The following is a 72,089-nucleotide window of genomic DNA, read 5'->3' as shown; positions in this document are numbered from 1 at the left end:
TTGCTCACACAATAAACTTGGTGGTGCAGAATTTTCTGAAAAGCGACAGGGGCGTGCAGGAGACGCTTTGGGTGGCCCGAAAAATTTCTGGCCACTTTCGCCATTCAGCGACTGCGTGCCGAAGACTGGAGCGCCAGCAAACACTCTTGAACCTGCCCCGCCATCACCTGAAGCAAGAGGTTGTGACGCGGTGGAACTCAACCCTCTATATGCTTCAGAGGATGGAGGAGCAGCAAAAGGCCATACAAGCCTATACATCCACCTATGACATAGGCAAAGGAGGGGGTATGCACCTGACTCAAGCGCAGTGGAGAATGATTTCCGTGTTGTGCAAGGTTCTTCAGCCCTTCGAACTTGCCACACGTGAAGTCAGTTCAGACACTGCCAGCTTGAGTCAGGTCATTCCCCTCATCAGGCTTTTGCAGAAGCAGCTGGAGAAAGTGAAGGAGGAGCTAAGACGGAGCGATTCCGCTCGGCATGTGGGACTTGTGGATGAAGCCCTTCATTCGCTTTGCCAGGATTCCAGGGTGGTCAATCTGTTGAAATCAGACCACTACATTTTGGCCACCGTGCTCGATCCTAGGTTTAAAGCCTATGTGGTGTCTCTCTTTCCGGCCGACACAAGCCTGCAGAGGTGCAAAGACCTGCTGGTGAACACACTGTCAGCTGAAGCGGAACGTGACACGTCAACGGCTCCTTCTTCATTTTCTCCCGCAACTGGGGCTGCCAGGAAAAAACTTAGGTATCCTAAGCAACCCGCTGGCGGTGATGCAGGGCAGGCAGGACCAAGTTTGGACATCTGGTCCGGACTGAAGGACCTGGCAACAATTTCTGACATGTCTACTGTCACTGCATATGATACTGTCACCATTGACAGAATGGTGGAGGATTACATCGGTGACAGCATCCAAGTAGGCATGTCAGACAGTCCATACCTGTACTGGCAGGAAAAAGAGGCAATTTGGAGGCCCCTGTACAAACTGGCTCTATTTTACCTGAGTTGCCCCCCCTCCAGTGTGTACTCCGAAAGAGTGTTTAGTGCAGCCGGGAACCTTGTCAGCGAAAGGCGTAGGAGGTTGCTTCCACAGAATGTGGAGAAGATGATGTTCATCAAAATGAATTATCAGCTCTTCCAGGGAGACCAGCCTCCAGAACGTACAGAGGGACCTGTGGTGGTGGATTCAAGTGGGGACGAGTTAATACTTTGTGAGGATGAGGATGTACACACTGAAGAGGGTGAGGAATCGGTGGATGAGGAGGATGAGGATGACATCTTGCCTCCGTAGAGCCAGTTTGTGCAGGGACACATTAATTGCCAGCTTGTTTTGTGGGGGCCCAAACGAACCAATCATTTCAGCCACAGTTGTGTGGCAGACCCTGGCGCTGAAATGATTGATTTGTTAAAGTGTGCATGTCCTGTTTATACAACATAAGGGTGGGTGGGAGGGCCCAAGGACAATTCCATCTTGCACCTCTTTTTTTCTTTGCATTATGTACAGTTTGGGGCCTAGTTTTTCTAACTGCCATCCTGTCTGCCACTGCAGTGTCACTCCTAGATGGGTCACGTGTTTGTGCCGCCCACTCGTGTCGCTTAGCATAGTCATCCAGCTACCTCGGTGCAACCTTTTGGACATAAAAACACTATTGTGAGGTGTGAGGTGTTCAGAATAGACTGGAAATGAGTGGAAATTAAGGTTATTGAGGTTAATAATAGCATAGGAGCAGAAAAACCTACAAATTCTGTGATTTTAGCTGTTTTTATGCTTTTTTTCAAAAAAATACAGATCCAAAACACAAAACCCAGAACCCAAAACACGGAAGGGTGGTTTTGGCAAAACCAATCCAGATCCAAAACACGAAGAAAGATCCAGATCCAAAACCAAAACACAAAACACGAAAAGTGGCCGGTGCACACCCCTAATATATATATATATATATATATATATAAATATAGTATATCTCCTTCACACAGATCCCCTCTCACTCAGTAAACCTCTCACATAGATATCCCACCTAACCCAGCTCTCTTCCCCCACACTCCTCTCCCCCTCACATAGCCCCCCTCACACAGCTTTCCCCCCATCATTCAGATCCCCTCCCCCCCCTCACAACATACTTACTCTTCTGGGACAGTCGAGCCTCCCGGCAAGGCCACAAATATGCTATCGCGACAGCACGCCCCTGCGCCGCACTTAAGCCACCCCCACGCCCCCTGCTGCACCGATCTGGCTGCCCCCTCCCGGAGGGAGCCGCAAGAAAGTAGGTAAGTGTGCTTTATGTAGTGTCTGTGTATATGTGCTCATTCATACAGACATACAAGTAGATCAGGAGCTGTAGTCAGCAGGCTTCAACACCTTTACCGAACTGTGAGCCTGATTCAGCAAAGAACGCACAGATGCAGACGCACGTTTGCTGCGAGAATATGCTAATGAAGACGGAGGGCATCCCCGTATGCAGGACGGACTTTAAACCCCTAGGCAAATAGGACAGTATTAAGGGCCTGATTCAGAGGCGAACGCTCTGACCAGAGCGCTCGCTCTGAATCAGTGCCCTCCTCCATGAAAATGGAGCGGCCTCTGGCCGCTCGCATAGTTGTGGGTGACCACCCACAGCATATGCGAGCGTCCATGATGATGGTCGCGATGGTCTTGACCATCGCGACCATCGGGCTTGCGACGGAGACCCTGCGGTAGGGTCTCGCTGCCGCAAGCCCAGGAGTGATTTTGGCTCTATCAGAGCCAAAATCACTCCCACTGACATCACTAGTGATGTCAGTGGGGCCGGCTTCAGACGGTAGGCGTTCCCATGGGAACGCCTCCGTCTGGCAGGCACGTCCCCGGCACGCCCACCAAAGGGGGCGTGCTGTTAAACAACATCGACAGCACGCCCCCTTTGGTGCGAGACCCCGAGCGATGGAGAGCCCGTCGCTCTCCGGGTCTCATGCATGCACACAACGGAGCTCCCTCCGTCGTGCGCATGCGCAGTGGGGGAACATCGACCCGCTTGCGAGCGTCCTGCGCTCTCGAGCGGGTCTGAATGACCCCCTAACTTAGCTGCATGGAGAGTTAAGGGTTTATCTAGTTTCAGGCTAAGCCAATAGCCAAGTTGCTGGAGATTTGTGGGGGTGGGGCAAAGCATTTATAGCACTGCTACTTCCTGTATTCTGTCTCTTTTGACAATTTGCCCCTCCCTTCCCTCCCGCATTTTGTATTTTTGACTATTTTTGTGTTGCCTGTTTTCTTTTTCTTGGCGTTTTGGCGGGAAAGAACGGCAGCTGGGGGGTCAGTGAATGATTAATAGGCTACTCCCCTGTAATATACCCTTTGGCTGATCAGACCCACTGGGCAGCAGTCTTGGTTGACTAACCAGGCTGCAGCGGTATAAGGGAGTATTAATTTCCTATGGGCTTGCTAACTGGGCAGATTTGTAGTTGTATTATTTTCATAGTCACTGACCTCTGATGGCTGCTGTTTCTTTCGGTCACCACTATATTTCTAAGAACTGATTTATTAATAAAAAGGCCGATCGGTCTAAACGCCACTTACTGTCTCCGTGTCATTATTCATTAGAGTTGTAAGTTATATTTACTATGGTATTTATGCACTGCTTAAGGTAATAGGGTCAATTGCCGATAGGGCGTTTATTAATGCATAAGCACGGAGACGGCAGCACAAGTTTCAGATGCCCAGCCCCATACTAAGCTGCCCATCTCCCTTTACTCACAGCCTGATCAGCACGCAAGATAGCATAAACATCGGTAACATCTAGAACCAGCGGACCCATATGCACAATAGTGGTTGACCTGACCTGCCGCAGGATTTTGGCCGCTTCCTGTGTACAGCTTATGGTATGGCTGCGTATGCCACCACACTGCCTTAATTATGCACTCCCCTATAACGGCGTTATAACGCCTGCGTTCGCCTGACCACCCCCCGTCACCACCCACAAACGGTACTTCCTGTCAATCAATTTCAGAAGGGTCTGCGTACAAACTGCATGTAGTCTGCGTACCCTAACCCATACTTGCCTACATCCTGGCTGCTTCCTCTGGGAGCAGCCAGGTCGGCTTAGCAGGGGGGCGGGGCCTGTATAGAGGGACGTGGCCCGACCATATTACAAGCCGTTTAGGGGCGGGACTGGGGCAGAGCCACGCAATTGCGTCATTTAGGCTCCACCCCCACTACACAATGCCGATATTTCCGGCATTGCGATGCAGAGGGCGGGGCCATGAGGACACGATTCAGCGTGAATCGCGTCATCAACCCCTCCACTGGGGGGATTTGGAGCTACATTGCGGGGGGACTGGAGGAGTCGGGAGGTCTGCCTACTTTTATGGGGGGTTGGGAGCGGCACATGATTTTCGGTTATGGCATACATACCTACTCTCCCGGCCAAATCGGGCGAGTAGGTATGTATGCCATAACCTGATCGCACTGGCTAGTTCGCGCACGTGCTGTGCGATGCATGCGCAGTGCAAAAACATCGGTCGAGTGCGTGCGTTCTCTCCTTTGCGTGCCTTGCTGAATCAGGCCCTGAGAACAAACATAAAGCAACACATTTTCCAGCAGCTGTAAAGCAATACTGTAATATGACACAGTGGTGATACATGATACTGCAGGCATTAAACAATGTGGATCTGGCAGAGCCAGATTCCAATATATAACACTTATATAGCTATATAGCCCCCCTCACACACCTCTCCCCGATCATTCAGATCTCCCCTCACAACATACTTACCTACCCCCCTGAGATGGCTGGGAGCCTCCCAAAAATTGTGAGCCGCTCCCCTGTGCTCCCCCCGGTAGCACCCACTTAACAAAAGTGGAGCGGTCCAGGAGGGCGATGACGTGATTCGCACATCGTAGCCCCACTCCCTGTTTTACAATGCCGGTAATTTTGGCATTGTAAAGCGGGGTGCAGGGCCACAATGATATAATCGTGCCAGCACGCCCCTGCACCGCCCATTTAGGCCACCACCATAACCCCAGCTCCACTGACCTGGCTGCCCACTCCTCGAGAGGGCTGCTAGAAAGTCGGTAAACATGCCTCACATAGATATCTCCCAGCTCTCCTCCCCTCACACAGATCCTGCCCCTTCACATAGACCCCTCACTCAGATCACCCCTCACATAGATATCTCCCCTCACTCAGATTCCCTTCTCATACAGCTCTCCTCCCCTCATACAGACCCTGCCCCTCACATAGCCCCCTCATTCAGATCACCCCTCACATAGATATCTCCCCACTCAGATTCCCCTCCCACACAGCTCTCCTCCCCTCACACAGGCCCTGCCCCTTCACATAGCCCCCCTCACACAGTTCATCACTACTTTACTTAGATCTCCCCCCTACACACACAGGGCCTGATTCAGAGCTGAACGCTCTGACCAGAACGCTCGCTCTGAATCAGGGCCCTCCTACCTTGTTTTGGAGCGTCCTCATGGACGCTCGCATAGCTGTGGGTTACCACCCACAGCTATAGCGAGCGTCCATGATGATGGTCGCGATGGTCTTGACCATCGCAACCATCGGGCTTGCGATGGAGACCCTGCGGTAGGGTCTCGCTGCCGCAAGCCCTGGAGTGATTTTGGCTCTATCAGAGCCAAAATCACTCCCACTGACATCACTAGTGATGTCAGTGGGGCCGGCTTGAGACGGTAGGCGTTCCCATGGGAACGCCTCCGTCTGGCAGGCACGCCCACCAAAGGGGGGTGCTGTCAATCAACATCGACAGCACGCCCCCTTTGGTGCGAGACCCGGAGCGATGGAAAGCCCGTCGCTCGCCGGGTCTTGCGCATGCGCTCGACAGAGCTCCCTCCGTCGTACGCATGCGCAGTGGAGGAACATCGACCCGCTTGCAAGCGTACTGCTGCTCACGAGCGGGTCTGAATGACCCCCACAGCGCTCCCCTCACTCAGATTTCCCCAACCACACACACACACACATACACACACATCTTCCACTCCTTCACACAGATTTCCCCTACTCACTGTCGCAGATCTCGCCTCGCTGAGCCAAGGAAGCACTTTGGGGTAGCTGTAATATAGCGACCGCTATCTCTAATCCATCGCCGCATGTGCACAGTGCGTTATGACGCATGCGCAGTGGCAAAAAAAATGAAAATCACTCCACTGCGTCCCCCATCGACATTGTGTCTCTATCTCTGATTCAGGGGGGTGTCTGACACTTCCTGCCGCATCTGTGATCCAAGGGCCTGATTCATTACCGTTTGCAATGTACGCAATGGGGCAATTGTTGCGATCTGCGCATACATATGCATCGCAGTGCGCGATCTTGCCACTGCGATCGGGACTGCAATCGCAGTGACTACACAGACCCATCGCAGAATGATTGAAAGTGCAGTTTGTGGGTGGTGACGGGGTGGTTGGGGAAACGCAGTGCCAGTGCATTTGAACACTGTTGCATGGGCGTGCATAAATTAGCCACTGTCATGCCCTACGCAGTTAAACTGCATGCGTAATCGCTACTGCACATGCAGTTGCGATCCATAATGAATCAAACCCCCAGCACGATGATGGACGGTGCCGGCCGGCTAAGTAAGCCTCAGCTTACACAGGGTGGCTGGATTGCGAAGCCAGGAATCTGCATCCATGGACACAGATCCCAGCCCTGTCAGTATCGGGAAATGGGGCATCACAACCCCGTTTCCGGAAACGCAGGCCATTCCTGTCCCCGCACCGTAAACGCCTGTGTCTGTCAATCAGGCAGAAGAAACCGGGGGCCTGAATGCAATCGCGCAGGACCCATTCTGCACATGCTCAGGACGCACGCGCAGATTCCCCATAACCGGGAGTTGTGAATCAGTCCCCAGGTTCTGTATGTGTGTAGTAAAAGTTGCAGGATGAACACAAACCAGTAAGATAAAGACATCTGAAGCTGAGAGCCAGTCCCTAGAGGGCATTTCTCCTGATAATAATGTACAGCGTTTTGGGCTCCTCTCCTGCACAGTATGTCATTTTCTGCCATTAAGCCAAGAAGAGATGGAAAGTAGGGACTCACAGTCAAGATTCGTTGAACTGCCACGTTCTAAGCACCTTGGCGTTACCTGGAGGTTCCTGGGTTCACAGCCTAATTTAATACTAAGAATACACTGTTCTCATACAGGTTTCTGTCCCACTGCTGTCAGAGAAGAACAAAATGTGTCTCTTTCAATGCAGAGATATACTTGTAACAGAGAAAAGTAGGACAAAAAGTGAAGGATCATTAACTGTAACACATTCAGTAAGTCATCGAAATGCAGAGACACTTCATAGAGACAGGGCACCTCATAAGACTTCATCTACCCTTGTGCAAGTTGTCAGGCCATATCCAATACACTACATTATTAGTGTCTGACCTCTGTGTTACTCTAATGTCAGGCCGTATCCAATACACTCCATTACTAGTGTCTGACCTCTGTGTTACTCTAATGTCAGGCCGTATCCAATACACTCCATTACTAGTATCTGACCATATTCAATATACTCCATTACAAGTGTCTGACCATATTCAATACACTCCATTACTAGTGTCTGACCTCTGTGTTACTCTAATGTCAGGCCATGTCCAATACACTCTATTACTAGTGTCTGACCTCTGTGTTACTCTAATGTCAGGCCGTATCCAATACACTCCATTACTAGTGTCTGACCTCTGTGTTACTCTAATGTCAGGCCATGTCCAATACACTCCATTACTAGTATCTGACCATATTCAATATACTCCATTACTAGTGTCTGACCTCTGTGTTACTCTAATGTCGGGCCGTATCCAATACACTCCATTACTAGTGTCTGACCTCTGTGTTACTCTAATGTCAGGCCGTATCCAATACACTCCATTACTAGTGTCTGACCTCTGTGTTACTCTAATGTCAGGCCATGTCCAATACACTCTATTACTAGTGTCTGACCATATTCAATACACTCCATTACTAGTGTCTGAACATATTCAATACACTCCATTACTAGTGTCTGACCTCTGTGTTACTCTAATGTCAGGCAGTATCCAATACACTCCATTACTAGTGTCTGACCATATTCAATACACTCCATTACTAGTGTCTGACCATATCCAATACACTCCATTACTAGTGTCTGACCTCTGTGTTACTCTAATGTCAGGCCGTATCCAATACACTCCATTACTAGTGTCTGACCATATTCAATACACTCCATTACTAGTGTCTGACCATATCCAATACACTCCATTACTAGTGTCTGACCATATTCAATACACTCCATTACTAGTGTCTGACCTCTGTGTTACTCAAATGTCAGGCCGTATCCAATACACTCCATTACTAGTGTCTGACCATATCCAATACACTCCATTACTAGTGTCTGACCTCTGTGTTACTCTAATGTCAGGCCGTATCCAATACACTCCATTACTAGTGTCTGACCATATCCAATACACTCCATTACTTGTGTCTGACCTCTGTGTTACTCTAATGTCAGGCCGTATCCAATACACTCCATTACTAGTGTCTGACCATATCCAATACACTCCATTACTTGTGTCTGACCTCTGTGTTACTCTAATGTCAGGCCGTATCCAATACACTCCATTACTAGTGTCTGACCATATTCAATACACTCCATTACTAGTGTCTGACCTCTGTGTTACTCAAATGTCAGGCCGTATCCAATACACTCCATTACTAGTGTCTGACCATATTCAATACACTCCATTACTAGTGTCTGACCTCTGTGTTACTCTAATGTCAGGCCATGTCCAATACACTCTATTACTAGTGTCTGACCTCTGTGTTACTCTAATGTCAGGCCGTATCCAATACACTCCATTACTAGTGTCTGACCTCTGTGTTACTCTAATGTCAGGCCATGTCCAATACACTCCATTACTAGTATCTGACCATATTCAATATACTCCATTACTAGTGTCTGACCTCTGTGTTACTCTAATGTCGGGCCGTATCCAATACACTCCATTACTAGTGTCTGACCTCTGTGTTACTCTAATGTCAGGCCGTATCCAATACACTCCATTACTAGTGTCTGACCTCTGTGTTACTCTAATGTCAGGCCATGTCCAATACACTCTATTACTAGTGTCTGACCATATTCAATACACTCCATTACTAGTGTCTGAACATATTCAATACACTCCATTACTAGTGTCTGACCTCTGTGTTACTCTAATGTCAGGCCGTATCCAATACACTCCATTACTAGTGTCTGACCATATTCAATACACTCCATTACTAGTGTCTGACCATATCCAATACACTCCATTACTAGTGTCTGACCTCTGTGTTACTCTAATGTCAGGCCGTATCCAATACACTCCATTACTAGTGTCTGACCATATTCAATACACTCCATTACTAGTGTCTGACCATATCCAATACACTCCATTACTAGTGTCTGACCATATTCAATACACTCCATTACTAGTGTCTGACCTCTGTGTTACTCAAATGTCAGGCCGTATCCAATACACTCCATTACTAGTGTCTGACCATATCCAATACACTCCATTACTTGTGTCTGACCTCTGTGTTACTCTAATGTCAGGCCGTATCCAATACACTCCATTACTAGTGTCTGACCATATCCAATACACTCCATTACTTGTGTCTGACCTCTGTGTTACTCTAATGTCAGGCCGTATCCAATACACTCCATTACTAGTGTCTGACCATATTCAATACACTCCATTACTAGTGTCTGACCTCTATGTTACTCTAATGTCAGGCCATGTCAATACACTCCATTACTAGTATCTGAGAGAATATAAGCAGCATGATAGTGGTGATAATTATTCACAAATACATATAGGTAAAAAACATTATTTATTAAAAATATATACTGTTAATCAATCTGTAATCTTAAGCATCCTGTACCAAAAAACCTATTTGCAAACATGCAGTGTACGTATAAATTGCATCAACCAATATGCATAGCAATCTGTGTGCAAATATATAAAGAATCTATTCATAATTAGCTCAATAATTGTTAAGTTCAGTCCAGAGCAACATGAGTAACAATCAGAAATCAGTCTTTGCTAGTGAATATGTAAGCAAAATGATTAATGGAGCCGGCTTGCGACCTGCCGTGTGCTCAAATACAGTCACTTACCGCCGGTGTCCAACCACTACGGTGTATTAAAGGGGCAAACGGAGCTGGCTTGCGGCCTGCCAGATGTCGCTCCCATGTAATTGTATCCCCCGATACCTCCGGTATACACTCTCGCTGGTCTCCAGATATTGTGATATGTTGTGATGAGGGGGCCGGCGGAGACCTGCCAAATGTAGCTCCGATGCGACTAAAGGCCCCCATACATCAGAGATTGATTGCAGCAATCGTGCAATTTGCAATCGATTCTGTATAAAAATCTTTCCCTTTTTCAATCGATTGTAGCAATTCTGCAATCTGCAATCGATTGGAAAGGGAAAGATTTTTATACACAATCGATTGCAAATTGCACGATTGCTGCAATCAATCTCTGATGTATGGGGGCCTTAAGACTCCCCTGGTCTCATGAATATTGGATCTCTATTGAGCGAGATGTAGCGTAACCTCAGCAGTGTAACAACATGCAAATAATGTGCTGCTGGATAGCGGCACACCAGTGCGTATAATCAGGGCTGGATTAAGGACCACATGGGCCTGGAGCTGAAAATGTTCGAGGGCCTATTATAAGAAGCAGGGTAGCTGTGACCAATGCTCTTTGGGTGTGACCAGAGCCAAGTACAGCCCCACTGTCTCCCTAAATACAGAAAAAATAGCATAATTTGTGAGTAACTCAGAAATAATTGTTTAATACTTATGATTTATGGAAACTGTGTGGGCAGCTGGTCATCATCATCATCATCATCATCATCATCATCATCATCATCCTGCCATGATGATGAGGCCTATTTTTATGTGGAGGCCTGGAGCTGTAGCTCCATCCGCCCCGTTGTTAATCGGGCCCTGCGTATAATACCGGGGATAGCAGCAGGTGGGAAAGATGAATTTCCCAAGCACACCTTCTGACTCGTTTCTTCCAACAAACCAGGTGCATGCTGGGTATCCTCTGAGATGCACTTATAAATGCTCCATAGTAAATTTGATGGTTAACAGCTGATTGGTGTAATTAGCTCTCAGCAAACATGCTGTGTTAAGCTGGCCACACATCTAAAGATTATTTGTCCAACCATCCAACTAGTTGATTGGTTGGACTGAAAATCTGGTAACGTATGGGAGTAAATGATGATCAGCAATTTGCTACTAAATGCCAGAAAACAGATGAAAATGGTCGTTCAGACAAGTTTGTTAAATGTTTGATCTAAACAATTTGTTCAAACAACAGTTTTTGTCCATTTTCCGGAGTTTGGGAGCAATTTGCTGATTGTCAGTTACTCCCATTCCTTACCAGATTTTCATTCCAACCAATCAACAAGTTGGCTGGTTGGATGTAAGTTGGTCTAGTGTGTGGCCAGCTTTAGTTTCACTTGCACAATGCATACTAAGCTAATCTAATGCTGCATACACATGGTCAGATAAAAAGGACAATTTAAACGATAACGATTTCGTTTGATAGTTGAAATTGTCCTTTTTTAACCTCCTCTAACGAACAAACGATGGTCGATGTGCGGATATGGATGGTCGATATCGACTATCGCCCGTACATGCAGGCCAACCTGGTCGATATTGACCAGATTAGTCTGTTTACTATAGGGATTCGCCATCGTTGATCGCGGGTCGTTACGTCGTTTAGGGGTTGGTGTATGTTGTTGGATGTTCGATATCGAACATCCAGCACACGGAGGACGATCAGACAACGATATCTGATTGCTGTTTGATCGTCCCGTGTGTATGCTCCATAACTGTTCGGATGCCAAATTAATATAAACATTATAAAATTACACAATGTTAATAATAAAGAGTAAAAAATCTAAATGCTATTATAAAAACACTATTATAAAAACACTATTATAAAAACACTATTATAAAAATACTATTATAAAAACACTATTATAAAAACACTATTATAAAAATACTATTATAAAAACACTATTATAAAAATACTATTATAAAAACACTATTATAAAAACACTATTATAAAAATACTATTATAAAAACACTATTATAAAAACACTATTATAAAAATACTATTATAAAAACACTATTATAAAAACACTATTATAAAAACACTATTATAAAAATACTATTATAAAAACACTATTATAAAAATACTATTATAAAAACACTATTATAAAAACACTATTATAAAAACACTATTATAAAAACACTATTATAAAAACACTATTATAAAGAGAGTTGCAAGGAGAATACATCCAATGTTTTCCACATATAAACCCACATCTTTTACATTGTTTAATCTTACATAACCAAAGCATATATTTATTTATTTATTTATTTATTTAATTTGTCTATTTTTTTAATATATAGAATGTATACTTTTGTAATTATGCAAAGTTTTCCTCAAGAGTCCATACATTTATAACAAACATAGGGCCTGACTCAGACCCGCTCACGGGCACATAGCGCTCACAAGCGGGTCGATGGTCAGGAGGTGCGCACGTGCGAGCCCCAGAGTGAGTGAGAACTTCACTCGCTCGGGGCTCGCAGCAAAATGGGGGCGGCTGTCGATGTGGATCGACAGCTCGCCCCGTTTTATAGGCGGGTCGGGGGGGTGGCTGCACAAACGGAGGCGATCCCGAAGGAATGCCTGCCGTTTGTGGGCGGCCCTACTATTAGAGCAGGAAGTTCACTGGGGCTTGCGGTGGATGAGACCCTACCACAAGGGTCTCGTCGCAAGCCCGATGGTCGTGATAATCGCGACCATCGCCAGGCCGCCCGCACAAGCTGTGGGTGGTCACCCACAGCTGTGCGAGTGGCCTAGAGGTGGATTTTTTATACAAAAAATCCGCCCTGATTCAGAGAGAGCGCTCGCAAATTGCGAGCACTTCTGAATCATCACCATAGTTACTAATAACTGACCTATGCGTTACGCTAATGTCTGGATACGCTCCTTTACAAGTATCTATTTTCTGAATTGTGATGGCAGTTTGTGGGTAACTGCATCTGGCACATAATGTATGATTCCGTACAAATCACACAGTTCTTGTATATATTGCATATCAGTCCCAAACATCACCTCAAATACAAGGGGGACGATTCTTAGTCAGACGGATCTCTGTGCATGGAAGAAAATAGTGAGTTTTAGCATGCGCAGATGCGAATTTTCAGGTATGTCCATCCTAGGCCCGTATCCAATTAGCCGGGATAATTTCAGGGCCGACGGCGGAATCTAGTTATCGCCTACATCGCTTGTTTTGGACGTGGAAACTTATCGGGCGCGCCCCCGCTATTCACCCTATTCAATTCCAAAGGACAAGAAAACGGCAAGCCGCGATGTCGGAACATGTGAAAAGTGCTGTCAGAAATGGGGAAATCAGCCTGAACCCCCCCAAAAGGGACACTGACATTGGGGATCAATGTAGTTGTCCCCGAATAGCCCTAATAAAGCTGTTTCGGGTACTTAAGTTGTTTCAATAGCTTCTATTTAACGTCTTTGCACAAGTAGTGAAGAATGGCTTGATCTACAATTAACATCTATATAAAAGGATTCCTCTTATCCAACATTAAAGAGAAAGCTGTTACATTATACAATATGAACACACATCGACATCAGTTGATACAATTAGAACAATTGGAATGTGTTATGTATCAACTATAAAAAATATAATTCCTATAAAAAGTATCATTTCTATATGAGCCACCATTATAAGAATTCCACTCTTTGGGCTGATTCAGAGCCGGACGCTATTTGCGCTCGCTCGTTCATTAAAAAGGGGTGGCTATTCAAATGAACCGTTCGCACTTTGCGGTCTGTTCACGCCTCTATGTCTGAACGAGCAAACAAAACTTGCGGTCGTAATTTTGAAAAAGACGCCCCCTGGCCGCTCGCACCATACGTCATGTCCGCTATTTAATAGATTAATCGAGTACATCGAACAGCGTATGAACTGCTCGCTATTCTTGTGGTTGGTTTTTCCTACCACAATCTTGCGAGCAGTTCTGACTATAAATCAACCAAGTGACGTGGCTAATGAAGCTCCTGTATTAATTATGCACACCCATAAAATGCCCGTTTTGACCTTTAAGCGTGCCTGCGTTCTGATTTCCACTCCCAGTTTTCAAGCACCTTCCCCTGTTACCACCCACATACGACTCCTCCTGTCACTCAAAATAGCAGGCATTCGCTATTTAGCGAACAAACGATTTTTGGCCGCACTGACTGGTTCGCGCATGCGTATTAAAATCCGTACGCATGCGCAGTTGTGCGAACATCGGTCGGAATGAACGAGCGGCCGCTTACGAGCGGCTCTGAATCAGGCCCTTTGTGAAATTAATATATGATTAATAGGAAGCATTCAGTCTACCATATATCTGTGACATCCATATTCTTACGTCCACTGATTTGATAATTTATACCGATAATACAATGGTGGAATTTTTATTTGAAATCACAGAATCGCATCCATTTGTGAACATTGACATTTGAATAAATATAATATAGATAAAACAATTGACAGCAGTGCTCAGCAATTTTAATCACCTTATTTCATTTCTATAAACACTACCTATCTGTTGTATATTTTTTATCTTATACTTCGCTCGCTAAATATTAAACTTTATCATTGTTTGCCAGTATATTTTTAAAGTATATCTAATAAATTAAGATTTTATGCAACAATTTTTTGGAGATAGAGGGCCTGATTCTGACCCGGTCGCGAGCGCTGTGCACTTGCAACCGGGTCGATGGTGGGCCAGTGCGCATGCGCACAACGGAGCCAGCTCCATCGTGCGCATGCGCGAGACCTGGATAGCGACGGGCAATCCGTCGCTCCGGGTCTCATATCAAAGGGGGCGTGCTGTCGATGTTGAGTGACAGCACGCCCCCTTTGGGGGCCGGGCTGGGGGAGTGGCTGCCATGTGAACGCCTCCGTTTGGGGCCGGTCCCACTGACATCACAAGCGATGTCAGTGAGAGAGCGTTCGGCTCTGTTAGAGCCGAAATCTCTCTGGGGCTTGCGACAACGAGACCCTACCACAAGGGTCTCGTCGCAAGCCCGATGGTCGCGATGGTCTTGACCATTGCGACCATCCTCCTGGCCGCTCGCTATAGCTGTGGGTGGTCACCCACAGCTATGGAAGCGGCCAGGAGGCCGTTCTAAAAAAAAAAAAAAGAACAGCCCTGATTCAGAGCGAGTGCTCTGTCAGAGCATCCGGCTCTGAATCAGGGCCAGAGTGCACCAGTATAACTGATTTTCTTTTCTCTTTTTTTGTGAAAGAATGGCATAAAGCAGTGTTTTTTGTAAAAATAAGTAGTCCTGTCAAATTTGGGGTACTTCACAATGGGTGCTAGCATATTTTAAAGTCTCTAAAGTGAAGTTAAAGGCGTGTATCTAAAGTTCGATGAGATTCTGAGCCCTGCGCATTGGGGAAGGGAAGCATATTTCTGGCGGATCTTGCACCTAGCACTAATGATGATGGCTGTGGCGACTTTCGTAAAATCGGGGGGCGGCATGGGTTTTCGCTTGCAGACGCACGCTCCCCCGCATTAGCTGTATGGAAACTTTCATTAACATAAGTTAGCAAATCTGACCGAAACGACAGCCATTTTGCCTCTGACTAAGGGGTAAATTTACTAAGATGGGAGTTCTATTTAAGAAGTGATGTTGCCCATAGCAACCAATCAGATTCTACTTCTCATTTATCTAGCACCTTCTAGAAGATAATACCTGGCATCTGATTGGTTGCTATGGGCAACATCACTTCTTAATAGAACTCCCATCTTAGTAAATTTACCCCTAAGAATCAACCCCAATGTGCTTGGATCCTAAGTGGCCTGCTTGTCATAAAACTGTATTTATAAAGTTAATTGCAATGTGTTGAAAACACGTATTACTGTCTGTAACTAGGGGTGACTTCAGGGGTGCGGCTGCAGCACAGTGTTACCCACTATGGACGACCATGTGCGCTCCCGCAGGTCGTGCATCGGGGTCGTTTCTGTCGGCCTGCATGTAGGGCTGATGGAAGACCCAGCTGCCGACGCCAGGCAGGTGAATGGAGCCGGTAGCCGACACCAGATTGTGTAATGTGTGCCGGCCGCCCGATATGTCGTATCGCTGGGTACACACATCGGTAAATGTGTACCCAGCTTCACAGACCTTTCTAGATAGTCCCCAGAAGAAAGTAAAAGATATATAAAACATACATAAAAACGTATCGGGTCAGAATTGATGGCCCAGACCGAAGGTGGGAGAAAAAGTCTCATTCAGGTCATATATATATTATTTACATATCATTATTCTATCTTGTCGGCAGAAACAGAATCTCATCCTTGCTAGTTCCAGCTGCTCTGCTCCTGGCACAAGACTGCCACTTGGCCACGTCTGCATTTGGAATGCCCTAAATTGCCCATGATCCAGAGCAAACAAACGGCCAGACAAAAGAAGCCATCTTGCTGTGCACACCCTGGAGTGTCAGAGCAAATGTAGCCCCCATGAGACCACCAGGGAAGGGCACAGCTCATTGTGTGGAGAGCTTTTAGGGCTGAAGGACAGGATCCAAGCGACCAGCGGGGTCTCTCCGCTCCCAGCCGGTATCGTGCACAGCTTGGGTCTCTCCTCAAGCTGAATAGCAGGCTATCCATTTCTACCATTCTCTAACAAGATCTCCGGCCAAAGGAAAAGCTTGAGCACTGGCCAATGCAATTACTTTTTTGTTTCTTTCAATGAATAGATAATGGAAGGGACTGAAAAGCCTTCCATGGCACACACATACAGGTGCTGTGTTCCTGCTGGGAGGCATTGTGCCGGCAAAGCCTTCCATGGCACACACATACAGGTGCTGTGTTCCTGCTGGGAGGCATTGTGCCGGCAAAGCCTTCCATGGCACACACATACAGGTGCCGTGTTCCTGCTGGGAGGCATTGTGCCGGCAAAGCTTTTCCTGGCAGCCACATAGTAAGAAAGCAGCAGCTCAGAGGAATAAAACCCATTTATTCGCCATGGTATAACTCGTCTTAAAGGGGAACAATCTCCAAACATCTCCATCATTCCCATTCGCTCCTTGTAGTGTGTAGCTTTAATAACAGGAAGGGTGTATTAGCGAGTCGGTCACCCCAGGTACGTGGTATTCAAATGCCCCATCTGATTGTATTCTATGGTCTTATTAGCAGCTATTTATATATAGCGCACACATATTGTGCAGGTCTTTACCAGAGAGTACTGCAGTCAGTCACATCAGTCCCTGCCCTAGTGGAGCTTACACTTTATACTCGCCGCCTCATGGGCACACGTACACACTAGGGTTCAGTGGCATGACAAGGGGGGTGCGGGCCGCACCCACATGTCACCTGCAGAGGGGTGACACCACGGTGCAGGCTCCCCCTCAGGGACAGGAGTTGGGTGTTGTATTGTAGCATTAAGTGCAGCACTCGGCTCCTGTCACAGTGAGGGAGCCTGCACTCCGCACCTCCGGCACCCCCCACTACCTCAGTGATGATACCCACGGCACGGGCCGGGGTTCGGGCCGTTAGGCCACGCTCCTGTTAGCGAAGTCACACCCTGTCAGCAAGGCCACGACCCCTTTCCGGCGAAGCGCGGGGCATCCCTCCTCGCACCGGGTGTCACAGCGGGGAGGGACGCCACTGCTAGGGTTCATTGATTTTGTCAACAGTCAATTAACCTAGCATTATTATTTTTTTTTTATAATTAGCCTTTGCATTATTTATTTATACAGATTCATACATATTGGATATATATATATATATATATATATATATATATGATTTACAAACATAAATATAAAAATTTGTATAAATTGTGCTACTAGTCTGTATTGCAGTTTAGAGTATGCGCTGAGAGCACATCTTCATTATTTGTCACTAACCTAGCATTATGTTTTTGGAGTGTGGGAGGGACCCATGCAAACACCGGGAGAACATACAAACTCCACACAGATAGCCCATAATCTGGAATTGAACTCATGGCCTCAGTGTTTGAGGCAGTGATGCTAACCACTAGGACATCTGTACACATTGGGCCCGATTCAGACCCACTCGCTAGATGCGTTCACACTCAGCGAAAGTATGCAAATTCCGCAATCACTCAGTAAGGCATTAGCACCCGCACGAGCGGTGATTGGCTCACGGCTAGCACAATGTCTGCAATCCTGCAAGCAAGCGATGTTTCACCATGATCGGGTCCGACCCGGGGGCAGCCCATCATCTCGGAGATGCTGGGCACGCCCCTCAGTGATGAAAATGCGGCGTGCCGCTAGACCACGCCCCTTTATGTGTAGGTCACGCCCCTTTTCGGGAGAAACGCTCATACTTAAGGTGCATACACACGTAACGATTTTTTGAACGATTTAACGATAGCGACGTTGTTATCGTTCAAGCGTTCAAAAATTTGTTCAGGTTCTGAGTTATAACGGTGAACGATAATCGTTCAAGCGGGTTCCCGTTTGTAGTTTGTAGCTCATCGTCCATTTCAGACTGTCCAACTTAACTATTTTCATTAAGGGAAGGAACATTTTTCGCTCATCGTTGAAAAAAATCTATCAAAAAATCGTTCATTACACTTAAAACAATGGTTCACTTTTTTAAATGAAAAACAACGTAAATCGATAACGAAACTCGTTCATTAACAAAATCATTACGTGTGTATGCACCTTAAGGAAGCCCATACACGGTAAGATTTTTTAGGTGATGCGCACGATTTCGATCCATCGCAACGATCAGTCGTGCACATCGCGTGTGGTTTGGCATGCTGTACGACGGCGATGCGCGTCCCCGCCGTCGTACATCGGCATCGTAGATCTTATGGAAAAACCATAAGATCTGCGATCCGTCATGCTGTTAAATAGGTAACCGAAGCATCTTGTAAGATGCACCATTCACAGCAGCATGCGATGCATCGGGCTGAATTTGAAAACGTACCGAGGTGTTGTATGTTTTCAAATCGCCCCGTGTATGGCCTGCATAATAGTATTCATGAATTTCATGTTACAATATAACAAAAGTACTACTACTAATAATAATTATAATAATAAATTATCGTCTGTAGTGTGTCCTCCGGTCGCCAGATGGCAGTGTGGGCAGTGTGAGACCTGAGACTCTCTGTACACAGCCCGGACTCGGAAGCAGCATCAGGCATCACCTGCTGCACCTAGAATCCCAGATCAGCAGCCGGGTCTCAGAGATTATCACTGACAGCGGCTGTAGGTGATGTGACAGCCGGGGAAAACTACAGAGTGAGACCGCCTGTGCCACCCAGAGAGACTGACTGCAATAAGACTGCCTGTGCCACCCAGAGAGACTGACTGCAATAAGACTGCCTGTGCCACCCACAGAGACTGACTGCAATAAGACTGCCTGTGCCACCCACAGAGACTGGCTGCAGGGTGAGACCGCTTGTGCCACCCAGAGAGTCTGACTGTCACCCTGAGAGACTGGCTGCAGAGAGACTGACTGTAGAGAGGCTGACTGCAATAAGACTGCCTGTGACACCCAGAGAGGCGGGCTGTCACCCTGAGAGACTGGCTGCAGAGAGTGCAAAGAGACAGCCTGTGCCACCCAGAGAGACTGACTGCAGGGTGAGACCGTGAGACCGCCTGTGCTACCCAGAGAGACAGCCTCTGTCACCCTGAGAGACTGGCTGCAGAGAGGCTGAATGCAAAGAGACTGCCCGTGCCACCCAGAGATACTGACTGCAGAGAGACTGCCTGTGCCTCCCAGAGAGACTGACTGCAATAAGACTGCCTGTGCCACCCACAGAGACTGACTGCAATAAGACTGCCTGTGCCACCCAGAGAGACTGACTGCAATAAGACTGCCTGTGCCACCCAGAGAGACTGACTGCAATAAGACTGCCTGTGCCACCCACAGAGACTGACTGCAATAAGACTGCCTGTGCCACCCAGAGAGACTGACTGCAATAAGACTGCCTGTGCCACCCAGAGAGACTGACTGCAATAAGACTGCCTGTGCCACCCACAGAGACTGACTGCAATAAGACTGCCTGTGCCACCCACAGAGACTGGCTGCAGGGTGAGACCGCTTGTGCCACCCAGAGAGTCTGACTGTCACCCTGAGAGACTGGCTGCAGAGAGACTGACTGTAGAGAGGCTGACTGCAATAAGACTGCCTGTGACACCCAGAGAGGCGGGCTGTCACCCTGAGAGACTGGTTGCAGAGAGTGCAAAGAGACAGCCTGTGCCACCCAGAGAGACTGACTGCAGGGTGAGACCGTGAGACCGCCTGTGCTACCCAGAGAGACAGCCTCTGTCACCCTGAGAGACTGGCTGCAGAGAGGCTGAATGCAAAGAGACTGCCCGTGCCACCCAGAGATACTGACTGCAGAGAGACTGCCTGTGCCTCCCAGGGACTGGCTGTAGAGAGACTGCCTGTCCCACCCAGAGAGACAAGCTGCAGAGAGACTGCCTGACCACCAAGAGAGACTGCATGACCACTCAGAGAGACAAGCTGCAGAGAGATTGCCTGACCACTCAGAGAGACTGGCTGTAGAGAGACTGCCTGACCACCCAGAGAGCAGGGCTGTAGAGAGACTGCCTGACCACTCAGAGAGACTGGCTGTAGAGAGACTGCCTGACCACCCAGAGAGCAGGGCTGTAGAGAGACTGCCTGACCACTCAGAGAGACTGGCTGTAGAGAGACTGCCTGACCACCCAGAGAGCAGGGCTGTAGAGAGACTGCCTGACCACCCAGAGAGCAGGGCTGTAGAGAGACTGGCTTTAACACCTCAGCAGAGTGCTTGTCAGCTGAACTTTTATTTAAATTTTTTTGCATAGGTAGAGTATGAAGAGACTGAGTACTCGCACCACTCAGAGTACCTGCTGCACACAGGAAGACTGTGATAGACCATAAGAGATGTGACATCTTGAAGTTTCCCTTTGTCGCCAAGCAGACCTGGGTGCAGTGATGTGACCTCTGTATACGCAGGAGAGACAGGTGACGGTTATGGGAAATGTGCAGAGACACGCAGGAGAGACAGGTGACGGTTATGGGAAATGTGCAGAGACACGCAGGAGAGACAGGTGACGGTTATGGGAAATGTGCAGAGACACGCAGGAGAGACAGGTGAACGTTATGGGAAATGTGCAGAGACACGCAGGAGAGACAGGTGACGGTTATAGGAAATGTGCAGAGACACGCAGGAGAGACAGGTGACAGTTATAGGAAATGTGCAGAGACACGCAGGAGAGACAGGTGACGGTTATGGGAAATGTGCAGAGACACGCAGGAGAGACAGGTGACGGTTATGGGAAATGTGCAGAGACACGCAGGAGAGACAGGTGACGGTTATAGGAAATGTGCAGAGACACGCAGGAGAGACAGGTGAACGTTATGGGAAATGTACAGAGACACGCAGGAGAGACAGGTGACAGTTATAGGAAATGTGCAGAGACACGCAGGAGAGACAGGTGAACATTATGGGAAATGGGCAGAGACACGCAGGAGAGACAGGTGAACATTATGGGAAATGGGCAGAGACACGCAGGAGAGACAGGTGAACGTTATGGGAAATGTACAGAGACACGCAGGAGAGACAGGTGACAGTTATGGGAAATGTGCAGAGACACGCAGGAGAGACAGGTGACAGTTATAGGAAATGTGCAGAGACACGCAGGAGAGACAGGTGAACGTTATACGAAATGTGCAGAGACACGCAGGAGAGACAGGTGAGCGTTATGGGAAATGGGCAGAGACACGCAGGAGAGAAAGGTGAGCGTTATGGGAAATGTGCAGAGACACGCAGGAGAGACAGGTGACGGTTATGGGAAATGTGCAGAGACACGCAGGAGAGACAGGTGACGGTTATGGGAAATGTGCAGAGACACGCAGGAGAGACAGGTGACGGTTATGGGAAATGTGCAGAGACACGCAGGAGAGACAGGTGACGGTTATGGGAAATGTGCAGAGACACGCAGGAGAGACAGGTGACGGTTATGGGAAATGTGCAGAGACACGCAGGAGAGACAGGTGACGGTTATGGGAAATGTGCAGAGACACGCAGGAGAGACAGGTGACGGTTATGGGAAATGTGCAGAGACACGCAGGAGAGACAGGTGACGGTTATGGGAAATGTGCAGAGACACGCAGGAGAGACAGGTGACGGTTATAGGAAATGTGCAGAGACACGCAGGAGAGACAGGTGAACGTTATGGGAAATGTACAGAGACACGCAGGAGAGACAGGTGACAGTTATAGGAAATGTGCAGAGACACGCAGGAGAGACAGGTGAACATTATGGGAAATGGGCAGAGACACGCAGGAGAGACAGGTGAACATTATGGGAAATGGGCAGAGACACGCAGGAGAGACAGGTGAACGTTATGGGAAATGTACAGAGACACGCAGGAGAGACAGGTGACAGTTATGGGAAATGTGCAGAGACACGCAGGAGAGACAGGTGACAGTTATAGGAAATGTGCAGAGACACGCAGGAGAGACAGGTGAACGTTATACGAAATGTGCAGAGACACGCAGGAGAGACAGGTGAGCGTTATGGGAAATGGGCAGAGACACGCAGGAGAGACAGGTGAGCGTTATGGGAAATGGGTAGAGACACGCAGGAGAGAAAGGTGAGCGTTATGGGAAATGTGCAGAGACACGCAGGAGAGACAGGTGACGGTTATGGGAAATGTGCAGAGACACGCAGGAGAGACAGGTGACGGTTATGGGAAATGTGCAGAGACACGCAGGAGAGACAGGTGACGGTTATGGGAAATGTGCAGAGACACGCAGGAGAGACAGGTGAGTGTTATGGGAAATGTGCAGAGACACGCAGGAGAGACAGGTGAGCGTTATGGGAAATGTGCAGAGACACGCAGGAGAGACAGGTGACAGTTATGGGAAATGGGCAGAGACACGCAGGAGAGACAAGTGACAGTTATAGGAAATGGGCAGAGACACGCAGGAGAGACAGGTGAGCGTTATGTGAAATGTGCAGAGACACGCAGGAGAGACAGGTGAGTGTTATGGGAAATGTGCAGAGACACGCAGGAGAGACAGGTGACTGTTATGGGAAATGTGCAGAGACACGCAGGAGAGACAGATGAACATTATGGGAAATGGGCAGAGACACGCAGGAGAGACAGGTGACAGTTATGGGAAATGTGCAGCGACACGCAGTTGAGACAGGTGACAGTTATGGGAAATGTGCAGCGACACGCAGTTGAGACAGGTGACAGTTATGGGAAATGTGCAGAGACACGCAGGAGAGACAGGTGAACATTATGGGAAATGGGCAGAGACACGCAGGAGAGACAGGTGAACATTATGGGAAATGGGCAGAGACACGCTGGAGAGACAGGTGAACATTGTGGGAAATGGGCAGAGACACGCAGGAGAGACAGGTGAACGTTATGGGAAATGTACAGAGACACGCAGGAGAGACAGGTGACAGTTATGGGAAATGTGCAGAGACACGCAGGAGAGACAGGTGACAGTTATAGGAAATGTGCAGACACACGCAGGAGAGACAGGTGAACGTTATACGAAATGTGCAGAGACACGCAGGAGAGACAGGTGAGCGTTATGGGAAATGGGCAGAGACACGCAGGAGAGACAGGTGAGCGTTATGGGAAATGGGTAGAGACACGCAGGAGAGAAAGGTGAGCGTTATGGGAAATGTGCAGAGACACGCAGGAGAGACAGGTGACGGTTATGGGAAATGTGCAGAGACACGCAGGAGAGACAGGTGACGGTTATGGGAAATGTGCAGAGACACGCAGGAGAGACAGGTGACGGTTATGGGAAATGTGCAGAGACACGCAGGAGAGACAGGTGAGTGTTATGGGAAATGTGCAGAGACACGCAGGAGAGACAGGTGAGCGTTATGGGAAATGTGCAGAGACACGCAGGAGAGACAGGTGACAGTTATGGGAAATGGGCAGAGACACGCAGGAGAGACAGGTGACAGTTATAGGAAATGGGCAGAGACACGCAGGAGAGACAGGTGAGCGTTATGTGAAATGTGCAGAGACACGCAGGAGAGACAGGTGAGTGTTATGGGAAATGTGCAGAGACACGCAGGAGAGACAGGTGACTGTTATGGGAAATGTGCAGAGACACGCAGGAGAGACAGATGAACATTATGGGAAATGGGCAGAGACACGCAGGAGAGACAGGTGACAGTTATGGGAAATGTGCAGCGACACGCAGTTGAGACAGGTGACAGTTATGGGAAATGTGCAGCGACACGCAGTTGAGACAGGTGACAGTTATGGGAAATGTGCAGAGACACGCAGGAGAGACAGGTGAACATTATGGGAAATGGGCAGAGACACGCAGGAGAGACAGGTGAACATTATGGGAAATGGGCAGAGACACGCAGGAGAGACAGGTGAACATTATGGGAAATGGGCAGAGACACGCAGGAGAGACAGGTGAGCGTTATGTGAAATGTGCAGAGACACGCAGGAGAGACAGGTGAGTGTTATGGGAAATGTGCAGAGACACGCAGGAGAGACAGGTGACTGTTATGGGAAATGTGCAGAGACACGCAGGAGAGACAGATGAACATTATGGGAAATGTACAGAGACACGCAGGAGAGACAGGTGAGCGTTATGTGAAATGTGCAGCGACACGCAGTTGAGACAGGTGACAGTTATGGGAAATGTGCAGAGACACGCAGGAGAGACAGGTGAACATTATGGGAAATGGGCAGAGACACGCAGGAGAGACAGGTGAACATTATGGGAAATGGGCAGAGACACGCAGGAGAGACAGGTGACAGTTATAGGAAATGTGCAGAGACACGCAGGAGAGACAGGTGAACGTTATAGGAAATGTGCAGAGACACGCAGGAGAGACAGGTGAGCGTTATGGGAAATGGGCAGAGACACGCAGGAGAGACAGGTGAGCGTTATGGGAAATGGGTAGAGACGCAGGAGAGACAGGTGACAGTTATGGGAAATGGGCAGAGACACGCAGGAGAGACAGGTGACAGTTATGGGAAATGGGCAGAGACACGCAGGAGAGACAGGTGACAGTTATGGGAAATGGGCAGAGACACGCAGGAGAGACGGGTGAGTGTTATGGGAAATGGGCAGAGACACGCAGTAGAGACAGGTGAGTGTTATGGGAAATGTGCAGAGACACGCAGGAGAGACAGGTGAACATTATGGGAAATGTGCAGAGACACGCAGGAGAGACAGGTGATGGTTATGGGAAATGGGCAGAGACACACAGTAGAGACAGGTGACAGTTATGGGAAATGTGCAGAGACACGCAGGAGAGACAGGTGACAGTTATGGGAAATTGCAGAGATATGCAGGAGAGACAGGTGAGCGTTATGGGAAATGTGCAGAGACACGCAGGAGAGACAGGTGACGGTTATGGGAAATGTGCAGAGACACGCAGGAGAGACAGGTGACGGTTATGGGAAATGTGCAGAGATATGCAGGAGAGACAGGTGAGCGTTATGGGAAATGTGCAGAGACACGCAGGAGAGACAGGCGAGCGTTATGGGAAATGTGCAGAGACACGCAGGAGAGACAGGTGACAGTTATGGGAAATGTGCAGAGACACGCAGGAGAGACAGGTGAGCGTTATGGGAAATGGGCATAGACACGCAGGAGAGACAGGTGACAGTTATAGGAAATGTGCAGAGACACGCAGGAGAGACAGGTGAACATTATGGGAAATGTGCAGAGACACGCAGGAGAGACAGGTGATGGTTATGGGAAATGTGCAGAGACACGCAGGAGAGACAGGTGAGCGTTATGGGAAATGTGCAGAGACACGCAGGAGAGACAGTTGACAGTTATGGGAAATGTGCAGAGACACGCAGGAGAGACAGGTGAGCATTATGTGAAATGGGCAGAGACACGCAGGAGAGACAGGTGAACGTTATGGGAAATGTGCAGAGACACGCAGGAGAGACAGGTGAGTGTTATGGGAAATGTGCAGAGACACGCAGGAGAGACAGGTGAGCGTTATGGGAAATGGGCAGAGACACGCAGGAGAGACAGGTGAGCGTTATGTGAAATGTGCAGTGACACGCAGGAGAGACAGGTGAGCATTATGTGAAATGTGCAGAGACACGCAGGAGAGACAGGTGATGGTTATGGGAAATGTGCAGAGACACGCAGGAGAGACAGGTGATGGTTATGGGAAATGGGCAGAGACACGCAGGAGAGACAGGTGAACGTTATGGGAAATGTGCAGAGACACGCAGGAGAGACAGGTGACCGTTATGGGAAATGTACAGAGACACGCAGGAGAGACAGGTGACAGTTATAGGAAATGTGCAGAGACACGCAGGAGAGACAGGTGACAGTTATAGGAAATGTACAGAGACACGCAGGAGAGACAGGTGAACGTTATGGGAAATGTGCAGAGACACGCAGGAGAGACAGGTGAACGTTATGGGAAATGTGCAGAGACACGCAGGAGAGACAGGTGAGCGTTATGGGAAATGTGCAGAGATACGCAGGAGAGACAGGTGACAGTTATGGGAAATGTGCAGAGACACGCAGGAGAGACAGGTGAACGTTATGGGAAATGTGCAGAGACACGCAGGAGAGACAGGTGAGCGTTATGGGAAATGTGCAGAGATACGCAGGAGAGACAGGTGACAGTTATGGGAAATGTGCAGAGACACGCAGGAGAGACAGGTGACAGTTATGGGAAATGTGCAGAGACACGCAGGAGAGACAGGTGAGCGTTATGGGAAATGTGCAGAGATACGCAGGAGAGACAGGTGAGCGTTATGGGAAATGTGCAGAGACACGCAGGAGAGACAGGTGAGCGTTATGGGAAATGTGCAGAGATACGCAGGAGAGACAGGTGACAGTTATGGGAAATGTGCAGAGACACGCAGGAGAGACGGGAGCGTTATGGGAAATGTGTAGAGATACGCAGGAGAGACAGGTGAGCGTTATGTGAAATGTGCAGAGACACGCAGGAGAGACAGGTGAGCGTTATGGGAAATGTGCAGAGACACGCAGGAGAGACAGGTGACAGTTATGGGAAATGTACAGAGACACGCAGGAGAGACAGGTGACAGTTATAGGAAATGTGCAGAGACACGCAGGAGAGACAGGTGACAGTTATGGGAAATGTACAGAGACACGTAGGAGAGACAGGTGACCGTTATAGGAAATGTACAGAGACACGCAGGAGAGACAGGTGACAGTCATAGGAAATGTGCAGAGACACGCAGGAGAGACAGGTGAACGTTATGGGAAATGTGCAGAGACACGCAGGAGAGACAGGTGACAGTTATGGGAAATGTGCAGAGACACGCAGGAGAGACAGGTGACAGTTATGGGAAATGTGCAGAGATACGCAGGAGAGACAGGTGACAGTTATGGGAAATGTGCAGAGACACGCAGGAGAGACAGGTGAGCATTATGGGAAATGTGCAGAGACACGCAGGAGAGACAGGTGAGCGTTATGGGAAATGTGTAGAGATACGCAGGAGAGACAGGTGAGCGTTATGTGAAATGTGCAGAGACACGCAGGAGAGACAGGTGAGCGTTATGGGAAATGTGCAGAGACACGCAGGAGAGACAGGTGACAGTTATGGGAAATGGGCAGAGACGCAGGAGAGACAGGTGACTGTTACGGGAAATGTGCAGAGACACGCAGGAGAGACAGGTGAGCGTTATTGGAAATGTGCAGAGACACGCAGGAGAGACAGGGGAGCGTTATGGGAAATGTGCAGAGACACGCAGGAGAGACAGGTGACAGTTATGGGAAATGTGCAGAGACACGCAGGAGAGACAGGTGAGCGTTATGTGAAATGTGCAGAGACACGCAGGAGAGACAGGTGAACGTTATGGGAAATGTGCAGAGACACGCATGAGAGACAGGTGACAGTTATGGGAAATGTGCAGAGACACGCAGGAGAGACAGGTGACAGTTATGGGAAATGTGCAGAGACACGCAGGAGAGACAGGTGAGCGTTATGGGAAATGTGCAGAGACACGCAGGAGAGACAGGTGACAGTTATGGGAAATGTGCAGAGACACGCAGGAGAGACAGGTGACGGTTATGGGAAATGTGCTGAGACACGCAGGAGAGACAGATGAGCGTTATGGGAAATGTGCAGAGACACGCAGGAGAGCGTTATGGGAAATGGGCAGAGACACGCAGGAGAGACAGGTGACAGTTATGGGAAATTGCAGAGACACGCAGGAGAGACAGGTGAGTGTTATGGGAAATGTGCAGAGATACGCAGGAGAGACAGGTGACAGTTATGGGAAATTGCAGAGACACGCAGGAGAGACAGGTGACAGTTATGGGAAATTACAGAGACACGCAGGAGAGACAGGTGAGCGTTATGGGAAATGAGCAGAGACACGCAGGAGAGACAGGTGATGGTTATGGGAAATGTGCAGAGACACGCAGGAGAGACAGGTGACCGTTATGGGAAATGTACAGAGACACGCAGGAGAGACAGGTGACGGTTATGGGAAATGGGCAGAGACACGCTGGAGAGACAGGTGAGCGTTATGGGAAATGTGCAGAGATACGCAGGAGAGACAGGTGATGGTTATGGGAAATGTGCAGAGACACGCAGGAGAGACAGGTGAGTGTTATGGGAAATTGCAGAGACACGCAGGAGAGACAGGTGACAGTTATGGGAAATGGGCAGAGACACGCAGGAGAGACAGGTGACAGTTATGGGAAATGTGCAGAGACACGCAGGAGAGACAGGTGACAGTTATGGGAAATGTGCAGAGACACGCAGGAGAGACAGGTGACGTTTATGTGAAATGTGCAGAGACACGCAGGAGAGACAGGTGAGCGTTATGGGAAATGTGTAGAGATACGCAGGAGAGACAGGTGAGCGTTATGTGAAATGTGCAGAGACACGCAGGAGAGACAGGTGAGCGTTATGGGAAATGTGCAGAGACACGCAGGAGAGACAGGTGACAGTTATGGGAAATGTACAGAGACACGCAGGAGAGACAGGTGACAGTTATAGGAAATGTGCAGAGACACGCAGGAGAGACAGGTGACAGTTATGGGAAATGTACAGAGACACGCAGGAGAGACAGGTGACAGTTATAGGAAATGTACAGAGACACGCAGGAGAGACAGGTGACAGTCATAGGAAATGTGCAGAGACACGCAGGAGAGACAGGTGAACGTTATGGGAAATGTGCAGAGACACGCAGGAGAGACAGGTGACAGTTATGGGAAATGTGCAGAGACACGCAGGAGAGACAGGTGACAGTTATGGGAAATGTGCAGAGACACGCAGGAGAGACAGGTGACAGTTATGGGAAATGTGCAGAGACACGCAGGAGAGACAGGTGAGCATTATGGGAAATGTGCAGAGAGACACAGGAAAGACAGGTGACAGTTATGGGAAATGTGCAGGAGAGACACGCAGGAGAGACAGGTGAGCGTTATGGGAAATGTGTAGAGATACGCAGGAGAGACAGGTGAGCGTTATGTGAAATGTGCAGAGACACGCAGGAGAGACAGGTGAGCGTTATGGGAAATGTGCAGAGACACGCAGGAAAGACAGGTGACAGTTATGGGAAATGTGCAGGAGAGACACGCAGGAGAGACAGGTGAGCGTTATGGGAAGTTTATCTCCCGGTCGTGTGTGTAACTCCTCAATGTCCTGTAGGTTGATGTCACACTGGATCTAGGTTGTTGTCCAGCGAGGAGATGTTGGTGGCGACTCTCTGAGAGGGCTGTAGTATTGTTCTGTATGGTAAATATTAGCATTCTGTGGGAGAACTAATGTTAAGTGAAGATTGGTGGCTCCAGGGGGACAAATGCAATATAAATATGTTGGGAGCTTTGAATGCCGAGCTGAGGTCAGGGGTGATACCGTGGATGTAGAGGAATATTGGGGTCCCTGTGGGTACTAAAAGTAGACATGAGAGTGATATGGGCAGGTGTGCTGAGCACTGAGGAGGGCACATTTTTGCCTTGCTAAAGCTGAAATATACAGTTCTAGTATTATGTCATATTTTAACTCATTCAACTTTTTCTTTGAGCTTATAAATTATATTTTGTGTTTTTCCCATATCATGGGATGCCTAAGCTTGATCTGGCGCATTTGTTGATATCATCTGTCTTTGGTGTTTATTCTCATTCCAGGTGGCACCATGGAGGGTATAAAGTGTGACGCAACACGCTCAAAAGACAAGAGATGGAAATTCCTAGGTGTTGGAGTAATACTTACATGGCTTATTCTGGCCCATCTCTTGGTGAATATCTGGCTGCTTCTACTCTTCTCTGGATTCATGGCTGCATTGGGAGCCTGGCTGGGGCCACAATTTATACTTGTTAGTGCGACACCTATTCACCTCGAGAGGTTTGTCTCCCTAGAAGTAAACAACCAGCCTGCAGACGTAGAGAGGCAGCTAGACAAAGAAATTGGACTCACTATACAAAAGATCATCCAGGACTTTGTCTCCTCCTGGTATCGCAGGTTGAGCCATGAAACTACGTTCGAGGATGAGGTCAGAGAAGTGATGTGGGTTTTGGCCATGGAACTCAAGAAAAGATTGAGCTCTGCTGATCGGCAAGAGTTGACACGGCAATTACTCATTTTGGCCGGTTGTCATCTTCAGTGCTACAAGTGGGCTAAAGCGCGTGTTGAAGGCATTCACAACCAGTCTGAGAGAGAATTACTATTGTGGGAGGCTTACCAAGAGCTTAGTCCTGCTCATCAGGCTTTGACAAGCTCAGCAGAAGAAGTGAACCATGCACGTTTTTTGGTGGAAATGTTGTTGACTGAGCTAGTCCCAAAACCGCATTTGGAAACTCGCACTGGGAGACATTTAGTCGTGGAGCTTATCGCATGCAATGTTGTTTTACCCCTGGTTGGACGTATGTCTGAACCTGATTGGATCAACATAGTCTTGACCAATGTGTTTTCCAAGACCCCAATGAAAGTAGAAGAAGTGAAATATGACACCCCTGTTCCACCAGCAGTTCCAAAATCTCTTCCTTTGGGGTTAGGACAAGATCCAAATCCTCAGCTTGTCCTGCCTTCACCCCTACCATCTAACACCTCCAGCTACGAGGTGATCGATAACATCGACGTAGAGAATGATAGTGAGGTGAGAGCTAGAGACACACTGGATGGTATCGATGAATTAGGGTCTTGCAAGGATAAGTTGGACATTTTCTCAGTGCATTATTTGCAGCCACCAAAGCCCACCAGCCCTTTCTTTCTCTGTGAGGAATCTGAGCTGGAATCTCCTCTGTCTGATCTGGGCCGGGAATTGGACCCTCCACTGATGAACTTGTCTGAAGACCTCCTATCTGACTGCTGCTTGGATTCCTTGACACCAGCTGAGAGCCCCATTGTCCCCATACAGGATGAAAGTGTGGGTACTTTGTCTGAAGATGGGTGTATATCTCTTCATGGCGGAATGCATTCCCGTCCAGAGATTCTCATCGAGTCTACAGAACTTGCTCCAGAATTTACAACCACTCCACCAAATGACAAAGAAGGGTTGAGTCCAATTGATGCGTCCTCCATCATCACATCTTCACCAACAGTCCCTATTCATCCTTTCAGTTTTGTGCCCCTCAGCAGCCCAGATGGACCAGTGCTTATTGAGAACCTCCGCATCACGGGTACTATCACTGCCCGTGAGCACAGTGGGACAGGATCTCACCCCTATACACTCTATACTATAAAGGTAATGACATTATCTTACAGTACTGTTTCTATTATAGGCTGGGCTTTGTTACAGTAGTTCTGCAGTCACAATTGTTTTGTAAATTGCCTTGAATATGTCAAAAGTGATTGACCTTATAAGATTTAAATCGACCCTCTCTCACATCCCATTTGGTTATAAACGGCCTCTTTTAGGTTTCTCTTCTACCTTGCTAACCCTGTGGTCTGTAGGCGCTCATTGTAAAACTCAGAACTTGTTTGCAATCTGCCTCCTCCCCTCTACAACACTCATCCATTCGCAGCTTATTCTTTATTGTTGTACCGATAGGAGTGGGCACCGTTTTGCTGCTGCTTGGTGCAGCATTTCAATAGTAATCCAGGAGCCTCCTTGTGTCCGTTTCCCTGAGAAAAGAATTAACCAGAAAGTTTTTATTGCTGGAGGCTTATTTGCTATCTGCGAGTAACACCATGATGTTGGCACACATAAACTACCAAGGGGAATACTGGAGCCCTTTGGTGTAGAAGGAAACAGCCAAGTATTCTTCTCAAGGGTGGACAACTGGGAAGCTGATTTTCATGACAGGGAGCGGTCTCTCTACCCAGAGGTCTTCAACCTATTGTGGAAAGGTAAAGATTAGCCGGAGGTAAACACTATAGGCTCTTGGCTAAATCACTAGGTTGCACAGGTTTGCCTAAGAAACAGGAATCTGAAAGCATTCCTAGTGGGTGCTATGATGATCGCAAGGAGGTACTGACTGGTGTATTTTTTTTTTACTTTCTGTCCCTAATGCTGTCTCACATACTCAAGGAGGCAAAGAAAGAGGGTGACCTAGTACGTATAGTAATTATCAGCCTGCTCAAGAATAGTAGGGTATGCTGACATTCTAAAATGTTAGCATTGACACCTTTTTGAAGCTGTCTCTCTGACAATGCCTTCTAGGGTCCTTTTTACCACCAACACTGGCTTTAATGGCGTGGCTGATGTGGCCGCGATCTTTCAGACTGAGAAGGTCATGTAGATCATGATCAGGGCCTTGAAAATTGGACTCAAAAACTTACCATAGGATGTAGAAGATCGTCATAGTTTGGTGTGACAGCGGAGGGTTTCACACCTCATCCTTTAATTTGGATTCAAGCTTCCTTAAACTCCACATTTTGGACCTGTCTATCCTTCTTAAGGGGGTTCTCCACAATCAACCTCCCAATGTTTCACCAGTTGATCCATGGGGGCCTAACTTTTCTGCATGTAAAGAATCCGCGATTCAGGCCTCTTGAATACAATGACCGGAAGGTGTTGTTTTTTTTTCTTTTTTTTGTACTGTCTATTGTCTCCACCAGAAGTTTGTCAAGTTTGATTGCCATTTCTTGTTTGTTACAATATCTGGCCTTTCATGGGACAGTACTGTACTATGCACTAACCTTTCATTCCAGCCCAGAGTGGTACCAGAAGTCCATTTGAACCAAGATGCTACCTTCCCTTCTCTTGGACAAGATCTATCATCAAGCAGTGGAGAATGTCTCTACCTCCTGGACGTGGTCCGAGCATTGCGGATCTGTTTAGATAGATTGCTTCCTTGTGTAACATGGATAGTCTCCTGGTTCTTTATGACGCACACAAAAAAAGATGGCCAGCATGGAAACAGACCTAAATCTTAGTAAAGGCTCTGGCTCCTGGTGTTTAGATCCACTCTACCCGATGGGCTAATGCTTGTAGTAGCACAATTATGCTGGTCTACTGCAACCTGGTCTTTTGTCCATATTTTTCCAGATTAATTTTAATCCAACCATGACCGTTTTGAGAAGAATGTTTTGTGTGCACTTTCCTCTAAGGACAGCTTTGTAAGGTCCTAGGTCCTAAAGTCTAGCAATGTCCCCCCAAGTGGGTGAAAGAGAGATTGTTTTTTGGTACCTGCTGTTAAATCTGTCTGTCAGGATCCATTTGGGGGAATACTGCTTTCCCAATTCTTTGTTTCACACTGTTTTGTTTGAATGTTTTTGTTTGATTTGCTTAATTCTGTGTTATCCTATGGTGTTTTTTATCCTGCAAGCTGAGATCTGATTGGATGAGGGGCAAGTAAGGGCGGAGGCAGACTGCAAACAGGTTTTGAGTTTTACAATGAGTGCCTGGTCCTGTAATCACCCTCTATTGCCCCAAGGTTAGCAGTGCCCCCTAAATGGGCTCAGTCAAATGGATTTAATAAGTACCACAAAAAAAATCTCTTGTATCTATTGCAAGCGTGACATACACTATCTGGCAAAAGTATTCGGACACCTGACCATTACACCAAGAGGGACTGTAATGACATTGTATTCAAATACATATACTTTAATATGTAGTTGGTCCCCCTTTTTGCAGCTACAACATCTTCCACTCTTCTTGGAAGGGTTTCCATGAGATTTTGGAGTGTTTCTGTGGGAATTTGTGCCCATTCATTCTGTAGAGCATTTATGCAGTCAGGCACTGATGTTGGACGAGATGCCTGGCTCGCAATCTCCGTTCCAGTTCATCCCAAAGGTGCTCGATGGGGTTGAGGTCAGGGCTCTGGGCCTGATTCAGAGCCGGACGCTTTTGGGTGCGTCCTCCTGGGCGCTCGCATAGCTGTGGGTTACCACCCACAGCTTATGCGAGCGTCCATGATGCTGGTCAAGACTATCGCGACCATCGGGCTTGCGACGAGACCCTGCGGTAGGGTCTTGCTGCCACAAGCCCTGGAGTGATTTTGCCTCTATCAGAGCCAAAATCACTCCCACTGACCCAGACGGTAGGCGTTCCCATGGGAACGCCTCCGTCTGGGCAGCCACGCCCTGGCACGCCCACCAAAGGCGGCGTGCTGTCACTCACCATCGACAGCACGCCTCCTTTGGTGCGAGACCCCGAGCGACGGCTTCCCCGTCGCTCGCCGGGTCTCGCACATGCGCATGACGGAGCAGCCTCCGTCGTGCGCATGACGGAGCAGCCTCCGTCGTGCGCATGCGCATTTGGGTACCATCGACCCGCTTGCGAGCGGGTCTGAATGAGACCCTCTGTGCGGGCCAGTCAAGTTCTTCCACTCCGCACTCCTCAAGCCATGTCTCTATAGTCCTTGCTTTGTGCACTGGGGCACAGTCATGTTGGAATAAACTCTTGCCACAAAGTTGGAAGCATAGCATTGTCCAAAATGTCTTGGTATGCTGAAGAATTAAGATTGCCCTTCTTGGGAGATAAGGGGCCTAGACCACACCCTGAAAAATAGCCCTATACCATTGTCCCTCCTCCATCAAACTTCTCAGTTGGTACAATGCAGTCAGACAGCTAACGTTCTCCTGGCAACCGCCAAACCCAGACTCGCCCATCTGACTGCCAAACAGAGAAGCATGATTCATCACTCCACAGAACACGTTTCCACTGCTCCACAGTCCAATGTTGGTGTGCTTTACACCACTCCATCCGACGCTTGGCATTGGACTTGGTGATGTGAGGCTTGAATGCAGCTCCTCGGCCAAGGAAACCCATTCCATTAAGCTCCAGCCGCACAGTATTTTGCTTACATTAATGCCAGTGGAAGTTTGGAACTCTTCAGCTATGGAATCAGCAGAGCGTTGGTGACTTTTACGCACCTTAGCAGTCGTTGACCCCGCTCTGTAGTTTTACGTAGTCTACCGCTTCATGGCTGAGTTACTGTTGTTCCTAAACGCTTCCACTTTCTAATAATATCACTTAAAGTTGACCGTAGAATATCCAGCAGGGATGAGTTTTCACAAACCGACTTATTGCAAAGGTGGCATCTTATCATAGTACTACGCTTGAAGTCACTAAGCTCTTCAGAACGACCCATTTTGAGACTGCATGGCTAGGTGCTTGATTTTATCCACCTGTGGCAACGGGTCTGATTGAATCACCTCAATTCAATAATTAATAGGTGTGGCCAAATTCTTTTGTCCATATAGTGTATGTCTGTGCATATCATATACATTACAGGGCACTGCATGTTCATATATAATGTAGCATGAAGACCAGTGTATATAAGCTCTTGCTTAGTGCCTTGCCATGCGTGAACGATCACCGGAGCTGATCTCTCAGTCGTACGCAGGACTCCTATCCCGCTGGCACATTTGGAACGGGAAGGGTTAAGTCTTTAGAGCTGCCTGAAATTCAATTTCCACGCACATCACAATCCCTCCAGCACAAGGTCGCTTCCCACCCAGGAAAAAGATTATTAATTTAAGTGGATCTAAACAAACAAGACTTAATCATTTGTACATGTACAGTTAATGAAAACTTGTCGTACACAGTAACTTCAAAAGACGCTCCAATAGCGCTGGGCACCAGAAATGGGCTAGGCGTATACCCACGGGGTATCACATCTTCAAAGACAGCAAGTGGAAGCTGACATGAATTTAATTAAAACTAGAACGAGATCTGCGTGTGGGAGAAAAGTGACACATACACATACACAGTATCTAAGTGACTAACAACCGTTCTTCACATTACGCGTGTAATCTTCTGATACGAGGGTAAATATGATGCTAACTCCATGGTCGCCATTGGGAATAGATACGTGAGCTGTGTGTGAGACTGGGGACCTAACACAAGGGTTACAGGGTTTCCAGCCTAGGTGAATGTGGCACAGTTTGGCATTGGCCTTTGATTCACCTGTCTCCTTGTCCTGTATGGCAGTATGATACAGCGCTGGATAGCCAGTCTCTGGGCACCCTGCAGCCAATGGCGTATCACACAGTCAACCGGAGGTATCGCGAGTTCCTCAATCTTCAGACCCGACTGGAAGAGAAGGCTGAATTGCGCAAGTTCATCAAGCGTGAGAAGCTGTATAAATAAATGTATATTGTGCTGTAAGGATGCCTTATGTGTGATCATACACCTTATTCTAGTCCTGGCAAGGGTTTGGGAAATACATAGGCTGGCATCTCATTTATAACCGAGCATGTAGTATGATGCCCTAACATAAGAGGGCAGTGTGAGACAGGGCTCTCATAGTTATTGCTATGCCAGTGAAGGACGCTCCTATCCCTGTCTTTAAGAGAGAGCTTTCCCCTTTTTTATAAAAGTGATTTATACATTATGGGCCGGATTCTGAGTCGTAGAGATCTCATCATGGACGCAAGCAGCGAGTTTTTGCTATACTGTAGTACATGCACAGATGTGAATTTACGCCTTGTTGCTTATGTCTGTCCGAGTCGTGGCCTGATCTGTCTCTCTGTGAAACAGGACATTTTGGGACGTGAACTGGGCGCTGGCAAAGCCCTGACTTGCTACTAGAGTGTCCTGGCGGTGTATAAAAAGCAATTCTGAGTCGTGCACAAGGGGAAGGGAAGCCTGTCTCTGACAGATGTCTCGCACCTGGTACAGGACTGGTGCAAGTGCAGATACGGTGGCTGATGTAAAATAAGTGGGTGGCACCGGTTTCTGCTTACATAAACTCACTCTCTCATTAGTCCTATGTATTCTCGCTTTAGCTTAAGGTAGTAAATCGGGCGACCACAGCTACAGCCACTTTGACTGCCACTCAGATTCAGCCCTATTAGAATACATTTCTTTCTGGCAACTTTTTCATACGCTCTAAAAATGTTTTTAAAAGACAAATAATATATTTTTATTAGGCATTGGTGTTCTGTCTTGCACTGTTTTCACACTCATTTATTTTAGACTAATCCCTGTGCAGAGCAGCACTCCCCCCTGTATATTTGGAGCAGAGCCTTTTGCACTCTCCTGAGTTGGGGCAATGTTTTTGAATATGTCACCCGCAGAGGGCTGCTGGCTGAAAATTTGGGTGGGATGGGCCTGTGCTCAACACAACCTCCCCCAGGCAGTAATACACCTCTGTTACAATGTATAACACCTATAATGTTGGACAGGAAACTTCTAGGTTGTGGGGCTTATTTATAAACGTAGCTGTAGCTACTGATATTAGTGAAAGCTGTTCCTGGTTGTTTGCTGTGTTTTTGCCATTACGGACTGTTACTTTCCCAATGAGTCGTGTCACAATGACTAGTCACCGTTGTTTTTTTTGTATCTTCTCCTTGTTACTTTCAGACATTAAAGGACCCAAGAAGTTTCTTCCAGATTTGCCATTTGGGAACATGGACAGTGAAAAGGTGGAGGCACGAAAGAGCCTCCTGGAAACCTTTTTAAGGGTCAGTTAAGAGCTGTAAAGACACAACTAAGGGCAATGAGAGGGTCAGGGACAGCGAGCAGGGAGAGCCCACCAGCATGTACAGCTCTGAGATACCCAGACTACAGGGTACAGAGGGCACTTTTCATTACCTCTTGTGTCAAACCCAGCTGTTCTGAGTTATGCCCTCAAACTTGTGTCATTGACTATTAACCCTTGTAGTGTTGGCTGTTAAAGTAGAATCTATGCAATCCGGGTTGGGTACGAGATCCCAAAAGTCATGAGCCGATGGTCAGAATCCGACAGATTTTTGTAAGTATCATAACCCTTCCGTTGCCTAAGCCTCCCCTCTTGCAGCCTAAACCAAAGCCTCCCCTCCTGCAGCCTAAACTAAAGCCTCCCCTCCTGCAGCCTAAACTAAAGCCTCCCCTCCTGCAGCCTAAACTAAAGCCTCCCCTCCTGCAGCCTAAACCTAAGCCTCCCCTCCTGCAGCCTAAACCTAAGCCTCCCCTCCTGCAGCCTAAGCCAAACCCTCCCCTCCTGCAGCCTAAGCCAAACCCTCCCCTCCTGCAGCCTAAGCCAAACCCTCCCCTCCTGCAGCCTAAGCCAAACCCTCCCCTCCTGCAGCCTAAGCCTCCCCTCCTGCAGCCTAAACCTCCCCTCCTGCAGCCTAAACCAAACCCTCCTGCAGCCTAAGCCAAACCCTCCTGCAGCCTAAGCCTCCCCTCCTGCTGCCTAACCCTAAGCCTCCCCTCCTGCCTAACCCTAAGCCTCCCCTCCTGCAGCCTAAGCCTAACCCTCCCCTCCTGCAGCCTAAACCTAACCCTCCCCTCCTGCAGCCTAAACCTAACCCTCCCCTCCTGCAGCCTAAACCAAACCCTCACCTCCTGCAGCCTAAACCAAACCCTCACCTCCTGCAGCCTAAACCAAACCCTCACCTCCTGCAGCCTAAACCAAACCCTCACCTCCTGCAGCCTAAACCAAACCCTCACCTCCTGCAGCCTAAACCAAACCCTCCCCTCCTGCAGCCTAACCCTCCCCTCCTGCAGCCTAAACCTAACCCTCCCCTCCTGCAGCCTACACCTAACCCTCCCCTCCTGCAGCCTAACCCTCCCCTCCTGCAGCCTAAACCTAACCCTCCCCTCCTGCAGCCTACACCTAACCCTCCCCTCCTGCAGCCTAAACCTCCCCTCCTGCAGCCTAAACCTCCCCTCCTGCAGCCTAACCCTAACCCTCCCCTCCTGCAGCCTAAACCTCCCCTCCTGCAGCCTAACCCTCCCCTCCTGCAGCCTAAACCTAACCCTCCCCTCCTGCAGCCTAACCCTAAGCCTCCCCTCCTGCAGCCTAACCCTAAACCTCCCCTCCTGCAGACTAAACCTAAGCCTCCCCTCCTGCAGCCTAAACCTAAGTCTCCCACAGACCCTAATACTTACCCCTGCAATCTGTCTGGATCCTGACTGTCTGGATGCCAACTACATCCCTGAAATGCAACTCTAGGGTATATTTACTAAAGTGAGAGATTTTAGAAGTGGGGATGTTGCCCATAGCAACCAATCAGATTCTAGTTATTATCCTCTAGAAGTTGCTAGATAAATGTGTAGAATCTGATTGGTTGCTATGGGCAACATCTCTACTTTTAAAAACTCTAACTTTAGTAAATATCTCCCTAGAGCTTTATTGTCTTCCAACCCTTAATATCCATATTATCCATTAATTTATTTTTAATTGTTTGTAAATGTATTTGTTCTGGCTGGGACAAATGGCTATTGTATCATTTCTGGGAACTTTGCACCATCCTGCATTGTAACAGACCTGGGAACAGCAGTCATACATACGTACACTAAGTTATAATGGTTTTGTTATTGGGTGTGCTTCTGCAGTATAATATGTGTATGATTGTGTTACAGCAACTCTGCGCAGTGCCGGAGATCGCCAGCAGCGAGGAGGTGCAGGAGTTCCTGGCTCTGAACACTGATGCCCGGATTGCATTTGTGAAAAAGCCATTCTTGGTCTCACGGATCGACAAGGTACCAAGGAATGAGGCCTACCATCACCGGTATATGCTGCACTGGTAGATCACTGACACTGTATAGAGATACTGGTAGATCACTGACACTTTATGGAAATACTGGTAGATCACTGACACTGTATAGAGATACTGGAAGATCACTGACACTGTATAGAGATACTGGAAGATCACTGACACTGTATAGAGATACTGGTAGATCACTGACACTGTATAGAGATACTGGTAGATCACTGACACTGTATAGAGATACTGTAAGATCACTGACACTGTATAGAGATACTGTAAGATCACTGACACTGTATAGAGATACTGTAAGATCACTGACACTGTATAGAGATACTGGGAGATCACTGACACTGTATAGAGATACTGGTAGATCACTGACACTGTATAGAGATACTGGTAGATCACTGACACTGTATAGAGATACTGGAAGATCACTGACACTGTATAGAGATACTGTAAGATCACTGACACTGTATAGAGATACTGGTAGATCACTGACACTGTATAGAGATACTGGTAGATCACTGACACTGTATAGAGATACTGGTAGATCACTGACACTGTATAGAGATACTGGTAGATCACTGACACTGTATAGAGATACTGGTAGATCACTGACACTGTATAGAGATACTGGTAGATCACTGACACTGTATAGAGATACTGGTAGATCACTGACACTGTATAGAGATACTGGTAGATCACTGACACTGTATAGAGATACTGGTAGATCCCTGACACTGTATAGAGATACTGGTAGATCACTGACACTATATGGAGATACTGGTAGATCACTGACACTATATGGAGATACTGGTAGATCTATGACACTGTATAGAGATGCGGGTAGATTACTGACGCTATAGAGATGCTGGTAGATCACTGACACTGTATAGAGATACTGGAAGATCACTGACACTGTATAGAGATGTTGGTAGATCAATGATACTATATAGAGAAACTGGTAGGTCACTGACACTAAGAGAAACTGGTAGATCACTAACACTGTATGGAGATGCTGGTAGATCACTGACACTGTATGGAGATGCTGGTAGATCACTGACACTAGAGAGGCTGGTAGATCACTGACACTGTATAGAGATGCGGGTAGATCACTGACACTAGAGATACTGGTAGATCACTGACACTTTATGGAGATACTGGTAGATCACTGACACTGTATAGAGATACTGGTAGATCACTGACACTGTATAGAGATACTGGAAGATCACTGACACTGTATAGAGATACTGGTAGATCACTGACACTGTATAGAGATACTGGTAGATCACTGACACTGTATAGAGATACTGTAAGATCACTGACACTGTATAGTGATACTGGAAGATCACTGACACTGTATAGAGATTTTGGTATAACATTGATACTATAGATACTGGTAGATCACTGACACTGTATAGAGATACTGGAAGATCACTGACACTGTATAGAGATACTGGAAGATCACTGACACTGTATAGAGATACTGGTAGATCACTGACACTGTATAGAGATACTGGAAGATCACTGACACTGTATAGAGATATTGGTATAACATTGATACTATAGAGAGATACTGTTAGAATACTGATACTGTTAGATTACTTGCACTATGTAGGGTATATGCACTTGGGAAAAACCTGGCCTTGGTCTCACGGTAAGGAGCAGTAAGGCCTCTCATCTCCATTACACATAACACTACATGGAGCCCAGCATAGAGAATTCAGGTATATGGAGCTCTCTCTGGAGCCGTTGTCTTTTCTTTCCTGTTTCTGTGTGATGTCTCTCTATTAAATGATATTACACTATATTCCCTCTCCTTCCGTTGTTATGGGGCATAAGTATATGATGATATGGGATACAGTCAATATACTGTAATCCCACTGTCTAAATCCTGACAAGGGTCTAAAGAAAGGCGTCTAAATCCAGACCCCTATCTTTATCCCGATGACTGAATCCCAACAGGACGGCTTCCCGAACGAAGATAAGCGGGGACACTTAGTGGTTAGCCGCGGGGGGGAGGGTTAGGTACCCCGGGGGGACTTAGGGATAGGCACCCTCCAGGAAGGATTAGGCTAGAGGAAGGGGGGCTAGTGTTAGGCGCCACCAGGGGAAAGTTAGATTTAGGGTGCGGGGGGGGGGGGGGGGGTTAAGTTTAGGCACCCCCGGGGGATATTTAGGGTTAGGCACCACCCCGGGAGTTTTAGGGTTAGGCACCCCTAAGGGAGGGTCGGGGGGGAGATGGGTTGAGTGACTTACCTGCTCAGTCGGGATTATGCATAGTCGAGTTTCCGGCGTCGGCATTTTACCCGGCGGCTACTCAGCCACTGGGATTTAATACCCAACCCGATGATATGAGTCACGTACACACACGGTGCACACCTAGGAGGAGGAGAATGTAGTACCAATGAGAGAGCATTTATTGTCTGATTGAGAGACGGAAGGAATCCTTGTCTATGAGGAAAAGGATTTGGACTACTCACCTATTGAGGAGATAAGGAATGTGATGATCTCTTATTTTAAATGACGTATACAGCAACAGTGGGAGAAGTCTCTATTTATATATTTTCTTATATTGAGTTATAGGTGTCGATAGTCACCTTACTGGGAATTCACTGTTGTGCGCATTTGGAATTTCACCTCTTGTATTTTTAATATCTGGAAACGTACAGTATGTGAGCTTCATCCTTGTCCGTTTCCTCCGGGCAGATTGTGGTAAATGCCATTGTTGACACTCTGAAGACGGCGTTTCCTCGTTCTGAACCCCAGAGTCCGACAGATGAGCTGAGTGAGAACGAGGTGGATGGGAAATCTCAGAATGACAACAAAAAGAGCTCAAAGTGAGTCTTCATGTACGACAACCAGGGACGTATTGCCAGGCGCAGCTGTATGTGAGGCTCCCATGCCCGGCGCAGCTGTGTGTGAGGCTCCCATGCCCGGCGCAGCTGTGTGTGAGGCTCCCATGCCCGGCGCAGCTGTGTGTGAGGCTCCCATGCCCGGCGCAGCTGTGTGTGAGGCTCCCATGCCCGGCGCAGCTGTGTGTGAGGCTCCCATGCCCGGCGCAGCTGTGTGTGAGGCTCCCATGCCCGGCGCAGCTGTGTGTGAGGCTCCCATGCCCGGCGCAGCTGTGTGTGAGGCTCCCATGCCCGGCGCAGCTGTGTGTGAGGCTCCCATGCCCGGCGCAGCTGTGTGTGAGGCTCCCATGCCCGGCGCAGCTGTGTGTGAGGCTCCCATGCCCGGCGCAGCTGTGTGTGAGGCTCCCATGCCCGGCGCAGCTGTGTGTGAGGCTCCCATGCCCGGCGCAGCTGTGTGTGAGGCTCCCATGCCCGGCGCAGCTGTGTGTGAGGCTCCCATGCCCGGCGCAGCTGTGTGTGAGGCTCCCATGCCCGGCGCAGCTGTGTGTGAGGCTCCCATGCCCGGCGCAGCTGTGTGTGAGGCTCCCATGCCCGGCGCAGCTGTGTGTGAGGCTCCCATGCCCGGCGCAGCTGTGTGTGAGGCTCCCATGCCCGGCGCAGCTGTGTGTGAGGCTCCCATGCCCGGCGCAGGTCTGTGTGAGGCTCCCATGCCCGGCGCAGGTCTGTGTGAGGCTCCCATGCCTGGCACAGCTTTCTGGAAATATGGGTGCTTTATACGAATTCAAATAATATTTTTTGGGTTAACTCTTCAAATATGTAAAGACTGCTCTGGAAAACGTCATTAATATACAATATAATATCTGTAATAAACATGAGGTTCTTTCACATTTTGCGGTAACCGTATATGTATATAGCTATATATATGTGTATGTATATATACACTGTCTAACTTAAAAAATTCATAATGTACAAATAGATTTGAGCAGGTTGTCTGCTGGGAGGCAGTAATTATCCCGAATATGCGCAGCAATAAATGGCTCTTATTGTCCATTATCTGTCTATTATTAACTCAAAATGAGCACTCAGAGTAAAGTCCTTGATCTCCTTCCTTTACTGTAATACTAATAAAGTGGAAAAAAAATGTGTACGTGAAAAATGTAGAGAACGCGATCTGTACATGTTACCGCACTGCCCCCTGCTGGACGCTGCCCGGCACAGCCATTCCACATCCCTGCTGCATCTAGAAGCTCTTACCGTAGTGATGTACAGTATACTGAAGCCTTACACTGGCCTCTCGCACATCTCCGAATGAGTAACGCTCATCTTATACTCCACTACCATCCACCGGATCGCTGAGCTTCGTTTAAAGGTTGTATGTTCTGACCATGTTGTTTGCCAAAGCGTTTCAGGAACGACAGACTCGCAGTACAGCAGCTTAGGCGGCTCTCACATTGTCTCTATTATTGCTATTGTTTGGGGGGAGGGGTGCCGTCACGAAGGCAAGTGAGTTGATAATCATCCTAAAGATGATCATGGACAGCGCCCGTGTTTGTGCTCTGTGCACAGGTAAATCCTCATCTCCGCTGTACATAAAATGTTGTTTTAAGAACAAAACAAGGAATTTTATGCAGCACTCCGGCATGCTAAGGACAAGACTCTGTCATTCTGTACAGCCTCCATATTGCTTTTAAATCCGCTGCCTGTCTTCCCGATTCAGACATTACCATTTATTCTTCTTTGCACTCTGGCCCTGATTCAGAGCCGGACGCTCTGACAGAGTGCTCGCTCTGAATCAGGGCCGGCCTTCTGTTTTTTTTAGAGTGGCCCCCTGGCCGCTCGCATAGCTGTGGGTGACCATCGGGCTTGCGACGACTTGTGGTAGGGTTTGCCTGTCGCTATCCGGGTCTCGCGCATGCGCACGACGGAGCATGCGCACTGGACCACCATCGACCCGCGTGCGAGGGCATAGCGCTCGCGAGCGGATCTGAATCAGGCCCTCTGTGTATTGAGAACAAACTATCTGTTGTTAGCGCCGTTGAAGCTACTTGATTCTAAAGCGGCATACACACACAACGATTTTGTTCCCAACGATTTTATGAACGATTTTCTGTCAGATTTTTTAAAATGTAATGAACGATTTTTTTGAACTACAAACGATTTTTGCATATTCCCTTAATGAAAATCGTTGAGTTGACAAGTCTGACTGAACTACAAATGTGAATGCGCATGAACGATGATCGTTCATCGTTTCACTCAGAAAGTGAACGATTTTTTCAAACGATTATCGTTAAACGTTATCGTTTAACAAATCGCGGTGTGTGTGTATGCAGCTTTACAGACGGAATCCAGGGGACCTAATCTTGAGCCATTCTGTTGTCACTCCCAGATCACGGCTCCGATTCCCGTCCAGTAAAATTGCTCCGGTGCTAAGTTCGGCTGACGCCCAGGACAGAATCCTGTACGCTGTACAAGAGAGCAGTACGGTGAGTGCTTATGATTACTCAGCAAGTAATGTACATAAATGTATTACTGGGCTAAGTGGTATAGGGGACAGTAAGTCGATGACAGTCGCCATTCTGGTTATAGTCTTGGTGTTGACGCAGAGCCATTACAAACTGAAGGGGAATGATGGACTGGTCACAGCCTGTAAGTTCTGTCTGAGAGAAGTCAGGGTAACACTGAACAGCGTACTTTACCTCACTCTTTGTATAATCTATTTCTTCTTGCCCAATTATCCTCTACTAACTCTTTAGCACAGTGGGCCTAATTCAGAGCCGGACGCTATGTGCGCTCGCTCGTTCAGAAAAAGGGGCCGGCTATTTAAATTGAGCGCTCGCTCTTTGCGGTCTGTTGACGCCTCTATGTCTGAGCGAGCGAACGAAACATGCGCTCGCTATTTTGTAAAGACGCCCCCTGGCCGCTCGCATCATACGTCATCTCCGCTATTTATTAGATTAATCGAGTACATCGAAAGGCGTCTGAACTGCTCGCAGTGCTTGTGGTTGGATTTTCCTACCGCAATCATGCGAACAGTTCAGGCTAAGAAACAACCAAGTGACGTGGTCGATGACGCTGCTTTGTTAATTATGCACACCCTTAAAACGCCCGTTTTGACCGTTTGGCACGCCTGCGTTCGGATCTCCACTCCCCATTTTCAAGCACCTTCCCCTTTTACCACACACAAACGCCTCATCCTGTCACTCAAATTAGCAGGCACTCGCTATTTTGCGAACACACGTTTTCCGACCGCACTGACTGTTTGGCGCATGCGTATTACGACCCATACGCATGCGCAGATGTGCGAACATCGCTCGGAGCGAACGAGCGGCCGCTTACGAGCGGCTCTGAATCAGGCCCAGTGTTTCTTAAACCCAGTCCTCCTGGAACCCTAACAGTGCATGTTTTCCAGATCATATGGCTGGAGCACAGGTGTGTTAATTGACTAACACAATAGATCTACAGGTGGTACTGACTATGCCTGAGAGTACCTTGGAAACATGCACTGCTAGAGTTCCATGTGGGCCAGGTTTGTGAAACACTGGTTTAGCAAATCGCACACTACACACTAAAGGGGGGTACGCTCTTGTACGACCGGCAATGGCGCCAATGTCCAGGAACGGTACACACTGCAGCGATTAATGAAGGACGGAACGATTGATCACTTGTTCTGTCCTTCTTTAACATGCATGGAGCTGCATGCGATATCATCGGGTTTGATATGCAGCACATCAAACCTGACGATGTTGTGTGCAAACGCGGGAGCGTGCATATCGTGTGTACACACTGCTCCATATGTCGTTCCGATTTGGCCAAATCGGAACAACATCGCTCCAGTGTGTCCCCGGCATAAGAGATCCAGTTTATGCTACAGTGGGGGGTAGTTGAAATGCCGGCTGTCGGGGTACTGGCCCTCAGAATACAGCCGCCGGAATCCCGTCACCAGTCAGAATCCCGCCGCCGGCATCTTGAAGGTAAGTAGTTGGGCTAGGAGGAGGGTTAGGGATCAGGCACTAGGGGTAGGGTTAGGGATCAGGCACTAGGGGTAGGGTTAGGGATCAGGCACTAGGGGTAGGGTTAGGGATCAGGCACTAGGGGGAGGGTTAGGGATCAGGCACTAGGGGGAGGATTAGGGATCAGGCACTAGGGGGAGGGTTAGGGATCAGGCACTAGGGGGAGGGTTAGGGATCAGGCACTAGGGGGAGGGTTAGGGATCAGGCACTAGGGGTAGGGGTCAGGCACTAGGGGGAGGGGTAGGGGTCAGGCACTAGGGGGAGGGGTAGGGATCAGGCACTAGGGGAGGGGTAGGGATCAGGCACTAGGGGGAGGGTTAGGGATCAGACACTAGGGGGAGGGTTAGGGATCAGGCACTAGGGGGAGGGTTAGGGATCAGGCACTAGGGGGACGGTTAGGGTTAGGCAGTAAGGTGAAGGAGGGTTAGGGTTAGACACTAGGTAGGGAGGCTAGGTTTGGGGTGGGGGAAGGGAGAGTTAGGGGTTGGATTAGGGTACTTACCGGCCATTATCAGTATTTTAACCCTGTCAGGATTCTGACCGCAGGGGTCCCGAGTGCCGGCATCCCATACCCAACCCCTGCAGAGGGGATGAAGTTACGCGGCCGCCGGTCTCACTCCCTACAGCGTAATCCCGCCAAGGGATTAACATAGGTGTCGAAATACCGCCGCATGTCTTAATCCCGAAGTCGGAACGCCGAGGACGCTGGATCGATTGTCCTCTCTGCCGGGTAAGTACACACTTAGCCTGGGGATGGAGGGGTTAGGTTTAGGGACCCACGGGGGGACTTAGTGTTAGGCACTCCACCCGGGAGGGTTAGGTTTAGGGTGCGGGAAGGGGGGGGTTAGGTTTAGGCACCCGTGGGGGGAGGTTAGGGTTAGGCACCCCTAAGGGAGGGTTAGGGGGGGAGGGGAGGGTTAGCATACTTACCACTGGGCGTCGGGATCTTCACCCGTCGGCCTGTCACTGTCGGGATCTTGAGCCGCCGGTATTACGATCCCATTCCCCTGCAGAGATATTGCTGCAGATCCACCATAGCCTGAGCCATGTGTCAGAGTGGTGGAAAATAACAAGGTCTCTTACTGTAACGCTGTCCTGGAGACTCGTTTATAGAAGAATCATTCATATCGGCGAATGTCGTAGCGCTTGGTCCTTTAGCCGTGACGGCAGCGTCACAGGTTCTTAGCAAATAGAGAAGCCCGTTTCTAATGATTATGGTTTTAGCTCACAAAATGGCCGCTCCGCTTTCTCATATAAAAAGGGTTTTCTGTTGTCATCGCTGAGATAAAAGTCTGCACTGGATACTCGGATAGTCTTATTGCCATGTACAGTACACATGGAATACCTTTATGTATGATAGGTGAGCCTCTTACTCCGCTATACTTACATTGAAAAAGAATATTTAGTAGCATATCTGCTGCAAAATGAGATTAAAGTTTCAGAAGAATTGCTGGTAATACTGGTGTTATATACAGTACGGGAGCATTTGGTAATACTGGTGTTATATACTGTACGGGAGCATCTGGTAATACTGGTGTGTTATACTGTACGGGTGCATCTGGTAATACTGGTTATATACTGTACGGGAGCATCTGGTAATACTGGTGTGTTATGCTGTATGGGAGCATCTGGTAATACTGGTGTTATATACTGTACGGGAGCATCTGGCAATACTGGTGTTATATAATGTACGAGTGCATCTGGTAATACTGGTGTGTTATACTGTATGGGAGCATCTGGTAATACTGGTGTGTTATACTGTATGGGAGCATCTGGTAATACTGGTGTGTTATACTGTATGGGAGCATCTGGTAATACTGGTGTGTTATACTGTATGGGAGCATCTGGTAATACTGATGTGTTATACTGTACAGGAGCATCTGGCAATACTGGTGTTATATACTGGACGGGAGCATCTGGTAATACTGGTGTTATATACTGTACGGGAGCATCTGGTAATACTGGTGTTATATACTGTACGGGAACATCTGGTAATACTGGTGTTATATACTGTACGGGAACATCTGGTAATACTGGTGTTATATACTGTACGGGTGCATCTGGTAATACTGGTGTTGTATACTGTACGGGAGCATCTGGTAATACTGGTGTTGTATACTGTACGGGAGCATCTGATAATACTGGTGTTATATACTGTACGGGAGCATCTGGTAATACTGGTGTGTTATACTGTACGGGAGCATCTGGTAATACTGGTGTGTTATACTGTACGGGAACATCTGGTAATACTGGTGTTATATACTGTACGGGAGCATCTGGTAATACTGGTGTGTTATGCTGTATGGGTGCATCTGGTAATACTGGTGTGTTATGCTGTATGGGTGCATCTGGTAATACTGGTTATATACTGTACGGGTGCATCTGGTAATACTGGTGTGTTATGCTGTATGGGAGCATCTGGTAATACTGATGTGTTATATACTGTACGGGAGCATCTGGCAATACTGGTGTTATATAATGTACGAGTGCATCTGGTATTACTGGTGTGTTATACTGTATGGGAGCATCTGGTTATACTGGTTATATACTGTACGGGAGCATCTGGTAATACTGGTGTGTTATACTGTACGGGAGCATCTGGTAATACTGGTGTGTTATACTGTACGGGAACATCTGGTAATACTGGTGTTATATACTGTACGGGAGCATCTTGTAATACTGGTTATATACTGTATGGGAGCATCTGGTAATACTGGTGTGTTATGCTGTATGGGTGCATCTGGTAATACTGGTGTGTTATGCTGTATGGGTGCATCTGGTAATACTGGTTATATACTGTACGGGAGCATCTGGTAATACTGGTGTTATATAATGTACGAGTGCATCTGGTAATACTGGTGTGTTATGCTGTATGGGTGCATCTGGTAATACTGGTGTGTTATGCTGTATGGGTGCATCTGGTAATACTGGTGTTATATAATGTACGAGTGCATCTGGTTATACTGGTGTGTTATACTGTATGGGAGCATCTGGTTATACTGGTTATATACTGTACGGGAGCATCTGGTAATACTGGTGTGTTATACTGTACGGGAACATCTGGTAATACTGGTGTGTTATACTGTACGGGAGCATCTGGTAATACTGGTTATATACTGTATGGGAGCATCTGGCAATACTGGTGTTATATAATGTACGAGTGCATCTGGTAATACTGGTGTGTTATACTGTATGGGAGCATCTGGTTATACTGGTGTGTTATGCTGTACGGGAGCATCTGGTAATACTGGTGTGTTATACTGTACGGGAGCATCTGGTAATACTGGTGCTATATACTGTACGGGAGCATCTGGTAATACTGGTGTTATATACTGTACGGGAGCATCTGGCAATACTGGTGTTATATAATGTACGAGTGCATCTGGTAATACTGGTGTGTTATACTGTATGGGAGCATCTGGTATTACTGGTGTGTTATATACTGTACGGGAGCATCTGGTAATACTGGTGTGTTATACTGTACGGGAGCATCTGGTAATACTGGTGTGTTATATACTGTACGGGAGCATCTGGTTATACTGGTGTGTTATGCTGTACGGGAGCATCTGGTAATACTGGTGTGTTATACTGTACGGGAGCATCTGGTAATACTGGTGCTATATACTGTACGGGAGCATCTGGTAATACTGGTGTTATATACTGTACGGGAGCATCTGGCAATACTGGTGTTATATAATGTACGAGTGCATCTGGTAATACTGGTGTGTTATACTGTATGGGAGCATCTGGTATTACTGGTGTGTTATATACTGTACGGGAGCATCTGGTAATACTGGTGTGTTATACTGTACGGGAGCATCTGGTAATACTGGTGTGTTATATACTGTACGGGAGCATCTGGTAATACTGGTGTGTTATACTGTACGGGAGCATCTGGTAATACTGGTGTTATATACTGTACGGGAGCATCTGGTAATACTGGTGTGTTATACTGTACGGGAGCATCTGATAATACTGGTTATATACTGTACGGGAACATCTGGTAATACTGGTGTTATATACTGTACGGGAGCATCTGGTAATAGAGGGGACTGTATCACTGCTCCTCTGCAGATGTCCGATGTACTTCCAGTCTGCGGTATGGAATCCTTCATCCAGAAGCAGGAACAGGCGCTGCAGGAGAGCGCTGCATCTCAGGAAAGGTCACCGGCACCCAGCACAAGGTCACGGGTCTCCACCAATAGCCCCAAGTCTACAGGTAGGGAGAAATCACCGTTCTTACTTTCCCTTGGACGTGGAAATCAGTGCTGTGGTCTGCGAGTAACAGCAATGTGTATTATCACTATTATCATCACTGATTCTGTTCTGTCCTAGAGGAACAACAGACCCAATTCTCAATAATTATTCTGAACTACACGAATATTGACCTTCACATAGGGTCGGATTCAAATAGATGCGGTAATTTACCGTGCCGGGAAAAGGGTGGTAGCTCGGGGCTATTCAAATAGAAGTTTCCGGTGCTATGGGTTAACGCGTTCATAGCACCCCCGGGCTTTTAACGTGTATTTCTGTCTAGGCTGTAACAAAAATTCGTCGACTGCTGCGGCCTATAATTGAATAGGCCCGGCAGGTCAATTAGCCCGCAGTCATTAACCGCGGCTGATTTAAACCTGCCCGTAGTTGTGGAACTGAACCACTTCTGAATTATAATGGCTCCACCATATTGTAATGTAGCCCCTACATCTGGGATGTATTGGTGAAATTTCCCGTTCTGCTGACACCAGGTATCTGGGAAATACGACATGTTGGACAATCTCTCAATTCCCCGATTCTGACATAAAAAATGGATGGAGTCAGCTGGTTGGGGATTTTTTAAATGTTGAATATTCCCGATTTGCTGATAAATCGCTGATCATCGATGTCCGCCAATCAGCGTTTTTGAACGGCGTCTGCAGAATGGGGGAATCCGCCCGTAGATGTATGGCCCACATACAGTCAGGTGCATACATTTTAATTGATAATGAAATAACGAGGGAATAGCCCACACCTGTCCATGAAATAGCTTTTGAGTTGATCGTCCCATTACTTTTGGCCCCTTATAAAGTGGGAGGCACATATTGAAACAGTTGTAATTCCTACACCGTTCACCCGATTTGGATGTAATTACCCTCAAATGAAATCTGAAAGTCTGCAGTTAAACCACATCTTGTTTGTTTCATTTCAAAGCCATTGTGGTGGTGAATAGAGGCCAAAATATGAAAATTCTGTCAAGGTCCCAATATTTATGCACCTGACTGTGAGTTGTTGGCCATGTATTTCAGTGTGTTTGTGACCCCAGTAAACTTGCAGTGCCCTATAATAATCTGATTGAAATGTATCCAGTCATTTACAGGCATGTTGGCGATTGCGGTGAGTTGGCGGACACTTGCATAACACAGGTTCTTTTGCTGGAACAGGTCTGGGCAGTGGTCCATCTGCCAGGACAGGTCTGGGCGGAGGTCCTTCTGCCGTGGCGCTGGAGGTTCTGTGGTTGGCGATGAGGGAGCAGTGGAGCTGGCTATGTACAGATAACATGCAGAAAGTCACCCACCTCCTGTGTGGCAGCCTCATCCAGAGGTGAGATCTCTTCCCTTGGGCTGTATGGAGCAATTAGAGAACAATCCAGCAGTAATCTGAATTTCATCTTAAAGATAGTTACAATATATTGTATTTGTTTAAGCACAGAACTAACAGCAGGAAATAATTTAAATGGCCCCAATGAAGCCAGTTCTATGTTTCTCCATGGCGTCGGCGTCCGTCTTTCTCCCCATGCGTTGCACTTTCTGACCTGTAGGCGCCAGTGTGGTGTCGGTATTGCAGCGCTAAACTGTAAATACCTGGTGCAAAACCGGTGCCCGCTGGCTGGGACAGATCTGTAAATGTGTATAATTCTAGCGGTAATCTCTATACGCCAGCACTGTGTGCGCATTCTGTCATCGTAGTTCTAGGCTGCTAATGTAAGGTCTCCCATTATTCCCACATAAAACCACCTGTCTCTATAACACTGAAATAGGAAGCTGTCTAAGAGTGAATTAGATAGAGAAAGGAACGGCTGCAATTGGTTGCTCAGCATCATGGGCCTGGTATGAAAAGTCGACAGAATGTCGGCATGTTCTGAATGTCCTCTACCATGTTGCCTGTTTTATGCTTATTTTACAATATAGATTTTTGTTGGAAAAAAACACGGACGCAACCTAATATAGAGCAGCCACCACACGTGACCCGCTGTCCTCACCAAGAACAGCTAAAAAGGAATCGCACAATACAAAAAAAAATTTTTTGGTCACATATACCCGGCGCTAATTAGTTGTTTCATATCCTCAAATATAACACAATAAAGTTCTTTACAGTCTTTCTTATTTCATATATATATATCATATATTGGATGTCAGTCCCAAACTCTGTTGCTTGTCGAACAATTTCACTCCCAACGATATATAAAAAAGAGGGGGAGAAAAAAGACTATATAGTGTAGTAATTTTTCAAAATGTAATGACATATACACTTACAAATAGACATAAAATTCAGACTTTCTGATATCATATATAGCTAAGTCTCACTTGTTCTAAGACCACTTAGAATTAGAGCATATACAGAACAAAAGTTAAAAATATTAATAAATAGACAGTATGTGATACAAATACTGCCACGTTCACAGTTTTTCAAAGAATTTATCCAGAATTATAAGAGGTTTAAACCGTACCGTGGTTAGCACCAGATTTGGTGCCCTTAAAGAGTATAGATGGGAGAATATCCGGATATGCAGCCCAGCTCCCTTTAAGCCTCTGAATGTTGTCCACAGTCACAAGATTTTACCAGCAGATAGATCCCAGCCACCAACGCGTTTCGAGTGATGTCCACTCTTCCTCAAGGCAGCCTTGAGGAAGAGTGGACATCACTCGAAACGCGTTGGCAGCTGGGATCTATCTGCTGGTGCTAACCACGGTACGGTTTAAACCTCTTATAATTCTGGATAAATTCTTTGAAAAACTGTGAACGTGGCAGTATTTGTATCACATACTGTCTATTTATTAATATTTTTATCTTTTGTTCTGTATATGCTCTAATTCTAAGTGGTCTTAGAACAAGTGAGACTTAGCTATATATGATAGCAGAAAGTCTGAATTTTATGTCTATTTGTAAGTGTATATGTCATTAAATTTAGAAAAATTACTACACTATATAGTCTTTTTTTCTCCCCCTCTTTTTTATATATCGTTGGGAGTGAAATTGTTCGACAAGCAACAGAGTTTGGGACTGACATCCAATATATGATATATATATATGAAATAAGAAAGACTGTAAAGAACTTTATTGTGTTATATTTGAGGATATGAAACAACTAATTAGCGCCGGGTATATGTGACCAAAAATTTTTTTTTCTGCATTATGCTTATTTTAGCCTAACCCTAAAAATAACACAAAAATTTACTGTCATTTTGACCGTGTCGACCTTTGTAAATGTCATAATTTGATATGTCGACATTGTGACTGGAACCCGCCCATCGCAGTACCGAGAGGTCAGGGAGTCTAGCTGGGGTCACAGGATACTGCTTTCTGCGCCCCCATATATAGTCTCATTCCTGCCACCGGCACAGAGAAGTGGTGGGTAAGCAACTAGCCAAGATGCTGCATAATAGGGGTCATCGTAAGAGCCGGGCGGCTAGTGGAATCACCAGAGGTAACGTTACCTTGGGAACAGCGGTCGCCAGACCAATAAGTGACATTCTGATTATAAAATGAGGAAGAGTTATGTTGGGTATAATACAGATCTGGGAGCTCTGGTCCTCACACCATACTGGTCTGATCTAGGGGTGAGCGGATTCGGTTCTACACGGTTCCGTTTGGATTTAAAAACCGAATCTTATTGGGTATCAGCTGTCACGAGTTTTGGATAGCCAATAAGATTCGGTTTTTAAAACCGAACGGAACCGAGTAGAACCGAATCCACTCACCCCTAGATCTGGCTGCTGCTACAATGCTTATTGGTTACTGCGCACATTATTATGGGTGGTCGTCATTCGCACGAAATCATTTACCGGCAAAGCAGTTTACAGTCACAGATGGTGATGAAAAAAGCTGTTAGTGGAGATAAACCTGTCACCGTGTGCAGTACATACAATACATAGGTGCTTCCACGTGTGGTGTCTCATTCTCCCCAGTCTATAACCCATGCTGCGCACACACGCAAAAGCTCTATCTGGATCAGTGATGGTCTGTAATGGTCTTAATGGTCCTGGTTTTCATTTTGTAATACGCAACGGAACTTGCTGGCGCTATATAAGTAAATGTTAATGCATAATGAGAAAATGCCGCACAAAGCTCGTGACATGGGATCGTCCTGACAGAATGGTCGTCAGCGAGCGCAGGAAAATACTGTAGCTTCTTCATTGCTGTAAATCACTGTCACACCAGAAGATGGCGCTGCAGGGCAGCTAATTAGCCTGGAAATATTCTGTGCAGACAGCTCTTCCTCTCCCATTCTCTCTCCCATTCTTCTGTACTATTGATCAATAACTGTGAAATATTAAAGTACAAGTTGTCTCTATCCTCTCTCCCATTAAAGTCTAGTACAATCTTTGTGACAAGGCTGATAGTGATTTCTGTTTATGTTACCATTTATTTGTACAATATACATCATCCTGCTGTGCTATCTGCCAAGTAGCTGCATTTATTCTGCTCTTGCCTTAGTATACTCTGCATATATGAGAACTTACTTACTAATATTGCCTTTACATACAATGGGGCTGAGTTGGGAGCTTGTCCAGGTGCAGAGTTACCTGCTTGTTTTACTTTATGCTTTGCATTCATTCTCTCCTGCTTGTGTACCCTCCCCCTGCCTCTATCTCTCCCCTTCTCTCTCTTCTTCCCTTTCACTAATTCTTATCTTGCTCGCTCCCTCTCACAATTGCTCCTTTGCTCGCTTATTTGTTCCTTCTCTTTATTACTGACTTTTCTTGTTCGCTTCTTCACTCAATTGCTTGCTCCTTCTTTTACTTGCTCGCACTCTTCCTGACACACACACTCTCCCTCCCTTCCTGTCGCTCTGGCGCTCTTATCCTGTCGCTCTGGCGCTCTCTTCCTGTCGCTCTGGCGCTCTCTTCCTGGCGCGCTCTGGCGCTCTCTTCCTGGCACGCTCTGGCGCTCTCTTCCTGGCGCGCTCTGGCGCTCTCTACCTGGCGCGCTCTGAAACTCTCTTCCTGGCGCGCTCACTTTCTCTCTCTTTGACTCACTTTCTCTCTCTCTCTCTCTGACTCACTTTCTCTCTCTCTCTGACTCACTTTCTCTCTCTCTCTGACTCACTTTCTCTCTGACTCTCTCTCTCTGACTCTCTTTCTCTCTCTCTCTGACTCTCTCTCTCTCTCTCTCTGACTCTCTTTCTCTCTCTGACTCACTTTCTCTCTCTCTGACTCACTTTCTCTCTCTCTCTGACTCACTTTCTCTCTCTGACTCTTTCTCTCTCTCTGACTCTTTCTCTCTTTCTCTCTCTCTGACTCTTTCTCTCTCTCTGACTCACTTTCTCTCTCTCTTTGACTCTCTTTCTCTCTCTCTGACTCACTTTCTCTCTCTCTGTCTGACTCACTTTCTCTCTCTCTGACTCTCTTTCTCTCTCTCTGACTCGCTTTCTCTCTCTCTCTCTGTCTGACTCGCTTTCTCTCTCTCTCTCTCTGTCTGACTCGCTTTCTCTCTCTCTCTCTCTGTCTGACTCGCTTTCTCTCTCTCTCTCTCTGTCTGACTCGCTTTCTCTCTCTCTCTGTCTGACTCGCTTTCTCTCTCTCTCTCTGACTCGCTTTCTCTCTCTCTCTCTCTCTCTCTCTCTCTCTGACTCACTTTCTCTCTCTCTGACTCACTTTCTCTCTCTCTCTCTCTGACTCTTTCTCTCTCTCTGACTCTTTCTCTCTTTCTCTCTCTCTGACTCTTTCTCTTTCTCTCTGACTCACTTTCTCTCTCTCTCTGACTCTCTTTCTCTCTCTCTGACTCACTTTCTCTCTCTCTGTCTGACTCACTTTCTCTCTCTCTGACTCACTTTCTCTCTCTCTGACTCACTTTCTCTCTCTCTGACTCGCTTTCTCTCTCTTTCTGACTCACTTTCTCTTTCTGACTCACTTTCTCTCTCTCTCTCTCTCTCTCTCTCTCTGACTCACTTTCTCTCTCTCTCTCTCTCTGACTCACTTTCTCTCTCTCTCTCTCTCTCTCTCTCTCTGACTCACTTTCTCTCTCTCTCTCTCTGACTCACTTTCTCTCTCTCTCTCTGACTCGCTTTCTCTCTCTCTCTCTGTCTGACTCGCTTTCTCTCTCTCTCTGACTCGCTTTCTCTCTCTGTCTGACTCGCTTTCTCTCTCTCTCTCTCTCTCTGACTCGCTTTCTCTCTCTCTCTCTGACTCGCTTTCTCTCTCTCTCTCTGACTCGCTTTCTCTCTCTCTCTCTGACTCGCTTTCTCTCTCTTTCTCTGACTCGCTTTCTCTCTCTCTCTCTGACTCGCTTTCTCTCTCTCTCTCTCTGACTCGCTTTCTCTCTCTCTCTGTCTCTCTTTCTCACTCTCTCTGTCTGACTCGCTTTCTCTCACTCTCTCTGTCTGACTCGCGCTCTCTCTCTCTCTCTCTGTCTGACTCGCTTTCTCTCTCTGACTCGCTTTCTCTCTCTGACTCGCTTTCTCTCTCTGACTCGCTTTCTCTCTGACTCGCTTTCTCTCTGACTCGCTTTCTCTCTCTGACTCACTTTTTCTCTCTCTCTGACTCTTTCTCTCTCTCTGACTCACTTTCTCTCTCTCTCTGACTCACTTTCTCTCTCTCTGACTGACTCACTTTCTCTCTCTCTGTCTGACTCACTTTCTCTCTCTGTCTGACTCACTTTCTCTCTGTCTGACTCGCTTTCTCTCTCTGTCTGACTCGCTTTCTCTCTCTCTCTGTCTGACTCGCTTTCTCTCTCTGACTCGCTTTCTCTCTCTCTCTCTGACTCGCTTTCTCTCTCTCTCTCTGACTCGCTTTCTCTCTCTCTCTCTCTGACTCGCTTTCTCTCTCTCTCTCTCTGACTCGCTTTCTCTCTCTCTCTCTGTCTGACTCGCTTTCTCTCTCTCTCTCTGTCTGACTCGCTTTCTCTCTCTCTCTGTCTGACTCACTTTTTCTCTCTCTGACTCACTTTTTCTCTCTGACTCACTTTTTCTCTCTGACTCACTTTCTCTCTGACTCACTTTCTCTCTGACTCACTTTCTCTCTCTTTCTGACTCACTTTCTCTCTCTTTCTGACTCACTTTCTCTCTCTTTCTGACTCACTTTCTCTCTCTCTGACTCACTTTCTCTCTCTCTGACTCGCTTTCTCTCTCTTTCTGACTCACTTTCTCTTTCTGACTCACTTTCTCTCTCTCTCTCTCTCTCTCTCTCTGACTCACTTTCTCTCTGACTCTTTCTCTCTTTCTCTCTCTCTCTCTCTCTCTGACTCTTTCTCTCTCTCTCTCTGACTCACTTTCACTCTCTCTGACTCACTTTCTCTCTCTCTGTCTCGCTTTCTCTCTCTCTGTCTGACTCGCTTTCTCTCTCTCTCTCTGTCTGACTCGCTTTCTCTCTCTCTCTGTCTGACTCGCTTTCTCTCTCTCTCTGACTCGCTTTCTCTCTCTGTCTGACTCGCTTTCTCTCTCTCTCTCTCTCTGACTCGCTTTCTCTCTCTCTCTGTCTGACTCGCTTTCTCTCTCTGACTCGCTTTCTCTCTCTGACTCGCTTTCTCTCTCTGACTCGCTTTTTCTCTCTGACTCACTTTCTCTCTGACTCACTTTCTCTCTGACTCACTTTCTCTCTCTTTCTGACTCACTTTCTCTCTCTTTCTGACTCACTTTCTCTCTCTTTCTGACTCACTTTCTCTCTCTCTCTCTCTCTCTCTCTCTCTCTCTCTCTCTCTCTGACTCACTTTCTCTCTCTCTCTCTCTCTCTCTCTCTCTCTGACTCTTTCTCTCTCTCTCTCTGACTCACTTTCACTCTCTCTGACTCACTTTCTCTCTCTCTGTCTGACTTTCTCTCTCTCTCTCTCTGTCTGACTCGCTTTCTCTCTCTCTCTCTGTCTGACTCGCTTTCTCTCTCTCTGTCTGACTCGCTTTCTCTCTCTCTGTCTGACTCGCTTTCTCTCTCTCTCTCTGTCTGACTCGCTTTCTCTCTCTCTCTCTGTCTGACTCACTTTCTCTCTCTTTCTGACTCACTTTCTCTCTCTTTCTGACTCACTTTCTCTCTCTTTCTGACTCACTTTCTCTCTCTCTCTCTCTCTCTCTCTCTGACTCACTTTCTCTCTCTCTCTCTCTCTCTCTCTGACTCTTTCTCTCTCTCTCTCTGACTCACTTTCACTCTCTCTGACTCACTTTCTCTCTCTCTGTCTGACTCTCTTTCTCTCTCTCTCTCTGTCTGACTCGCTTTCTCTCTCTCTCTCTGTCTGACTCGCTTTCTCTCTCTCTGTCTGACTCGCTTTCTCTCTCTCTCTCTGTCTGACTCGCTTTCTCTCTCTCTCTCTGTCTGACTCGCTTTCTCTCTCTCTCTCTGTCTGACTCGCTTTCTCTCTCTCTCTCTGTCTGACTCGCTTTCTCTCTCTCTCTCTGTCTGACTCGCTTTCTCTCTCTCTCTCTGACTCGCTTTCTCTCTCTCTCTCTGACTCGCTTTCTCTCTCTCTCTCTGTCTGACTCACTTTTTCTCTCTCTGACTCACTTTTTCTCTCTGACTCACTTTTTCTCTCTCTCTGACTCACTTTCTCTCTGACTCACTTTCTCTCTCTTTCTGACTCACTTTCTCTCTCTCTTTCTGACTCACTTTCTCTCTCTCTGACTCACTTTCTCTCTCTCTGACTCACTTTCTCTCTCTTTCTGACTCACTTTCTCTCTCTCTTTCTGACTCACTTTCTCTCTCTCTTTCTGACTGACTTTCTCTCTCTTTCTGACTCACTTTCTCTCTTTCTGACTCACTCTCTCTCTCTGACTCACTCTCTCTCTCTTTCTGACTCACTTTCTCTCTCTCTCTCTCTCTCTCTCTGACTCACTTTCTCTCTCTGACTCACTTTCTCTCTCTCTCTCTGACTCACTTTCTCTCTCTGACTCACTTTCTCTCTCTGACTCACTTTCTCTCTCTCTCTGTCTGACTCGCTTTCTCTCTCTCTCTGTCTGACTCGCTTTCTCTCTCTCTGTCTGACTCGCTTTCTCTCTCTCTGTCTGACTCGCTTTCTCTCTCTCTCTCTCTGTCTGACTCGCTTTCTCTCTCTCTCTGTCTGACTCGCTTTCTCTCTCTCTCTCTCTGACTCGCTTTCTCTCTCTCTCTCTCTCTCTCTCTCTCTGACTCACTTTCTCTCTCTCTCTGACTCTTTCTCTCTCTCTGACTCTTTCTCTCTTTCTCTCTCTCTGACTCTTTCTCTCTTTCTCTCTCTCTGACTCACTTTCTCTCTCTCTCTGACTCTCTTTCTCTCTCTCTGACTCACTTTCTCTCTCTCTGTCTGACTCACTTTCTCTCTCTCTGTCTGACTTTCTCTCTCTCTGACTCACTTTCTCTCTCTCTGACTCACTTTCTCTCTCTTTCTGACTCACTTTCTCTTTCTGACTCACTTTCTCTCTCTCTCTCTCTCTCTCTGACTCACTTTCTCTCTCTCTCTCTCTCTCTGACTGTTTCTCTCTCTCTCTCTGACTCACTTTCACTCTCTCTGACTCACTTTCTCTCTCTCTGTCTGACTCACTTTCTCTCTCTCTCTCTGTCTGACTCGCTTTCTCTCTCTCTCTCTGACTCGCTTTCTCTCTCTCTCTGACTCGCTTTCTCTCTCTGTCTGACTCGCTTTCTCTCTCTCTCTCTGACTCGCTTTCTCTCTCTCTCTCTGTCTCTCTTTCTCACTCTCTCTGTCTGACTCGCTTTCTCTCACTCTCTCTGTCTGACTCGCGCTCTCTCTCTCTCTCTCTGTCTGACTCGCTTTCTCTCTCTGACTCGCTTTCTCTCTCTGACTCGCTTTCTCTCTCTGACTCGCTTTCTCTCTCTGACTCGCTTTCTCTCTCTGACTCGCTTTCTCTCTCTCTCTCTGTCTGACTCGCTTTCTCTCTCTCTCTGTCTGACTCACTTTTTCTCTCTGACTCACTTTTTCTCTCTGACTCACTTTTTCTCTCTGACTCACTTTTTCTCTCTGACTCACTTTTTCTCTCTGACTCACTTTTTCTCTCTGACTCACTTTCTCTCTCTTTCTGACTCACTTTCTCTCTCTTTCTGACTCACTTTCTCTCTCTTTCTGACTCACTTTCTCTCTCTTTCTGACTCACTTTCTCTCTCTCTGACTCGCTTTCTCTCTCTTTCTGACTCACTTTCTCTTTCTGACTCACTTTCTCTCTCTCTCTCTCTCTCTCTCTCTCTGACTCACTTTCTCTCTCTCTCTCTCTCTCTCTCTCTCTGACTCTTTCTCTCTCTCTCTCTGACTCACTTTCACTCTCTCTGACTCACTCTCTCTCTCTGTCTGACTCGCTTTCTCTCTCTCTCTCTGTCTGACTCGCTTTCTCTCTCTCTCTCTGTCTGACTCGCTTTCTCTCTCTGTCTGACTCGCTTTCTCTCTCTCTCTCTGTCTGACTCGCTTTCTCTCTCTCTGTCTGACTCGCTTTCTCTCTCTCTGTCTGACTCGCTTTCTCTCTCTCTCTCTGTCTGACTCGCTTTCTCTCTCTCTCTCTGACTCGCTTTCTCTCTCTCTCTCTGACTCGCTTTCTCTCTCTCTCTCTGACTCACTTTTTCTCTCTCTGACTCACTTTTTCTCTCTGACTCACTTTTTCTCTCTCTCTGACTCACTTTCTCTCTCTTTCTGACTCACTTTCTCTCTCTCTTTCTGACTCACTTTCTCTCTCTCTTTCTGACTCACTTTCTCTCTCTCTGACTCACTTTCTCTCTCTCTGACTCACTTTCTCTCTCTTTCTGACTCACTTTCTCTCTCTCTTTCTGACTCACTTTCTCTCTCTCTTTCTGACTGACTTTCTCTCTCTTTCTGACTCACTTTCTCTCTTTCTGACTCACTCTCTCTCTCTCTCTGACTCACTTTCTCTCTCTTTCTGACTCACTTTCTCTTTCTGACTCACTTTCTCTCTCTCTCTGTCTCTGACTCACTTTCTCTCTCTCTCTCTGACTCACTTTCTCTCTCTCTCTCTGACTCACTTTCTCTCTCTGACTCACTTTCTCTCTCTGACTCACTTTCTCTCTCTCTCTGTCTGACTCGCTTTCTCTCTCTCTCTGTCTGACTCGCTTTCTCTCTCTCTCTGTCTGACTCGCTTTCTCTCTCTCTGTCTAATTCGCTTTCTCTCTCTCTCTCTGACTCTTTCTCTCTTTCTCTCTGTCTAATTCGCTTTCTCTCTCTCTCTCTCTCTGACTCTTTCTCTCTTTCTCTCTCTCTGACTCACTTTCTCTCTCTCTGACCGACTCACTTTCTCTCTCTCTGTCTGACTCACTTTCTCTCTCTCTCTCTGTCTGACTCACTTTCTCTTTCTGGCTCACTTTTTCTCTCTCTGACTCACTTTTTCTCTCTCTCTGACTCACTTTTTCTCTCTCTCTGACTCACTTTTTCTCTCTCTCTGACTCACTTTTTCTCTCTGACTCACTTTTTCTCTCTCTCTGACTCACTTTCTCTCTCTTTCTGACTCACTTTCTCTCTCTCTGACTCACTTTTTCTCTCTCTCTGACTCACTTTCTCTCTCTTTCTGACTCACTTTCTCTCTCTCTTTCTGACTGACTTTCTCTCTCTCTTTCTGACTCACTTTCACTCTTTCTGACTCACTTTCACTCTTTCTGACTCACTTTCTCTCTCTCTCTCTCTCTCTCTCTCTCTGACTCACTTTCTCTCTGACTCACTTTCTCTCTCTCTTTCTGACTCACTTTCTCTCTCTCTTTCTGACTGACTTTCTCTCTCTTTCTGACTCACTTTCTCTCTTTCTGACTCACTTTCTCTCTCTCTCTCTCTGACTCACTTTCTCTCTCTCTCTCTCTGACTCACTTTCTCTCTCTCTCAATCTGACTCACTTTCTCTCTCAATCTGACTCACTTTCTCTCTCTCTTTCTGACTCACTTTCTCTCTCTCTTTCTGACTGACTTTCTCTCTCTTTCTGACTCACTTTCTCTCTTTCTGACTCACTTTCTCTCTCTCTCTCTCTCTCTGACTCACTTTCTCTCTCAATCTGACTCACTTTCTCTCTCTCTTTCTGACTCACTTTCTCTCTCTCTTTCTGACTGACTTTCTCTCTCTTTCTGACTCACTTTCTCTCTCTCTCTCTCTCTGACTCACTTTCTCTCTCTCTCTCTGACTCACTTTCTCTCTCTCAATCTGACTCACTTTCTCTCTTTCTGACTCACTTTCTCTTTCTGACTCACTTTCTCTCTCTCTGACTCACTTTCTCTCTCTCTGACTCACTTTCTCTTTCTGACTGTCTTTTTCTTGCTCCTCTTACTTGTATGTTGGCTTCTTTTCTCATACTCGATACTTTTCTCCATTGCTCACCCGTTCCTTTTCTCTCCCTCTCTCATCTTATCTCTCTCTTGCTTGTTCCCTCTGTCTCTCACTTTTTCGCGTCTACCCCCCCCCCCCCCCCCCCTGTCCTCGGCCCGCTGTGCAACATAAGCGTTTCGTAGTCTTGGTAAATGTGAATGGAAACTGAGGATAGTCACATATCATGGATGTAATTAAGTGATGAATGACTCTACGTGAATGTTGCTGTGCACTCTAACGCCTTTATTGGGGCTCTGGTGCAGGTGGCTAGAAGTCCACGTGGCTAATTTCACCTGCATGGAACGCTGGGTCCTATACCTCCGCTTGCTTCAACAAGCCATTTGGCCCGGAGGGGCCCTGCGTACTCAGCCACGGCCAGCTAGAACGCAAGAGCAGAAAGACGCAGCCCATGATCAGGCCTTGCACAGTCTTATGGGTATTTTACCAGGTGAGTCCCTTGAACCGGCCTCTATATCGGTGACCTGTGTACGTAGCACTGACATCCTGTATTGTGGTTCTCTGCAGATCTGGTCCAGGAGATTTTGGGAGCTGAGAAGTGCCAGCATGTCTGGCAGTCTGTTCTGGACTCACTTCAGCACCCCCAGATTAACAGGTAAGAACCCATTAGAGTGCATGCTGTCTCGTTATGTGAAATCAGGAAGTGCAGTTGGGTCTCTGGGGAATCGCGTTGCTGATGGGAGTCAATTTATAGACACAGTATATGGAAAAAAATATATATAACTCTAATTATACCTATTGTGTTGTGTTTGCTGCATAATATCTGTTATCTCTGTCTCCGCAGACATTTGCTGTACTGTATTTGGGACATTCTCCTGGAGAGTCTGACCTCCAATCCCCCACCATAGGCGGATGTCCCCCTACAAGTCTCTCTATATTTGCACTTCTCCCAGAGCTGAGGGATTAGTGCAGTGGGACTCGCAAACCCCGGGTCTACACCGGATCCACCCTCCCAGTGAGGACTGGGCGTCATCAACAATCCGGGGGGTCCTGCAGATCTCACGGCTGGAATCCAGGTGTTAATATCCAGTGTGGTGGCCTTGTCCGTGGTCTCTGTACTCGTATGTCCATATTCCTCGCGGAGAATGTGGAATAGCTTTTGAGGTTTTAATGTTTAAAGTTGTTTTTATTTGATTGTGCACAAAAAGAGATGTCATTGATATCAATCACTCTGCGCTCATAGGTACAGTCCGGCTGTCTGAAGTCACTTTATATACATCTATGGCGCATTCACGCATATACTATGCACACAAACACTTAAGTAGTTATGTATAGTTACACCCTTGACACAGTCACAACAAATGCTCACGGGGATAGAAGGACTGGATTATATGAAGTACACGTTCATTGGGCTGGGATAGTTGGGCTATGAAGGAACAGCGTCGGCCAGCAGTCGTAACAAATCGGCTGCGCGGTCAGACGGGTGTATTACTGCGCTGTCACTTTCTGACCATGAAACCGGCGAGCCGTGTTGTTGCTTTACAATGCCGCTGTAGAACCCCTGTCGCACCATTATAGCGGTATCCGGTCTTTAGGTCTACAATAAAAAGGTATATAATACGATACAATACAATAGGCGCTAGGAGGGAGGGTTAGGGTTAGGCACCAAGGGGAGGGTTAGAGTGAAGATTAGGGCTAGAAAAACAAACATGCCGACCATTTCTGTGTCGACTTAATGACCCTGTCGACCTTCTGTCCCTGTTGAGCTTTAGTGTGTCGACCTTCAAACCCTGTTGACCTATTGCCTGTCTAATTTGTATTGTCTAACTAAACATTGTCTATATTTTTATTGTAGACCACATCCCCTTATCACACCACCACAGTCATTGTCCATGTGCGGTACATAGAGCTTTTGTGTCTGCATGGTGTTACTGTGTTTGTATATTGTCTTCTTACTGTTATGCCTGGTTTTACTTATTATGTTAATGAGTAAATTGCAGTAATCCCCTTTTCTCGCTCTCCGTTGTTTCCTGGGTTCCCTTTTGATTATGTCACTGTAGCGTCCTGTTTTGCAGTATTATATTTTGCTTGCCAGCAATTGAACTGCTGGTGTGTATTGGCACGTTACTGAGCCACCAAAACTGATGTGAGCAGCGTTATTAGCCAAAGGGCTGATTACAAGTGTACAGGTCAGCTAGGTGGCATGCCAGAGGGGGAGATTTCTGACACCGGGTACAGAGAAAAAGAGGCGGTCTTACTTCGAAATTCATAATAAGGGTGATTGCTACGGGCAACACAGACATTTGTCTTTGCGGCAGTTTTCAGAAATGTCCCCAGTTGTCATGAATCCCGCTTCCCTACAGACAGGGAAATCCCATACAGGCTTTTTACTGACAGATCTGCTCTAATACAACAGCAACCAATCGGAGGCTTGCTTATATTAGCCCGATAAGAGATGATTGGTTGCTGCTCCTGCACTGGTACAAATAACGCTGCCTGTCAACCACAATACAAATGTCTTGGCCACTTTGTATAACACTGGTTCTAGGAGCAGAGGTCTCAAGTATTGGCCAGTTTGTCCTCTATACCTGCAGTACTTCCTACAGCCAACATGCTCCTCCCCTATACCTGCAGTACTTCCTACAGCCAACATGCTACTCCCCTATACCTGCAGTACTTCCTACAGCCAACATGCTACTCCCCTATACCTGCAGTACTTCCTACAGCCAACATGCTCCTCCCCTATACCTGCAGTACTTCCTACAGCCAACATGCTCCTCCCCTATACCTGCAGTACTTCCTACAGCCAACATGCTCCTCCCCTATACCTGCAGTACTTCCTACAGCCAACATGCTCCTCCCCTATACCTGCAGTACTTCCTACAGCCAACATGCTCCTCCCCTATACCTGCAGTACTTCCTACAGCCAACATGCTACTCCCCTATACCTGCAGTACTTCCTACAGCCAACATGCTACTCCCCTATACCTGCAGTACTTCCTACAGCCAACATGCTCCTCCCCTATACCTGCAGTACTTCCTACAGCCAACATGCTCCTCCCCTATACCTGCAGTACTTCCTACAGCCAACATGCTACTCCCCTGTACCTGCAGTACTTCCTACAGCCAACTTGCTACTCCCCTATACTACAGTACTTCTTACAGCCAACATGCTACTCCCCTATACCTGCAATACTTCCTACAGCCAACATGCTCCTCCCCTATACCTGCAGTACTTCTTACAGCCAACATGCTCCTCCCCTGTACCTGCAGTACTTCCTACAGCCAACATGCTACTCCCCTATACCTGCAGTACTTCCTACAGCCAACATGCTCCTCCCCTATACCTGCAGTACTTCTTACAGCCAACATGCTCCTCCCCTATACCTGCAGTACTTCTTACAGACAACATGCTCCTCCCCTATACATGCAGTATTTCCTACAGCCAACATGCTATTCCCCTATACCTGCAGTACTTCCTACAGCCAACATGCTACTCCCCTATACCTGCAGTACTTCCTACAGCCAACATGCTACTCCCCTATACATGCAGTACTTCCTACAGCCAACATGCTCCTCCCCTATACCTGCAGTTCTTCCTACAGCCAACATGCTCCTCCCCTATACCTGCAGTACTTCCTACAGCCAACATGCTACTCCCCTATACCTGCAGTACTTCCTACAGCCAACATGCTCCTCCCCTATACCTGCAGTACTTCCTACAGCCAACATGCTCCTCCCCTATACCTGCAGTACTTCCTACAGCCAACATGCTCCTCCCCTATACCTGCAGTACTTCCTACAGCCAACATGCTACTCCCCTATACCTGCAGTACTTCCTACAGCCAACATGCTCCTCCCCTATACCTGCAGTACTTCCTACAGCCAACATGCTCCTCCCCTATACCTGCAGTACTTCCTACAGCCAACATGCTACTCCCCTATACCTGCATGACTTCCTACAGCCAACATGCTACTCCCCTATACCTGCAGTACTTTCTACAGCCAACATGCTCCTCCCCTATACCTGCAGTACTTTCTAAAGCCAACATGCTCCTCCCCTATACCTGCAGTACTTCCTACAGCCAACATGATACTCCCCTATACTGCTGTACTTCCTACAGCCAACATGCTCCTCCCCTATACCTGCAGTACTTCCTACAGCCAACATGCTCCTCCCCTATACCTGCAGTACTTCTTACAGCCAACATGCTCCTCCCCTATACCTGCAGTACTTCTTACAGCCAACATGCTACTCCCCTATACTGCAGTACTTCCTGCAGCCAACATGCTCCTCCCCTATACCTGCAGTACTTCCTAAAGCCAACATGCTCCTCCCCTATACCTGCAGTACTTCCTACAGCCAACATGCTCCTCCCCTATACCTGCAGTACTTCTTACAGCCAACATGTCTTGGAGAAACAGCCGTCACCGTTATAGAGGGGAGTGTACGAAACTTGGACAATGACTCTATTGAAATACTTTAATCACTAATAAATATAACTATATATATATATATATATATATATATATATATACACACACACACACACACACACACACACACACGTACACACGTGCATAAATATTGGGACATTGGCAGAATTTTCATATTTTGGCCTCTCTTCACCACCACAATGGTTTTGAAATGAAACAAACAAGATGTGCTTTACCTGCAGACTTTCAGATTTAATTTGAGGGTAATTACATCCAAATCAGGTGAACGGTATAGGAATTACAACGGTTTCTATATGTGCTTCCCACTTTTTAAGGGGCCAAAAGTAATGGGACAAACTTAACAATCCTAAATCTAACTTTCACTTTTTAATACTTTGTTTCAAATCCTTTGCAGGCAATTACAGCCTGAAGTCTGGAACGCATAGACATCACCAGACGCTGGGTTTCATCCCTGGTGATGCTCTGCCAGGCCTCTACTGCAAATATCTTCAGTTCCTGCTTGTTCTTGGGGCATTTTCCCTTCAGTTTTGTCTTCATTAAGTGAAATGCATGCTCAATCGGATTCAGGTCAGGGGATTGACTTGTCCATTGCATAACATTCCACTTTTTAGCCTTAAAAACCCTTTGGTTGCTTTTGCAGTATGCTTCGGGTCATTGACCATCTGCACTGTGAAGCACCGTCCAATGAGTTCTGAAGCATTTGACTGAATATGAGCATATAATATTGCCCGAAACACTTCAGAATTCATTCTACTGCTTTTGTCAGCAGTTACATCATCAATAAATACAAGGGAACCAGTTCCATTGGCAGCCAAACATGTCCACGCCATGACACTACCACCACCATGCTTCACTGATGAGTTGTATGTTTTGGATCATGGGCAGTTCCTTTCCTTCTCCATACTCTTCTCTTCCCATCACTCTGGTACAAGTTGATCTTTGTCTCATCTGTCCATAGGATGTTGTTCCAGAACTGTAATGGCTTTTTTAGATGTTGTTTGGCAAACTCTAATCTGGTCTTCCTGTTTTTGAGGCTCACCAATGGTTTACATCTTGTGGTGAACACTCTATATTCACTCTTGTGAAGTCTTCTCTTGATTGTTGACTTTGACACATATACACCTACCTCCTGGAGAGTGTTCTTGATTTGGCCAACTGTTGTGAAGGAGTTTTTCTTCACCAGGGAAATAAATCTTCTGTCATCCACCACAGTTGTTTTACGTGGTCTTCCGGGTCTTTTGGTGTTGCTGAGCTCTCCGGTGCGTTCTTTCTTTTTAAGAATGTTCCAAACAGTTGATTTGGCCACACCTAATGTTTTTGCTATCTCTCTGATGGGTTTGTTTTGAATTTTCAGCCTAATGATGGCTTGCTTCACTGATAGTGACAGCTCTTTGGATCTCATATTGAGAGTCGACAACAACTGATTCCAAATGCAAATGTCACACCTAGAATCAACTCCAGACCTTTCACCTGCTTAATTGATAATGAAATAACGAGGGAATGGCCCACACCTGTCCATGAAATAGCATTTGAGTTAATAGTCCCATTACTTTTGGCCCCTTAAAAGTGGGAGGCACATATAGAGACCGTTGTAATTCCTACACTGTTCACCTGATTTGGATGTAATTACCCTCAAATTAAATCTGAAAGTCTGCCGGTAAAGCACATCTTGTTTGTTTCATTTCAAAGCCATTGTGGTGGGGAATAGAGGCCAAAATATGAAAATTCTTCCAATGTCCCAATATTTGCACCTGTGTGTGTGTGTGTGTGTATATATATGTATGTATGTATGTATGTATATATATATATATATATATATATATATATATATATGATTTTTTTTTTTTTTGATGTGTGTGTACATTTAGTCAGAATTACTGTATGTAGTGCAGAACTGTCTTCTGCACTTTATTTTAAAGAATATATTTCATTTACTTTTCAGCTCAGGGATCATAATTAACTTTTTATAAATTTTATGAAGCAGAAATGTATTACTTGGTGCTGTGTAGGGAGGCCAATCCCTGCCCATTTTTTTCAATCCTGGTATTGAATTGCATTAAATTTAACCCGCTCCTCCCCCTCCCCCATTCAGGATTTAAAAAAAAATAAATCAAACACTCACTGTGTTAGACCGGCCCAGGCTGGCATGGGGATTAAGTTGGGCATAGTATGATATTAGGTTTTCATGCTAGGCAGCACTGCTGAGCTGCCCGACTGTGCACAGGGTGACCTCGCTCACGTCACGCCGGGGCCGAGCAGCGTCTGAGGCTGAGCCAAACGCCAGTGCTCAGCAGCGCTGCCCAGCCCCCAAAAAATACAATCATTTACCCATCTTAAACCCGCAAATCCCGGGATTCAAATCCCAGCATTTTGAGCCTTAAATCCCGGGCTCCCACCTAACCCGATCCCAGGATTGGCCACACTAGTGCTGTGTGTTGAAGGAATCATGCGGGGAACAAGTTATATATAAAGTAGTGGAATTATAATCCTGGCTGCTTGTGGGGACCAGTGTCGGATTATCCAGTGACATTTACCACTCCCAGGAAGCCCCAGTTCATGCACTGGCTTCACATTGGAAGCCCTTTCTTCTGCTAATCACAAATTGGACTGTCAGTCCCAAGGGGAGGTGTTTTCTCCCTCCGCCACTGCCAGTCCAGATGGCCATTAGCAGAAGCACTTCCAAAGTGAAGCTGCTTCGGGTGCTAGAATGTCAGTTACCTGGCTTCTAGGGGCTCCAGCCGATGCAGTCCCTAGATGGCGGGTTTTGGGCGCATACGCAGTTTTTTTTCTTTCATCCCACGGCTAGATTTTCAGCACACGCGCAACAGATGGAGTTCGGTTCGGCATAAGCTGCAGCCCCACAGACTGAAAACGGTAGGTGGGGACAGTAAATCGTTGATCATGTAAAACAGTGATTATGTAGAGAAATAAGGGTGCGGAGGGAACGTTTTAAAGTCTATGAGCCCCATAGATGAGATGGGATGAGAATATGAGTGGGTGGGTAGCAGATTACTAGTGATATTAATGTAAAGGACCAAAGTGATGCAGCAGCATTCGTCCATTAGTGCTTATGTATCTCATATTCAGCTACCATTGCTCTATAGATGATAATGTATCTTGTATGTCAGATCATATTTATTAAATATTTTAATTATTACAAATTTCTTACCTATTGTCAGTAAAACGTATTTAACTTATTTATTGCCGGTCGTTCATATATCTTTGCATTAAAGGATTTGTATTACTGTAAACACATAGTGTTTTTTTTTTCATTGTGTGTTTCTTCCCCTGACCCCTCTCCTGGCGTCTCTTCCTTCTGGAAATCCAATAACCCTCAATGACACCAAGTATACACCTAAAATAAAAAAATCTGTTCGGCAGTACAGCAATGCATAACTGGGTCGTGATGATTAATGGTAGTGTTTCCTGTCTGGTGCCTGATGCTTTCTGGTCTCTGCATACAGTATGTGCCCCATAGTGTACATGAATGGAACAGAAGCGACGGCCTCACTGGAGGAAGGAGCTTGATGTGCGTTTTGTCCATCTAGAAACAGTAATGTAATGTGGGCTCTGCGGGGTCTTCTGTAGAAGGAATACAATGTCAGCTCTCTTCTTTGTTACCCAGGATTAGGTTCTCTTTGCCTGTCTTGTCCCTTTGTTTCACATCTTTATTTCCTGCCCATTCACTCTTTTTGGGAAGGCTTTGTAATCCCTCAGACATGAGCCTTTTAGCACAGAGGCCCCCGGCATTCTCACCGGTGTTTGTCTTTCCTTTCTCTTATACATATATTGAGGGGTTGGTGCTCTCAATAGTTTGAGGTTAAGACGTTTAATAAGTCAAGTAATGCTTTACATAGAGTGAGGACCTGATGGGAATAGAGTCTCAAGTCTGTAGCAGGAAACCTGGCCACAAGTGATCTGTGAATTCTCCTGTTTTGGAGGAGTGAGGACTGTCAATAAAATGTCTTAGGGGACATGACTGTCTTAATCTTGCCATGAATTAAAGGCACAATAATAGAGTTAATAATGGGCACTATGAACATCTTTGTTAAAGGACAATATAGTGAAACTCTGCATATGATAGAAACACACTTTGTAGATCTCTTAATGACGAATAGATATAACCTTACTTGATTGGCTGATGGATACACTGTTCAGAAGTCACAGCTTGGTGAAAGACAGTCACCTGCCATTTTTGGAATACCTTGTCCAGGTGTTGTCCAAGGCAGGATACAGATGAGACCCTTATGCTGGGTACACACCGGCAGATCTATTGGCCGATCAATTGATCAGCCAATATATCAGGTGCCCGTTCGGCCAGTGTGTATCAGCGATATGTCTGTGAACGATGACGTTCACAGACATCGCATCGGCTCTGCTGCACAGCAGATACCCAATATTTCTACTTCAGGGTCCATAGGGGGTCCACTGGGTTGACCTTGGGGTATAGCTGGATCTGGATCCACGGGCACCACGCAGTTAAAGCTTTAGCTGCTCCCAGGATGCACTTGGGTCCGTCCTCTATACCCG

General features: G+C 47.0%; 1 protein-coding gene across 8 annotated transcripts; it reads left to right on the top strand.

Moving 5' to 3' along the window:
* The first annotated feature begins 19,168 nt into the window (after positions 1–19,168).
* SNX19 (sorting nexin 19) lies at positions 19,169–65,113 on the top strand. 8 transcript variants are annotated; one of them, XM_088457029.1, is made up of 13 exons: positions 19,169–19,271; positions 20,862–21,017; positions 30,142–31,697; positions 36,333–36,471; positions 37,707–37,807; positions 39,693–39,812; positions 42,530–42,660; positions 45,062–45,158; positions 50,760–50,904; positions 52,103–52,262; positions 63,407–63,591; positions 63,669–63,756; positions 63,946–65,113. In XM_088457029.1, exons 3-13 carry the CDS (start codon positions 30,150–30,152, stop codon positions 64,007–64,009), a joined length of 2,778 nt encoding a protein of 925 aa, XP_088313155.1. In that variant the 5' UTR covers positions 19,169–19,271; positions 20,862–21,017; positions 30,142–30,149; the 3' UTR covers positions 64,010–65,113. The 8 variants fall into 8 exon arrangements, with proteins under 8 accessions (XP_088313155.1, XP_088313154.1, XP_088313153.1 ...); XM_088457028.1 differs by having other exon boundaries at positions 20,858–21,017; XM_088457027.1 differs by having other exon boundaries at positions 19,169–19,300; positions 20,858–21,017.
* The last annotated feature ends 6,976 nt before the right edge of the window (positions 65,114–72,089 follow it).

Source organism: Taudactylus pleione, unplaced genomic scaffold, assembly GCF_031769625.1.
Source record: "Taudactylus pleione unplaced genomic scaffold, aTauple2 ptg000734l, whole genome shotgun sequence".
In the NCBI taxonomy this organism is placed as follows: domain Eukaryota; kingdom Metazoa; phylum Chordata; class Amphibia; order Anura; family Myobatrachidae; genus Taudactylus; species Taudactylus pleione.
The sequence above is the reverse complement of the archived record's forward strand: the minus strand, read 5'-3'. Positions and strand labels throughout refer to the sequence as shown.

What these genes read in the sequence shown, in the direction of transcription:
- SNX19 (XM_088457032.1), top strand. Translation starts at nt 30,150, where the DNA reads ATGGAGGGTATAAAGTGTGACGCAACACGCTCAAAAGACAAGAGATGG. An exon ending in TCCTGGAAACCTTTTTAAGG is followed by an intron (nt 37,808 to 39,692) that starts GTCAGTTAAGAG and finishes ATTGTGTTACAG; the next exon opens with CAACTCTGCGCAGTGCCGGA. An exon ending in TGGTCTCACGGATCGACAAG is followed by an intron (nt 39,813 to 42,529) that starts GTACCAAGGAAT and finishes TCCTCCGGGCAG; the next exon opens with ATTGTGGTAAATGCCATTGT.